Source organism: Polypterus senegalus, chromosome 1 (assembly GCF_016835505.1).
Source record: "Polypterus senegalus isolate Bchr_013 chromosome 1, ASM1683550v1, whole genome shotgun sequence".
Lineage (NCBI taxonomy): Eukaryota > Metazoa > Chordata > Cladistia > Polypteriformes > Polypteridae > Polypterus > Polypterus senegalus.
In genome coordinates this window covers 286,406,074-286,478,162 of record NC_053154.1, presented here as the reverse complement: position 1 = coordinate 286,478,162, position 72,089 = coordinate 286,406,074, and positions in this window count along the sequence as shown.

Sequence of the window (72,089 nt, the reverse complement as noted above, 5' to 3'; positions counted from 1 at the left end):
CTATCTATCTATCTATCTATCTATCTATCTATCTATCTATCTATCTATCTATCAGTGGTTAATTCATCCAGGTCACAATAGGGGAAATATGCTTCTTCACCTCTGTGTCCAGAAACAGTTTAAGAAAATGAGTCTATCAAATAAGATTTAATTGATCATGAATTAATTCATAATTATATCTTGCTTTTATTAAATAACACATGCACTGTTTAAAAATCACGTTAAGTATGGGAACGGTTGTATATAAAATTCATAAAAAAATATATATAAAGTTCTATATATAAAATTAATTATTATAATTATTATTATTACTAATTATAGCATAATCAAAATTGTAAAGGATTGAATAACATAATATACTGTATGACGTCTTTAATCTCAGTCTTAGGGTCACATGGCGTTAAAGCCCATCCTGGAAGCAGCGGGTGTAATTCATGAACCCACCTTCGATGGGGCACCAGTCCTTTGCAGTGCTGACGATCACTCAAACAAAACCAATTTAGATTTGCCAGTTAACTTTAAACATCCTTTTGTTTTTGTGGTGTTTATACCTAGGGTCTTTAACAGTGCATCTTTAAACAATTTTTGCCCTAAATTTTATCGTCCTGATAGATGCCTGACCAGGGTTGCCAACACCCCAGATCATGATTCCACTGTGATGGGAGACACTTACTCCTTGCTATCTCCCTTCACACCTCAGACAGCCAGATCACCTCCTAGTACTCCTGATTCCATCTTATAAGTAGCGACTGACATGTAGGAGGAGCTGGTAAATAAAGAGGTTCATTGTTGAACTAAAGAGGCAGAGAAATAACTGTACGACTGCTTTGATTCAATAAATTAGGACATGTTTATAGATTCCTTGTCAGATCTGGAGGAGTATGCAACATTGTAAATCACTGTAAGAAAAAACAGTGAGTTGTTGGGGCCCCTGTAGGCAAACCCTGAATAATTGAAAGAAAATATGGGTTATCATTTTTTTGATTAGATATACTTTGTTAACATGTTGAAAATGAAAAGAAAATGTCACTGCAGATGCAAGTCTCAAAACTGACTGCTGAACCGGCGGTGATAAGGACTTCTGGTAGGAATCAGTTGGTCCAAGTGGGCAGACTCTTGAGGTGACATCAAGAGTGGTAAGGTAAGGTCGTAAGGTGTTAGTAAACAGCGCCATCCTCTGTTCCGGTGTGAAATTACCATCACCCAAGCCTTTAAGCTATCCCTAATATGAACGCGCATGACACCATATTCAGCCAGGATACCGTTGAGGTTGGCATCGCGAAACCATACAAGAAATGCAAGGATAAGCTCATTAAAGCAATTAAATTTGCAAAATGTATACAATAGTAAGTTGGGGACCTAGTGTAGCAGAAGTCATGATTCATTTAAACTTTGGCATGGTCTACAGGTATTCACTGATTAAAAAACTAATCCAAAAGCATCCACATTTTCTGTCCAGGATGAATTAAATGCTATGATTACTATAAGAAACCGTTCAATATGACTTTAATTGAGTCATCTACCTCTAAAGGAATTTCATGGTTCATTTCAAAAACATGTACTGGCCAATTACTGTAGTTCAATGAGAGAATCTGTGATCCCAACATGTTTCAAAAACACAACAGGTTATTCCTGAACCAAAGAAAACAAAATAGACTTTCTTTGTAAGGAATGATTTGAGAGGATGGTGCTGAAACACAAGAAATGGAATATTCCAGAAGGTTTGGAGGTGTTCCTCCGATTTACACTTCTTACTATCTCTGTAGCCCTAGATAACAAGACTTGCTATGGCAGAGTGCTACAGATTAGTATTTAATATTATTTTATTTTCAAAGCAGATCATCAGTCTCCTAGACTTGGGACTTAATGCCAACATCTACAACAGAGTTTTAGACATTCTAACTGACAAACTCTACTACAACAACAACAACATTTATTTATATAGCTCATTTTCATACAAAAAGTAGCTCAAAGTGCTTTACATACTGAAGAAAAGAAAAACAAAAGACAAAATAAGAAATTAAAATAAGACAACATTAGTTAACATAGAAAAGGAGTAAGGTCCGATGGCCAGGGTGGACAGAGGAAACAGAAAAAAAACTCCAGACGGCTAGAGAAAAAAAATAAAATCTGCAGGGGTTCCAGGCCATGACACCGTTCAGTCCCCTCTGGGCATTCTACCTAACATAAATGAAATAGTCCTCTTTGTAGTTAGGGTTCTCACAGAGTCACTTGATGTTGATGGTCATACAGACTTCTGGCTTTTAATCTATCCATCATTGTTGGAACATCACGGTACTTTGAGTAGATGGTGGTGGTGCAAGCCACCACCAAAAAGACACCGGAAAAGGAAACAGAAGAGAGAGTAGGGGTTAGTACAGATTTTAGAGCCACCATGAATAGTTATTATAATGAGTTGGAGATATAGAGTATCAGGATTTTGATTACAGTGAAATTATGAGAAAGCCATGTTAAAATAATGTGTTTTCAGCAGTTTTTTAAAGTGCTCCACCGTATCAGCCCGGCGAATTCCTATTGGCAGGCTATTCCAGATTTTAGGTGCATAACAGCAGAAGGCCGCCTCACCACTTCTTTTAAGTTTTGTTCTTGGAATTCTAAGGAGACACTCATTTGAGGATCTGAGGTTACGATTTGGAATATAAGGTGTCAGACATTCCGATATATAAGATGGAGCGAGATTATTTAAGGCTTTATAAACCATAAGCAGAATTTTAAAGTCAATCCTGAATGACACAGGTAACCATAATGTAACGTAATGTGTAGATTGACAGCATTTACAGGTACAGCTCTGCCATACTCTTTCAATTCCTAAATAGTTGATTTAACTGGACTCTAAGGGATATCCACTGACTTTTTATCATCTTTATCCATTGACTTGTGCTTTTCAATCACTTTTTGATGGTGTTGAAGTGTTCTTTTGTCTTCATTGTTTTAGTGAGGCCACCATACTGACTCACCACAAGTTGGACTTTCCACATTCAGGTGGATTTATACTGCAATCAACGAAAATCCAAGATAGGTGAGCACCATTTCACTAATTATATGACTTAAAAAAAAATAAACAATTTTTTCAATTTTTTAATCAATGACTGTTTTTTAACATAGCATGTTAAAGCACCAACATGGGGTGAAGCCTGTCTGGATTTAGTATTCTGTAATAATCAGGGTAGGAGGGTGTAGATGCAATTAAACCACTAGGGTCAAGTGACCATAATGTAATACAGTTCTCAGTATTTTGTAAGAGTGCAGATGCAAAGACTAAAATTGTTAAGTTGAACTTTAGTAGGGCTAATTTTGAGCAGATGTGACAAAGTCTAAGTAGGATAGACTGGGATAAACTTTTAAATGTGGAGACAGTCGAGGAGCAGTGGAACAGGTTTAAAAATGTTTTACATGTAATGCAGGACAGATACATACCTAAATTTGGAATTAATAGGAAACTAAAAAAAATACTCCACGGTGGATTAATAAAGATTTAAAAAAGAAGTTCAAAGGAAAAAGCTGTTTTATAAGGCATATAAGACTAATGACTGCAAAGTGAATCGTAGCGCGTATGAGAACATGAGGGCAACCATTAAGAAGGATATCAGAGAGGCTAAAAGACAGTTGGAGAGGAATATAGCAGATAAGGCGAAAGACGACACTAAGAGATTCTTTCAGTATTTTAGTAGTAAAAGATCAGTCGAGGAGGAGGTGAAGTGCATCAGAAATAGTAAAGGGAAGTTAAAAGACACAGACAATGAAATAGCGGATGCCCTAAACTTACATTTTTCTGAGGTGTTTACAAGTGAGGAGGTAAACGTGACTACTAAGGAGGTACTGAGGGATTTGGAAATTGTAGAGGGAGAAGTGCTGCTCAGATTAAATAAGATGAAATCAAACAAATCACCAGGACCAGATAATATTTATCCTCGTCTTCTTAAGGAGGCTAGTGAGTTCATATATAAACCCTTGACACGTATTTTTAGGAAGTCACTGTGCACTGGAGAGATTCCGAAGGACTGGAAAATGGCAAATATCATCCCATTATATAAAAAGGGTGACAGGGCAGATCCAAGCAACTATAGGCCAGCAAACTTAATGTGCATCACAGGAAAATTAATGGAAGGAATTATTAAGGATAAGATTGAGGAACACCTGGCAAGAACAGTTTTTCGGAACAGTCAGCATGGGTTCAGAACAGGGAGGTTGTATTTTACTAACATACTGGAATTCTATGAAAAAGCAATAAAAGGATATGATCAAAGTGAAGCATGTAATATTATTTGTCTTGACTTTCAGAAAGCATTTGATAAGGTGCCACATGAGAGGTTGGGCATCAAACTAAAGGAAGTGGGAGTTCAGGGTGATGTTTTTAGATGGGTGCAGAATTGGCTCAGACACAGAACATGTTAAGAGTGGTGTTCCACAGTGGTCAGTGCTAGGGCCGCTGCGATTTTTAATATATATAAATGATTTAGATAGGAATATAAGTAACAAGCTGGTTAAGTTTGCAGATGACACCAAGATAGGTGGATTAGCAGATCATTTGGAATCCGTTATATCATCACAGAAGGACTTGGATAGCATACAGGTTTGGGCAGATTTGTGGCAGATGAAATTTAATGTCAGTAAATGTAAAGTATTACACATAGGAAGTAAAAATATTAGGTTTGAATACACAATGGGCGGTCGGAAAATCGAGAGTACACCTTATGAGAAGGATTTAGGAGTCATAGTGGACTCTAAGCTATCAACTTCCCAACAGTGTTCAGAAGCCATTAAGAAGGCTAACAGAATGTTAGGTTATATAGCACGATCTGTGGATTACAAGTCCAAGGAGATTCTGCTCAAGCTTTATAACACACTGGTGAGGCCTCATCTGGAGTACTGTGTCCAGTTTTGGTCTCCAGGCTACGAAAAGGACATAGCAGCGTTAGAAAAGGTCCAGAGAAGAGCGACTAGGCTGATTCCAGGACTACAGGGGTTGAATTATGAGGAAAGATTAAACGAGCTGAGCCTTTACAGTTTAAGCAAAAGAAGATTAAGAGGTGACATGACTGAAGTGTTTAAAATCATGAAAGCAATTAGTACAGTGGATCGAGACTGGTATTTTAAAATGAGTTCAACAAGAACACATGGACACAGCTGAAAACTTGTTCAGGGTAAATTTCGCACAAACATTAGGAAGTTTTTCTTTACAAAAATAACGATAGACACATGGAATAAGCTCCCAAGTAGTGTGGTAGACAGTAAGACTTTAGGGACTTTCAAAACTTGACTTGATGTTTTTTTGGAAGAAATAAGTAGATAGGACTGGTGAGCTTTGTTGGTCTGAATGGCCTGTTCTTGTCTAGAGTGTTCAAATGTTCTAATTGGCTGCCCATTGGTGTTTCAGGCATGTCATATTAAGGGGATGATTAATTATTTTTTGTTTTGTTTCATAGTTGTAATTTATTTGGGCTGCTTTGTTAGAAATGTGTTTTCACTTTTTCCTATTGATCAGTGCCAAATTAACTCCACTGCAATTCAATGTGTTATAATAAAAAAGTCAACATTTTCAAGGGGGTGAACACTTTTTATGGGTTCTGAACGTTGCACTCAGTGTGTGATGCTGAATTTGTTGTTCTCTTGTGCCTGTTGTTGATTACTGTCACTGGTCTGTGGAAGATATGTAAGTAAAAAATTCACAATAAACTTCAGCTTGAACTTTTGGATGTGGGAGAAAACCTAGAGAAGAGTGAATAAAACACAGGAAGAAAGTGCAAAGTGCATGCAGACATTATTTAGGCCGACATTTGAACTCTTGACCTGTGAGGCATGGCACTCCTACTAAACTACCTGACTGTAAATGGTACCTGATGTGGGTTGTAATCCAGAACTATGTGAGTCACTTCATCTGCCAGGGCCCAAAGTATTTAAGCAGTTGAAATATTGAGATTTCTTTGGATAGAAGTGTCAGTTCATTCTCAGTGTTAATTTGTGCAGTGAGCTGTCAATACTGGAAGAGTTTTTCTTTGAATTAAATGAATAGAAAATCATATTTGAAATCTATTTGAAGCCTAAACATTTTGCAGCAGTTGTGCTGACCTTTCACTCTGCAAAACATTCAACTGATGGAGGGGCATTGTATGGGAAAATGACCATTAGGCATATTGATAATGTGATATTTGATCTTTCGTTTAGATTCAGTTACTTTGTTCTTTTCCTTAGGTTTCAGTCCACTGGTAGACCCAAGCAGACAGAAAATGAGTTTCTTTGATTCCACCTGCAAAATTAAAGCACTTTGGGTAAACCGTGGTTGCTCACTTTGAAGTATTCCCCGTCAGAGTGAATGGCAACAAGACTTGAGCTAAGGAATCCTAATAGTTTTGAGAGTGGCAATCAAAAACTTCAAAAAAATGCAGCTCAGGGCAAGCCCACAAGGCATAGGACTAGGTGCTTTTGTCCTGCAGGCAATAAAAGCAATTATTAAGGAATCTGGAGTTTTTCAAGGGATAGAATGTAAAAAAAAAGAGCAAATAAAAAACTTCTCAGTGTAAAAGACTGTGTGCACAGGATATGGATAAGGAGTCCAAGTACAGGTGGGCCTGGATGTAAAACAGGTGCTTAGTTCATTTCAAGCCATCCACAGGAATAGAACATTTCTTTGGGATGGCTAAATGGGTTTAAATCAGAATGATGGGAGGGTTTCTGATTACAAGGTAGGATTTTTCACGTGATTATATGAAACAGTGCATTGTCTTAGGATAGATTTTTAAAGTATAGTGAAAAAAAGCTCTTGGAATTTAGGAAGTCACACAGAGCTGGCATAATGTATGATAAGGTAAAAATCAAAGGCAAGAGGAGAAAACATCCTGTCCATCCAGGCTCATCCAGCAGTGGTCCTCTTCTTAAAAGTGGAGACTTTCCTTTACCTTAAACAAGAAGTTTAATTGAAAACGTGTGTCTCACTTACAACAATGAGGGAGATGATGTGACTCATTTAGAGTGGCACAGGATTACAGAAGTCCCACCTTAGTCATTATGGCACATGGCCATTTCACCATAAAAGTGTACTTACTGAGCTGCAACATTAGTCATAAGAGACCCCAGGGCTGCTGCCTTTCAAAGTAAGTACAGTGGAACCTCGGTTTGCGAGCATAATTCGTTCCGGAAACGTGCTCGCAATCCAAAACACTCGTATATCAAAGCAAATTTCCCCATAAGAAATAATGGAAACTCAGATGATTCGTTCCACAACCCAAAACTATTCATATAAAAATGATTAAGACAAAATATAAAGTAAAATACATAATACAAATTAACCTGTACTTTACCTTTAAAAAGAATCATGGATGGTGTGAGTTTCTAAACTCATGTGGGATTCCACCCAACAGGAAGACCCTCGGAAAAGAGTGTCCCAAAGCAATCGCAGTCTCCCAGCGCTGTAGCAGTTCGCCGTATAAGTGCATCCAAAAAGATCGCAGACATGCTATAAGCACCTGTCGTCAATGGGTGATACAAGGAACATTATAAAGATCCCGCTGCAATAAATAACAGCGCTGTTGCTGTTTCAAGCTGAATAAAGCTGGTGTTAAAGTACTGAGACTCAGCTTCGTGTTTTGGGGAGCAAGATGGGGACTCGCACTTCACAGCGCACACACACACAGTCACAATGCTGTAGTAAACAGAGAGAAGCGCTGGGCGAGCAAGCGAGATAAGGAGAGAGAGAGAGACGCGCTGGGCGAGCAAGCAAGCAAGATAAGGAGAGAGAGAGGTGCTGGGCAAGCGAGCGAGATAAGGAGAGAGAGAGAGAAGAACCATCAGCTCAGTTGTGATCACATGACACTCAGCAGACAAAGTGTATCCATACTGCTCGTATTGCAAGACATCACTCGTTTATCAAGTCAATATTTATTAGAAATTTTTGCTCGTCTTGCAAAACACTCATAAACCAAGTTACTCGTAAACCGAGGTTCCACTGTAATTTTTTAATTATAATTTTAATTGGTATCTGGTATTGAACTTGTAGATTAATTTGGTATCTTCTGAGTAGATTTCAAAGAAGTTGAACTATATTGAAGGGTGTTGTTTACTTTTTACTTTCTTGGTTTCCCTTTTTTAAATATTTGCCAACCCCTTTTGTTAGTCTTTTCATTTCCTTTCATTTCATTTTTGAAATGTCTCATATGTCTGAAAATGTTGGTAGTCATTAACAAATATTTGGTGGGTCACACTTACTCACCAGTCTCTGAGCATCAGAACAATGGCAGATATAAAAATAAAAATCTGTTCATCCATTTTTAATTTATTTTTCTTGAGTTATCCTAAAGTCATCAAACATAAAGCAGAAACTAACCCTACATGGCTAGCACAGGGCACCGTCACACTCGCTCATACAGATACAAATTAACCTGCCTCTTAGGAATGTGAGAGAACAGGAGTGTCTGGATGATAATTCACATACATAAACACACACACACACACACAAATAATAAGGACAACTAGTCTACCTCTGAGGTTAAGATCAAAGCGAACTTTACTATCGTTAACTGGAAAATTCAGGTGTGTTACAATGCAATAATACTTCATGAATGAGAAAATATGCACTAAGATCAAAAGTAAAATGGTTACTTTGCTCACAAAACATGCTTTATAGTTCTTTCTGAGTTACATTTTATGGACAAACCTAATTGTTTAAGGTACATATAATCTACTATTGTGGGCTGAAGAATTGACCTTATTTTGTTTTTTTATTAGAGAAGAATATGTGAGATTCTAATCAGAGTCATAAAATTAGACATGGACAAAATTGATCAGAATTCTTTGACTTAAACAGTGCATGACACACTCCAGGAAATTGGTGGGAATTTATGGAACACTCCACACAAAAATTATATTTTTTCAATGTTACATAGTTTGTAGTGATGGCTGAGATAATTTTTAAATCTTATGTTATCATACAAAGTGGAGATAGCAAAGTTTCTGACAGAACACCAGTCTATGGTGACCAAAGCTGGACAACAGTAAACAGCATCAAAACACCCATGAAAAAAATGTCATGTTACTTGGGTTGTCCAGCTATATGCTCACAACATCCCATACTCATGTATCTTCACAAAAACATTGTTAAATAAAGCACTCTCATGAACGAAAATGGAACCTGCTCAGACGCAAATGAGCTTCTCAATTGTTGACTTGCCTCCCATCATTACATTTATATTCATACCCACAAGTGGAGTGCCTCGGGATTATTTTCCAGCAGTCTGTGAAACTGCATGGATGAATTGATCTTCAGCTTATAGAAACATCTTAGATCTACACAAGTGTGCGTAGTATTCTCTTCTTGATAATGTTTTCACTCGCTTGCCTTTAACTTCCAGTCTTTCATTTTACAGATCACTCAGTGAATGCCTTCTGTTAATAAGCACAATGCTAGCCAATGAAGAAGCTGTTACTAGGGAGGACTCCTGACCAATAAATGAAGGGAGGAGGCGGGTCTTCAATTAAAATTCTTGGTCTGAATACGCTTCATTTTCATTTATGACAGCATTTAGTTTAATAAAAATACATGTGTTTGGGATGTTGTGAGCAGATGACTGGACAACTTTACATGTGGATTATGCAACATGGGTATTTTGATAATGTTTGCTATTGTCCAGTGTTGGTTACCATAGACCCCTATTATACCAAAATATTTATCTCTATTCTTCATAAAACATGAGATTATTTTTTTTCCTTTGCCATCACCTCAATCTACATGGAATAAGTAACATGTTAATACATTTTTGGGTGAATCATTCATTTCAGAAAACCTCATTGGAAACCAAGAAGTCACTTTTTCACACAACTTTTAAAAAGTATTCAGATAAGAAATTGCAACACAATTTGTAACTGATCATAACTGACCAGACCTATGGAGATATCTAAATCTATATTTTACAGCATATTTTTTCTTCTCACCAGTACATCATTGCTACTCAAGAATTATTTCTTTATAGATAACAATTTCTTGACCATGATCATGCTATTTTTATCTCCAACCATGCCCCTCTGATCATGGAGCTCACATCACTATGCCCCACATACTCATCTCACAGCTGGCTTTTTAACCCCCCGTTATTATCTGATGAGAACTGTACAGAACTTATATCCTAGCAAATTGATTCTTTTTGGAGACAAATGCATCCCCAGAGGTTTCTGTAGGAATACTCTGGGAAACTGCAGGCATTTTAAGAGGACAGATTGTCATATCTCTCCCACAAAAATAAATCAGAAACCAAGAAGGTCTCAGAATTAATCAGAGAAATTACCACAATAGATCAAGAACATGCCAGGTCTCCAAATGAAGCGATTCATAGTAAAAGATAGGCTTTGCAATGAGAACTTCACCTCTTAACAACAAAAGAAACAGAACAACTAATTTTTAAATCACAACATTAATACTATGAACACAGAGAGAAGGCTAATAAGATCTTAGCTCAACAAATTCAAAAGCAGGAACTTTGCAATGCAATATCACTAATCATCAACAAAGATGGAGATAAAATTATTGACCATGAAAATATAATGCACACATTTAGAGATAGAGACTACTATAAGTCCTTATATTCGACTCAGTTTAAAGAACACAAAACACAATCTAATCTGTTTTTTGATACATTACAGATACTACAGCTAGATTCTCTCTGTACAGAGAAATGGATAAACTTCTGACACTATTAGAATTACACAACGCCATAAACATACTTCAGAGTGGGAAAGCACCAGGTCCTGATGGCTACCCTACTGAATTAAAAAAAAAAAATTCAATTAAGTTAGCTTCCCTTTTATTAGCAACATTTGTAGAAGCCAAAGACAACAAAATTTTACCTCTGGAAAACTGGATTTTTTAAAGATAAGACACTCTTAGACAATTTTATGTCATGTATTCACCCATAAAGTCTAACCCCCCAGGAGATCATATTTTTGGATGCAGAAAAAGCATTTGATATGGTTGAATGGGACAACCTATTTACTACATTGCACAAATTTGGTTTGGCCCAAATATATGTGCATGCATCAAACTACTGTGTACCAGTCCAAAAGCTTCAGTTTGTATTAACAAAATAATTTCAGACTAGTTCAAACTAGAATGTGGCAGTAGACAAGAATGCCCCTTGTCACCACTGTTATTTGTAATTGCCATTGAGCCATTGGCTGTTCACTTTCAAAATGTATCAGAGATAAAGGGGATTTTCAGAAAAGGACTTTAACAGAAAATATCACTATATGAAGATGATATGGTACTATATATATCTAAATTATGTGCCTGCAGGCCTAACTGCACTAGCAGAACTTCAAAAGATATCTGGATTCAAAATTAATTTGAACAAAAGTTTGTTTTTACCAGTGAAATCTCTAGTAAACAACATTAGATTGGACACTTTCCCTTTCATCATTGCAGATCAGTTTTAAATATCTAGGGGTAAACATCACAAATACAAAGCTCTTTTTCAACAAAAGTTTGCTGTATGCTTGGAAAAACCTAAAGAAGATGTGTATAGATGGTATACCCTCCATCTTACTTTAGCATTGAGAATTAAAACTATCGAGATGAATATCCCTGCAGTGGGCTGGTGCCCTGCCCGGGGCTTCTTTCCTGCCTTGTGCCCTGTGTTGGCTGGGATTGACTCCAGCAGTTAGGATATAGCGGGTTGGATAATGGATGGATGGAAGATGAATATCCTTCCTAAGCTTATGTTTCTATTTCAAAACAACCCCAAGGGGCAACCTTGCAATGGCTTAAATCAGAAGGTGGTATGGCGCTAGCTAAGTTTCAATTTTATTACTGGGCGGCAAATATGCAAACTATAAAACCTGGACATTGACACAAATATATGAACACTCACTAGCTTGGTGCGCAATAGAAATGAAATCCTGCAGTAGTTCTTTATATTCCCTGCTTTGTACACCAGTAAATAAAAGGTATTGTTAATATACTGACCACCCAATTGTCCTTCATTCACTTAGAAGATGGAACCAATGTAGGAAGCACTTCAAGTTAGAGAACATTTTATCTTTGGAACCTCTACATGATGACCACATTTTTCCACCCTCTCAAACTTACACAGTTTTTAAGGTTTGGAAAATGCATGGGATTAAATCAATTAGAGATTTATACATAGATAATGTCTTTGCATCCTACGAACAATTGCACTCCAAATTTAGCTTCTCATTAACACAATTTTTCCACTATCTCCAAATTAGAAACTTTGCTCAATTCTCCTCACCTCCCACCTATTTTTATTCCTGAAGAGATATTAATCAGTCTTGGGAACTCAGACAGCATTTCTATAATATATAAAACATTAAAATCCCTTCCTTTAAAGATCCCAGAGTACAGTGGGAAAAGGATCTCTCAAACAACATTTCAGAAAAGGTGTGGAAGGCAGCCATGAACACAATTCACTGAAGCTCCATATGTGCAAAGCTTTTAATTATTCAACTTAAAATCTTTTATTGAGGACATCTGCCTCATTTAAAATTGTCTAAATGTTTCCAGGGCAAGATCCAACCTATGAACGTTGCAATCAAGCTCCAAACTCAATAGGCTGTATGTTTTGGGTGAGCACCAAATTAACATAATTTTGGACAAAATTTTTTAAGTGCCTTTCAGACAGCCTTGGAGTGACAATCCCTCCTTATCCATTAACAGTTGTGTTTGGTGTACTCTCAGATGAGCTTAAAATGGAGAAGGACAAACAAACTTTAATTGTCTTTACTACACTATTGGCACGTAGACTTACTTTGGTCAACTGGAAGAATCCTAACTCACCTCTTTAAGTCAGTAGGAACCTGAAGTTATATACTATTTGAAATTGGAAAAAATCAAATTCTCACTTAGAGGATCTGTTCAAAACTTTTTTAAAACCTGGCAGGATCTAATCAGTAACATTTTAAATAAGCATTTATATTGGGGAGAAGGACTTCTTTCCCTCTTAACTGCTCTTAAAGTGTTACTATGGCGTTGGCCTTCCTGTCTTTCTCATGGGTGGTGGGGTGGGGGGGTTAGTTTGGTTAACTTTGACTTGATTGTATGGAACATTACATGCTTTTAAAAAATTCAATAAAATATAAAAAAAGAAAAGAAATTAAGATAACCCAACTGATAGCTAACCAATCCAGTTTGATGGATTGAATGGCTCCCTCTCATTTATCAAACTCTTTATGTTTGTATAATCTTTTCTGTTACAATGTTTATTATATCACTTATCTCCTTTATTCTGTTGAAGATGTGTATTTATATTTAGTCTGAAAAAAATAAATGTAGCAAAGTTGTGTCTTTGTGGTTCGTTTACTTTCCACAAAGAGCAAAGAAATTCAGTCATTTAAAGTTAGTTGAGCCAAAGGTGCATTTCTTTATTCTCTATGACTATACAGGCGTTTTATCATAAAGAGTTAATGCATCACATATAATTTACCAGGCTCAGTCAAGTGAGATCTGGGGCCTCATGTATAAATGGTGCGTATGCACAAAAATGTTGCATACTCCCGTTTCCATGCTCACGTTGCAATGTATAAAAACTAAACTTGGTGTAAAGCCATGCACATTATCACGCCAGCTAAACGCTTGGCGTACGCAAGTTCTCTGCTCGGTTTTGCAAACTGGTGGCACCCAGCGTCAAAGCAGTGCTTTTGTTCCTGTGTGGATTCCCTTTATATAGATCCACATCCCTGATGCGGCTTTATCATATACACTGAAATTAACCGCATATTGTTTATTAGTTTAAGGCATCTGATTGTAATTAACCTGTAACAATATAATGGTCCACGGAATGGCCAAACTATTCCAAATACCAAAGCTGCTTTAGCGTTGTTCCTCTCAATGCACCACTCAGATTATTTATCCCACTGTATCTGAGTGTGGAATCACAGCTCTACAGCAGCTGATCAGAAAGAGAATTATCGGTATACAGCATCAAGCACATGCTCCCTCAGCCATACTGTCTATTTAACTGCTCTCATACAACAAATGCTTCAGAGACTTTCCTGTACGGACATTGCGGTTCAGAAACAGTTTCATCCCAAAAACTCTAAACGCACTTAATCAATCCAACAAGTGCTCCTTGTAGAACTGTTTGTACTTATAAGTACAATCACCTCACTGTAAACTTGCACTACAGTTATAATATTGCACAACCTGAGCCACTTTATAAAGTGCATATTTACATTTAATGACAATATCATTTTTAAGATGAAATGCAGCAAAATATGTTTATTACATTATACAGATAAAATGTTAACATCATTTAAATAATCTATATTGTTAATTATTAACCATGTAAAGACACAGTGTCGCAGCTCTAGCTAGTTCAGGGATTGTTCCTGCCTCACGCTGTATTCTTGCTGGGGCTGGCGTGACACTGGAAGGATAGATGGATAAAATAATTAAACACGTTCTACGAAGATATTTCAATGTTCCTTAAAAGTTTTGAAGAATCTGCATTCTAAGCTTACAGATGGCTTAACATCTATTACAGAGCTGATTGTGTGGCGATTGGTTACTTGGAGAAAGAAAAGAAAGAACAGGAATTGGAGGTTAGTACGTTTGAAAGAGACAGTACTGCTGTAATAAATTATTTCATTGAAGGTCGCACAGTAGGCGCCTGCTCGTCACTATCATTGCGCCAATGTGTTCCCATGTTTAATAACATGCTTTAACTCCTATCATCATGAAAATAATATCAAGTATACATCTCAGTATTTTAATTATTCAGAGAGCTGTAACATCACGAATGTAATGGATTCTGTGTCCTGTCGGAGAAAAAGAAAGCCCATTTAATAAGCACATAGTGATTGACACTCATAGAGCACATGGAAGAACACATACAAAACAAAGCATTTAACGTGCTACATTAGTTATGATTGTATTTGAGAAACTAGTAAATTAAACAATTTAAAGATTAACTTTATGATGTTCTAATTTAATGACAAAAATTTTGAGATTAAAGTTGACAGTTCAAGCTTTTTTCTCATTGTGTCCCTATTTTTTTTTTCTTTTCTCTGTACCCTAATAAGCTTTGATATGACACTGACGGTGGGCTATGACTCGCCTTTTCACGGCGACTTTGATATCTAACAACTTCTTTTTTATTTCAGGCACTGTGCGACTTTGTGAACTTCAGCTTTCGAGTTTCTCCGACACTCTATGTCATTCAATCCACTTCCTTTTGTTGTTTATACCACTGTTTAAACCAACAAATAGTACATTTTTCCTTGCCTCCACTTGGTATTCACTGAAATTCTTCTATTTTCCCCCGTGCTTTTGCCATTGCCTTTTCATAGAATGCTGAGCTTAACGGCAATTTATATTGATTTGCATATTCAAAAAGGCATAATTCTGGGAGGAGTTGGGGTGGGGCAGCGGGCGTGTGCACGTGCGTTACTTTTCACGCTGACCGGGATATATGTATAGCGGAAGGTGGAAGTTGGCGTTCGCACAGATTTATGCATCTGGATTTTTTTGTGTGTACGCACATTTCCGCTTTTGTCCATACGCCATGTTTTAGTGTGAATTCTATGCACGGTGTTATGCATGAGGCCTCTGGTGGACACAGATCTTATTAAAAATGACTGACTAGTTTTCAGCAGAAACAAGTCCAATAACCAAATAAATAAATAAAAGTATAATCATCTGATGACAAATTGGGTTAACACATAAAGAACCATAGCAGTCAACCAGGACATGGTAATTTTAAAAGCACTAAGTTTAACTGGAAGCCAGTGTAAAGACTTCAGAACAGGGGTTATGATGTTCTACTTTGTACTTCTATTAATTATCCTTGCCGTATCATTTTGAGGTAGGTTAAAATTTAGCAGTTTAAAAAGCCCGTGAATAATGTACTGTAACAGCCAATTTTCTTAGAAATAAATGCATTAATTATTTTCTTTCTATCCTACATACTAAGGAAATTTTTTAATTTTCTTCTATTTGTAGTTGGAAGAATCAGGCTTCAACTGGTCAAGTCAAAGTAAACTTTGTTGTCATCTCAACCATATATAAGTATACAGATGGACAAAATTGCAAAGCTCATGGTCCACGGTGTAACAACATAAAGTGCAAATAAAAAATTTAAATTTAATTTAAAATTAGAATTAAAATTTAAATTAAGATTTAAAGTTAAAATTAAAACACAAACAAGATAACACATTGTGCAAAGAGAAGACATATACCTAAGTCATATGCTAACTCAGTAGAACTAATGTTTAGACCTGCTGAGTTAAATAAAATCTGGCAGTGCCTTGTTTCTGGCTATATCATATCTACCATTTAATGACATTTTTCTTTTGTCTGTATTCAAAGACAAGTATTTCTCACTAATCCAGGCTTTTATCTTGTTAATTAAAGACACAATAGGAAAAATGTCATTTAGTCTGAAAGAAATAACTGAGGATTATCGGCATACAAATGTAAGTGAATTTTATGTTTTCTAAAGATACCTTCCATTGTTAGCAGAGTGAAAACAGTTAAAGTGCCAGTATTGAGCACTGAGAGACACTATAATTAACTTGAGACTTTAATGATGGAGTACTGTCGCCACACTTCTATTCATACTGAAATCAATTTGATAACCATTACCTAAACAGCACATGGACAGTGCCTAGCAGTACAATGTAATTTACTGGCTTGTGTAATAGAATGAACTGATCAATGGAGTCAATGGCTGCACTTAAATCTAATAACATAGGAACTGTAACATTTTCTTTATTTACAATGTCATGAACACTAACAATTACATACTACGACCAATTTGAAAGGCAAATAAAACTATAGCACCCATGTGAGATAGTGGAATACATGTACACTCCTTGCAGGGACTGATTGAGCTCAAACCCTCATGCATAACGTTTTAGTATGAATTTTACGAACGAAATGTGCATATGTACAAAAAATTTCAGATGCATAAACCTGTGTGTACGCCAGCTTCCACGTTACGTTCTTCCACTCCAAAAATCACAGTCAGAATGAAAAGTAATGCACGTGTATGCGCCTGCCACCACTCCCCAACTTCTCCCAGAATTACGCCTCTTTGAATATGCAAATCAATATAAACAGCCCTTAGGCACAGCATTCTGTGAAAAGACAATGGCAGAAGCACAGGGGAAAATTTAAGAATTTCAACGAATACCAAGTGGAGGCAAGTAAAAACTTACTATTTGTTGGTTTTGGAATAAACAACAAAAGGAAGTTGCGAGTGTCAGAGAAACTCGAAATTTCAAGATCACAAGTCACACAGTGCCCGAAATAAAAGAGAAGTTGTCAGATATCAAAGTCGCTGTGAAAAGGCGAATCGTAGCTCACCGTCTGAGAGTCATATGGAAGCTTATCAGGGTATAGGGTATTAGGGTACAGAGAAAAGGAAAAGTATAGGCAGACAGTGGGGGAAAAAAGCTCGAAATCTCAACTTTAATCACGTAGTTTATTTTGTCATTAAAGTTGAACATCATAACCTTAAAATCATTTAATTTACTAGTTTCTGAAATACTAACATAACTAAGTAGCATGTTAAATGCTTTGTATTGTGTCTGTTCTTCTACGTGCTCTGTGTGTGTGAATCCCTACATGCTTCTTAAACAGACTTTCTCTTCCCCTGACAGGACACAGAATCCTTTCTATTCGTGATATCACAGCTCCCTGAATAATTTAAATACTGAGATGTATACTTGATATCATTTTTATGATGATAGGAATTAAAGCATGCCTTAAAGTAATAAAAGATAAGTGGTTAATTTCAGTATATTCGATAAAGCTGTGTCAGGGATGTGGATCTAAAAAAGAAGGGGAAACCACACTGGAACAAAAGCACTGCTTTGATGCTGGGTGCCACCAGTTTGCAAAAGCGGAGAACTTGCATATGCCAGGGATTGAGCTAGTGTTAAAATGTGCATGGCTTTATGCCAAGTTTAGTTTTTATACATTGCGATGTGAGCGCGGAAACGGACATACCCAACATTTTGTGCATACTCAGCGTCTATACATGAGGACCCTGGTCCCTGGAATTGGCAGTAGTGCCATCTGAGCAGCGTGCATGCTGGTTAATAGCAATCACAGAGAATGAAAGTGTTTATTTAGAGCTTGGCTCAGATCACTGATGCACTGTAGTGTATTTTGCTTTTTTTAACGTCTCATTTATTTCATTTTACAAACCCTGTTATCTTAATGCAGAAGGAGCTGAGCCTTTTCTTACAATGGTGGGCTCAAGGCAGAAATGAATACTGGACAGAGTACTGGTCTTTTCTGGTAATACTGGTGCTTTTTTGATATAAATAACATGTAAAGCTTTTGCATATTTGGATTACCCAAGCAGGATAAAAGAGTGTTTTAACTCTCTACCAACAAGCTGATTTCTTTCTTTTATTTCTTTTTTCTTATATCTACGGAGTTTCTGTTGCATTAATATAACCACTGTAGTAAAAAACATAGTCCAAAGGTAACAAATAAAAATGGTCTGACTTGAGGTACACCTCAGCATACAAAGGGGCTTCTAGTGAGATCAGCGGTAAAGCTCTCATTTCACATTTAGACTTTTAACCTCTGATGCCTGTGCAGATTCACTTTGCAGGCTCATTGGCAGCTTTTCTAGATGTTTACAACACTGACTGTTTATTGTTTAGGTTTCCCTGCATTATCACCAAGGTCACGTCTCTTCTGTTCTTGTCATGTACACATCATTATGCAGTGTGCTGTGTGGTAGTGGAGTTGCAAACAAATACCAGCCAAGGACACTGGGATACGCCATTGAGGTGTGATTCAACAGTTTGGATTTTGGCCCAGCAATCAGCATATTGTATCAAATATCCCAATGAAAATATAATACAACGCTGCTCCATCAAGAAATTTAAAAAGTTTGACAGGCTACCCTATTTTCATCATTGCATAATATGTTTTCACAGATCTTTAGGGAACCTAAATCACAAGGACTCTCACAACAAATTACATTTTTCTGTTAGAGAACCACTAAATCAGTTTATTTTATAAAGTGATACTCAATAGAAGCCACAAGCATTAAGCAGATAATGAATTTGTGTTCAGTTTTTGATTTTGAAACATGCTGAATGGCATCTCAGAGCTGGTCCAGTGTGTAACTATGTCACAAGATGGACTTGAGCAATTTCCAGGATTTGGGCTTCATGCAGCAGGGATACAATGCGATCTTGAAATGAAGAACATTTGATAGTTGGATAAATTGATGAATGGTAAAAAGGTATGTCATAAATAAAGTCTAGCGTTGTAACTGTGATGACCCAATGATTCCTATTTGCTGTCAGAGATGTTTACAGTCACTCAAAAATAAGAAACTCAAAGTCCTTTTGGTGAAGAAGGTCAATCTGTGGTAGTAAACTTATCATGCACATTACACAAGGAGAAATCTGTCAGTGGCTGCAATGGGGTCACACAGATTACGTATCACGAGCAGTAAATCAATGCTGTTATGTGTAAACCTCATTCATTTTTATCTGCTTGCAATGCTTTATCACAGTGATAGTCCTTTTTGTCAGTTCTACGCAGTGTGTCCTCTTCACAGTATGTAATCACATGGACAACTCACGAAGCTGGTCTCAGTTATATCAGAGCCAGGCTTTTTCTCTAGCTTATGCTTATTTGTTGTTTAATTGTCATATTTGAATTATTAATTTGTATGTTTTTGTATCATTTCTGCTTTGTATGCCTGTGATTTAGCAATTTTGTCCTATAACTTTAAATATGTGGCCATTCTGTACACTTATGTGAGAGTAGCCATATCACAGCTGCTGGGTCCTCTCTCTGACTTTATATTCAGTCAGGAAACAGAGGCTCAACAGCAGAACATCAAGTTTGATTTGGAGCTTTCTGTAAGTATTGCATTTCTTGTTATTTTCCATTTGGTTGCAGGATTGCTTTTGCCTTTTTTGCTCGGTTGGGCAGTTTTTCTTTATTTTCTATTGTTGTTAATAAATCTTGATTTATAAAGAACTGGCCTCTTTTCTTCTCTCTCTTGTGAGACATTTTGATGTACTGTGGGACCTTCCTTGAATTTTGAACTTTCATGGAGCCAGTAGGTAGTATTTGGGGCCTGGTTAAGTTTAAGTGAGCCTCTTCTGGTAGGGTCAGTATAGATCCTGTCTGGGCTTTGCAGGTCCATTTACCATGTTTTCGACTCCATTACACAACACAACATAATTGCCAAAGTCTCTACTGTAATAAGTTTTGGAATTACTGGACTGCAGCATCTAAAAATGTAAGTATACCACCTGTAAAACGTTATCCAGAGATCAACACACTCTTTCCTTTCATAACGTTTTAGTTGCATTTTTATCAGTCTATCTATACTTACCTTTCATATAATTAATCTTTTTACTTCATATGTGAAGTATGACTAGGTTACCAAAGATGCAGAACACAAAACGGCTCAAACTAAACATTGTGATAATTTTACTTCACACTTAGCTTGACTACACTAGATTTCAGTTTGTTTTTAATAATAATAAAACTATTTATAAAACCATTTATTCCAACAATCCAGAATATTTGTTTACACTGCTTTCATTCATGATTACCCTAATGAGGATAGCCAAAACCACGCAAAGTTTTGTCAACTAAAGCCTTTAATATGTAAATAATTTATTAAACTAAATTCTAACAAATGACCAAAAACTCAAAAAGACAAAACCTTATATATTTCAAAGTTACAAAAAAGGAGCTAAAAACTCAAAGTAGTAAAATTAAGTACTATAATGATGAAAAGGAAACCAAAAATACGATTTTGAAAAAAAAAAGGCCAAGAGATGCCAAATTACTAAAAAAAAAAGAGGCAAGTAAACTAACAACTCAAGCAAAAGTCAAATTTTAAACCAAAAGTAAAAAAAAAAAATCATGTTAACAAAACACAAAAGTTCAAAAGACCACTCAGGTTGCAAACAATGAAATGCAAACAAAAATCAGCCAAAGAACAGTTGGCAGAAAGCCATCTGATGTCATAGTAGGGAAGCTGAAGCAAGAGGTGTCTTAAATAAGCCCTTCAAGTGACTTCTGATTTTTTTTTATACTTAGGTTAGGTACACTTTATTTTCCCAAAAGGGCATTTGTGTTCAGCAGATGGAACTTAACTAGAGACCAAAAGAAGCAATGTAAATCAGCAACCAATCCAAGTTTGTACCCAGAAAATGTAGCTGATATTTTGCCAAATTGAAGCTCAAAGGTAATGATTCAAATGCCAGAGAATACAAACTATAACTCATTCACAAATCTTTAATAATTTTGGAGAATCCATCCATACTGACAATAAGTGTAAAAATGGCAGACCACAAGGACAAAGAAAAACAGGTCACAAGACAACACATACATCCTCAATATAGCAAGTCAAAATAAAAAATAATGCCAACTCTTCAACAAATCCAGAACATAAACCAAAGTTGTCATCAGAAACACAATTACTAGTTAACCAAACAGAAAGCCTTCACTATAATTCACACAAGACTTCCACAGAGTATCCATAAACTTGGATAGTGTGTCACTTTGGCACAAGGCTTGCATTATGGTAACACATCACCACTATTGCATGAGGATGACCTTTTAATTTTACATCACTGGTAAAATTCTTAGAATCGTAGTGACAACCACACCACAACTAATTTTAATTTTTAAGTACATGAAAATAAAGTCAAATCAAAACACACAGCAATATCAGAAATAGATCCAGTAGCCCTCAAAACCATAGTAACTATAAATTCCTACGTCAAAACTTGATCTGCTAACCAAGAAAAAATAAAAAATGGAGAACAATCACACCAGACTCTGGAGAAAAGGATCAAGCTATGTAATACATATGTGAAGGAAACACAAGTGAGTGGGAATAAATGATAAAAAACCACAAATAAACTGAAAACATGGACACAATTCAAACACTACACCTGATGAGATCTTTTGACACTAATTTCTTACTAAACTTTTCCAAAATATCATTCCACAACTCCACCCTCATTCAGATTTGAGATTCTTACTCATGGGAACTCACTTCCTGCACTGGTTCACGGAGCTTCATGTTGTTTGACATTGTAATCCATACTGACGAAAAGTCCTCTGTAGCTTTTTTATTTCTGTCTTTCTGATTTAGAGTTTCAATGGTCCACTTCTGTTAACCAAAGAACAGCAACACAGACCACTAGCTGTGGAAGCTCTACTTGGAATGGTACATGTTTTGCTATATAACTTGATTCTCATATAACTTTCTTTGTAATTTAATTTTGTACCTGCATTTATTAAAATTAACGTGGTACACTTTTTCACTGCTTACTAATACTGGATTTATATTTTTTCTACTATATGTTTTCTACTTTTTGTTTTATTTATTTTTAATTTTTGTTGATGCTTTATCTATGGAGTGATGTATTATAACGTATACTTATAATGGTGCTATATAAAATAAAGACTATCTGACAGTGAATAGGCCTGTAGTTGGTCTAACTTTGAGCCTAAATTGACGTATTCCATCGAAGACTGGCACCTCCATTAAGCCCTTAGCTGCTAGAGTAGTGTATTACCCCCATGACCCTGACCACAGTGAAGCACAATTATCTGGATGGATGGATGTAATGTCTATAATTTGGGCATTCTTCAGTGATTAATGACTCCGTCGCTACAAAACTCCTGGCAAGAGACCAGGAATGACATGGAAAAGGTTTGCAGTTGACTGAAGGCCGTATTTTGTTTCAGTACATTGGCACATATCCTCTACAACTAGTCGCACGTTTTAATAAAGAGTTCTGGTCACTTACTTTGGTGTAAATGTCTAAATATATTTTGCTAATTATCTCAGTTTAATATTTTCAAATATCAGTAGGTCAGGTTAAGTCATAGCTTGGAAGTTGGAAATAATCGAAAGATAGGAAAAAGTATAAGATAAAGAGACAGAGCTCTCTGAGATCATAGAAAATAATATTTGACATTTTGTGTAATTTTGCTTGAGGGGTAGGCACGATCCTTTTAATGGGGGTGAGCCTTTCCAGATAGCACTAATGATATGAAATCAGGCAGATTATAATAGAGTCCAGATGGATAAATGTAATTGTTCACATTAACATAGCAGAATGCTTAAAAATTTGATCACTAGATGTTCCTCTTAGCGGAACCAACCCTGGGAATGCATAAGGGAACAAGTGAGTGAACTGATTGCTCCTCTATGATTCCGAAACTAAAATATGTACAGATGAGATGACAGCATATGCTTCATTTTTTCTCTTTTAGTTTGTATCTGACAAGCTCTCAAGGTTAGTGACTTGAGCATAGAATTACCAGCATTTAAATAAATTATGACCATCCTGGTGAACAATTATAACAAATACCCGAACAGCATTAAGAAATTCAGATGCCATAAGAGTTTTTTTTTTATATCCCACTAAATGTCATCAACCATTTATTGCAATTACAATAATGGGAAACAAATCTGGTGACTGTGATAAAGTCCTTGAGCACTGGATGCTAAAGATAATCTTTTCACACAAGTAGATGTGGGAATCTGAAACAAACTACCAAGTCATGTAGCTGAAGCAGAAACCGTGACCACTTTTTAAAGAATAACTGGACTAGACACAGAGACAACTTTGCTGTTAGCTTAACAAACAAGCCTGATGGGCGGATTGGTGAAGATATGGGGTGTTAAAATCTTGAAGGATGAGTGCTAAGGATTAAATTGTTTTTCTAACCATTTATCGGTCTTGACTTATAATTTATTTAAGCTCATATTTGTATTAGCTCATAACTGCTTTTAGCCCATGTTTGCTTATTTTGATCTATTGCCATAGCTTATATATTGACTTATGACAAATAATGCAGCAGCAATGTTAAGACTCTCAAGTCTCTTTCTGTGATTTGTACTAGCTGAATTAACATTCCCATTAGTTTTTAAGATCATTTTGTTCTTTAGAGAAATGACACTTGATAAGAGGTAAATGATGACATATGCGTGAGCTTATAAAAGCAGCCTGCTTGATGTAGTGAGCACACACATCTTAGAAGCTGCAGCAGGGCCCTAGCAGGGTGAAGGACATTAGTGTGTATCTAGCAATAAACCCTTGCTTCAGACTGATCAATACTTAAAGTGTTTTCCTTATTTTTAATATAGGCAATAATTTTAAGTGCCTCTACTTGTAGTTGAAGCAGAAACCTTGTTAACATTTTAAAGAATATCTGGACAACACACTGAGACAACTTAGCTGTTAGCTGTTAACAAACAAGCCTGATGGGTGGCTTGGTCTCCACTTATTTCTCAAACTTCTTATATTTTTTTATTCTTTGTAAGCGGCTGTTGTGCAAATCTAAAGGCTAAGATTACACATAGCTGTTTTAAGAGTAAAATATTTTTGTATTATGCTAAGCTTTTACTGGCTTTTGAGTAAAAATACAGTAGATGATACCCTAGCTTTGACTCTTATTTTTCTCCTTTTGTCATTAAAAATTTTGAAATTCTATATTGTGCTGTTGAAAATATGCACACATGAAGGAAGACAAAAAATTACAGAATTCTTTCGACGAGCCAAACATTCACATTCCAACACTTATCTTCTATCTTGGCCATTAAGAAAACTGACAATATCAAGGAAGGTATATTCAATGAATTTAAAAACTTCAAAAAATACAACTTTGCAGGCAACTTTGAAGAGTAATAGCATGGTGTCAGAAAAAAAACCCGTTTATAATGCATCTATTTAACCCCTTGCTGATGAGCGAGGTCAGAGGAAAATAGCTAGACTTGTTTTGAGCTGATAGAAAGGTTACGGCAACTCAGAGAACCACTCTGTGCAGCTGTGTTGAGCAGAAAAGCATCTCACAATACACAACACATCGAACCTTGAGGCTCATTTGGCTACAGCAGCAGAAGAGCATGTCAGGCTCCACTCCAGTCAGGCAAGAACAGAAAGATGTAGTGGACACAGACGCACCAAAACAGGGCAGTTGAAGACTGGAAAAACTAGCCTGGTCTGGAGAATCTTGATTCCTGCTGATGCACAAAGATAGTAGGGTCAGAGTTAGGAGCCAACAGTATGAATCCATGCCCCGAACCTGCATTGTATCAACAGTCCAGGCTGGCAGAGGTGATATAATGGCATGGGGAATGTTTTCTTGGCACACTTTGGGTCTGTTCATACCAATCAATCATTGCTGAAATCCCATGGCCTATCTGAGTATTGTTGCTGACCATGTGTATCCCTCCTGGTCAAATTTTCCCATAATCTAATGGCTACTTCCAGCATGGTAATGTATCATGTCACAAGGCAAAGTCATTAACAAACTGGCTTCATGAACATGACAATGAGTTCAGAGTTCTTCAGTGACCTTCCCATTTACCGGATCTGAATCCAATAGAACATCTTTGGGATGTGATAAAATGGGAGATTCACAGCATGAATGTGCAGCTGACACATCTGCAGACGTTACATGATGCAATCATATCAACATGGACCAGCATCTCAAAGGAATGTTTCTACCGTCTTGTGGGATCCATGACACAAAGAACTGAGGCTGTTTTGACATCAAAAGGAAGCCCTGCCCAGTATAAATATGGTGTTCCTAATAATTTGTTCAGTGAGTGTACGTGTTCCATGCTAATTTTACTATAAATAAAATCACTCCTGAATTATGGATACCAAAAAATACTGAACAAAAACCTTAATTTGTAAAATGCTGTCTCTTTCTTAGGCAATAAAAGCTGGGACAATTTAGCTATTAGCCAACCAAATGAGCCTGATGAACTGAATGATCTCCTTTCTTATGGCAAAACTCTTATCTTATTATACTCTTATATAATGTGATTATAAGAGATATTTTTGTTGATCCCCTGTTTATGCTTGCAGTTTCCAATGAAACGAGTGATTTTAAAAATATTTGCCACCCCAATGGGTTCACAACATAATACTCATTTTACAGCCCTGTTCTAAAAGATAACATCAGGAATGCACAGCCACCTAAGACCATGTTAAGGTGGCAGTCCAAGCTAGGTAGTGGGACACCACAGGGCCTTTAAATCTTGTGGGCAAGAAGCTTCGCACCTTTGTTGCTAGCCTTTCCTGACTTTCCTTCACAAGTTTACGTGGTTGTATTTGCACTCCAAAGCAGTGTTATACCCTCTAGTAGCCTCCACCTGTATAATCGGGACCATCATTAAAGATTTCGATTCCCCAGCCTGAGACGCATGATTTGCATGGCTTTGTCCTTCCAGGGTCAGAAGCCTCTCTCAGAGAACCATTCCCAACACCACATAATGCTGAATTTTGAACTAAAGCCCTTAACAATTAAGAACTCCTGTAATATCAAATATGTGGAAAGAACACAGACAGTAAAATCAGTACTTAACAGGAAAAGACATGAAGGCAAAAGACATCCTTGGTGAGGAGCAAGGGGGAAAAAACAAAGCTTTTATGACATTAATGTGAAAACGAGAAGGAAATTGTCCTTTTGATGATGGAGCTGTTTGAAGTCTAAGGAGAAATGAAAGGTCTTCAGTTTGCATGTCACAGCAGGAACCAAAGTATGCTCACTCACCCTAGAGGCTCCCAGTAGAAGACTGGGTAACATTAGGAGGCAAAATAGAGCATGTTAGTGGCCATATTTAAAGAAGAGAGGTGGCTGCTTTGAGAAGGCTGCATAAAGATTGGCCAAATGGATATAAGAGGATGGATTTACTGAGATGAACCACAGTGGCACATGTTAAAGTAAAAAAAAAAAATCAGAGCACACAGGTCAAAAAGAGATTAACAAAAACAGCGTAGATTGCTATATTTAAGTGCTTCAAAAGCATTTAAACAAGCACAACATAATTAAAAACAACACTGCAAAAATAACAGTTTATATCACAATGGGTACAAAGAGGCATAAAGTACTAACTAGGTAGAAAACCTCCATACAGTTTAGTAAAAATGCAAAAGAAAAATCTTGAAACACATTGAGGAATCATTAGAAGGCTCTAAATGATATTTCAGATATTTTTTTAAAAATTGTATAATCCAGCATTCCCTGTTTCGACTCAGAGGCAAACCCACAATAGATAGACAGATACTTTATTAATCCCAAGGGGAAATTCACATAATCCAGCAACAGTATACTGATACAAAAAACAATATTAAATTAAAGAGTAATAAAAATGCATGTAAAAGCAGACAATAACTTTGAATAATGTTATCATTTACTCCCCCGGGTGGAATTGAAAAGTCGCATAGTGTGGAGGAGGAACGATCTCCTCAGTCTGTCAGTGGAGCAGGACAGTGACAGCAGTCATGCATAAAGACAGAACACACTGTTACAATCAAATGAAATTGTATTTGTCACTTACAGTTATACACACAGTGTAAGTCATAGTGAAATACTTAGTTACAAGAAACGTCCAAATATTTTAATAAACCAAAACCTCCCCAACACACATAAGAACTTGTAGCTTGGATAAGAGAACTGCTGCTGCTGCCCATAATATGCTTGTAGGTGGTAGTAAGGTGTGGTCAGATCTGCTCAGTTATGCCACAGGTTTCAACCAGAAGAAGCTTGGGTTGCTGCTGGAGGAGGTGTTAGTAAGGCCAGCAAGGGGCACTTACCCTGTGGTCTGTGTGGGGATCCCAATGCCCCATCATAACGATAGGGACATAGTGAGCTGCAAAAATGATACAGTCCTTTGGATGAGACCTAAAACCAAAGTCCTGAATTTCTGTGTTCATAAAAGATCCCTGGGCAACTTTCAAACAGATTGGGGTGTATCTGGATGGCCAGGATGAATTACCCATCTTATCCTTTCCAGCCCTTTAAACATCTTCAGTCTTGAATTGACTATTTTCTTCACTCCTTCATCACCTAATAGCTAATATGTGGTGAGCGTACTAATGCAAAATGGCTATCATTGCATCTTCCAGGTGGATGCTACACATTGGTGGTTGAAGTGGTTCCCCATTCACTTTGTAAAGCACTTAGAACAGCTAGAAAACCTTATATAAATGTAATTATTAATTATTATTAAATTCAATTAATTACCATATATACTCGCAGATAAGTTCTCCCATGGATAATATGGGACTTGATTTTACTTTATCATTTCTGGTATTTTATAATGTATCTATCTATACTAATAAAAGGCAAAGCCCTCACTGACTCACTCACACACTGACTCACTCATTGACTCACTCACTCACTCATCACTAATTCTTCAACTTCCCGTGTAGGTAGAAGACTGAAATTTGGCAGGCTCATTCCTTACAGCTTAATTACAAAAGTTAGGCAGGTTTCATTTCGAAATTCTACGCGTAATGGTCATAAGTGGAACGTATTTTTGTCCATATACTGTAATAGAATGCAGCTCGATAGCCGTGGGAGGCGGAGTTTCCTATTAAAATATTGAACCAATCACATTTCAGCCGTCATTTTTTGCCAGGCAGAGAGAATAGACTGCAGCTTAATAGCCGTGGGAGGCGGAGTTTTGTATTAAAGCATTTAACCAATCACATTTCAGCCATCATTTGTTGCCAGGCAGAGAGGCTTTCACAATCTGTTGTGGAGGCACTCTAACACAGAATAAATGTCGATTAACCTGTTGCTTCAACCAATCAGATTTTGAGTTGGTGTCAGTAGGGCCCTCTAGCAGGCGTACGGCAACGTCACCTTATTCAGACCCATTGATTGGATAGAAGCCGATATGAGGAACTCTCCGAGGCCACTGAATGCACCGCAAATAAAACAAATAATTGTTTTGGTAAAGCCATACTCAGTGTAATCCTCCTTCCATTTTATAATTTTTCCGCCACTAGCCAAGTGCAATCTCAGCAATTGCTCCGTCTTGGGTATGACGTTAATCTGCATCCATCCCTGCATGTAGGCCCTCCAACCTGCAGGTAAAACTTGGGGGTTGGTGGCAGAATTGGCACTCCAGCCACCACAAAAAACCTCACACTGATTCCACTCAATCTAACTAGTGTGGTGTTGAGGTGTCACCCGTTGTATGGCTGCACTCAGGTCCTAATCTGGGATCCTGAGTTGGTTTGTCATGTTGTGGGTGCAGCAATGCACTGTATCAGTGTGTGCTCCTAACCCCCCCATCACTCTATATATAAAATCCAACGTCTGTTTGTATGTCTGTCTGCTTTTCACGAGAGAACAACTTAATGGATTTAGATCGAGTTTTTTCTATAATTTGCTTGAACATTCCGGTTGATTTTGTGACCTCTCTCATCGCGCTAAGTATCATAGTTTGCTTGCAGCACAGATTTATTTGCGTGAATCCGAGAGAGATGCAGCGGGCTGAGGGAGGGGGCGGGGCCCTCCTCACTCACGCACCAGCCTCAGGTCATATCTTACATCCACTTAGCTAGCGAACGAGAGAACTACTTAATGGATTTAGAAAGATTTTTTTTCCTATAATTTGCTTGAACATTCCAGTTGATTTTACGACTTCTCTCATCGCACTAAGAATCATAACTTGCAGGGGTGGTATATTCACACTAATCGGAGATAAAGGCTGCAGGCTGAGGGGAGGGGGAAGCGTGACATCAGGAGTGGGGAGTTGGTCAACCTCTGCATTTTGGAGTGGACTTTGCCTCCCCTTAACTAGTGATACCTGTTTGTTTATTGATTTTTAAAGTTTGTCCTGTTTCACTGCTATGTGGACGGAGCCATGGTGTTGACTAGTACAATATATTTAAGTGACTATAAAGTATAAAATTAACAAACAATCTAGCACAAAGTTTCAAATAATGCACTTAGTCTTAAATGATAATATCAGTATTTTTCAAGACAAAATGACTTCTTCACAATCATGGTTTATATTCATTTGCCACATGAAATTGCGTTTTGTAAAAATGCCCGGCCTTTTCCTTATTATAGAGGATACTGGAGTGCAGCATGAAAAGAGAAGCGTTCAAAAATTGCTTTAAGACAATAATGTTATCAACTTCAAAAATACAAAACTTATGCTTTAATGCTAGATGGAAAAGTTCATTTGTTGTTGAAGGAAAACAGAGATTTATTGTGGTGACTTATGGAGACACAAATGCCTTGAGAATATGGAATAGTGGAAATGTGTAAGAAACTTTAAGGCAAGACAAGAGGTTTTAACTGAATTCTATTTAAAACTGGGTTTTCTGAGGAAAGAGCTTAGTATGGGAGATGTCATTGGTAAAGTGAGAAAAAGAAGTCAGGCAGCATATATATTATATATATATACAGATACCTACACGGGGCAGTTTAGAGTTCTCAGTCTAATTTTTGCATCTTTGAATATGGAAGGAAACTGGATTACCTAAAGAAAATTCCTCAGTGTCCATGCTAGGAGTGAAACTTGGATCCATAGAGTTGGGAGGCAGCTGAGCTAATGACTATGCTGCTGTGAACAAAAACCCTTATTTGGTAAATTGTATTATAAAATGGTGCTCTAAAACTTTGAGGTTTCATCTTAACTATTAGCTGACAACAATCTATTGAACAGGCCTATTTTTGTGAATCAAGACCAAGTGAATTGAATTGAACAATTTCAAAACATTAAGAACTTTAAGAGACATGAGCAAGTAAGCAAAAATAAATAAATAAATAAAATAGCAGGCAGACCCCCTGGTTAGCTTACATTTTGGCAAATGCAATTTCTGGCAGGAATGAGCTGACCTCTGTTCAGAAAGTATGTTTAGATTAATAAATATGGGAAATGCTGCATAAAGCACTGAGCGCGGTCTGTTTAACATGTGTTAGTTGGAGACATTCCATTAGAAGTGAATGTTTCAGGCTACTTCCACCCTACTACATTTTAGCTTGAAAATTCAAACCTTAGTTTTCGCTTTTCATCCACACTACCTCTTCATTTTTAGTCTTCAAAAGACAAATCTTTGAAAATGTTCTCCAGAGCTGCATATTTCTGAAAATACCGACTCAGTGTTGATGCGTGGCTGGGTGAAACCTCAGACTCTGACCGCACTGTGATTGGTTTGTGCTTATTATGTGGCCCTCCCTTAAGGTGATTCTGCTCATTACATTTTCTCAGCCAGTTTGCTCATCTTACACTTGTGTGTTACTCACAGTAAAAATTCCACCTCATCATCTAAGTTTTTTTGTATTCTCCGTTGCTCTTCTTTCTGTGTAACTGCAAGCTGCAAATTTCTCTAACCAGAATAAGGGTTTACCTGGCATTTTATAGTACTAGGTTGTTGTACCATGTTAGCCATTATGAATGTAGAGAAAAGCCAAGCAAAATGACACCTTTTATTGGCTAACTAAAAAGATTACAATATGCAAGCTTTCGAGGCAACTCAGGCCCCTTCTTCAGGCAAGCTGTAATACAGAAACTGAAGTTCCCCGTGTTTATATACACACACTAGGACAAGAAACAACATTGGTAAATCTTTAAATGAAAAATCTTAAATGTAAAAAATTAATAGGTTCATTCAGGCTAAGATTAATTTAACAGGAGATAGAAGAACAATGTATGGTCAAGATCTTTAGATAAGATAACTGTCCAACAAAGTCCTTTGAAGTTTGTGATGAGTTTTTCAAAACAATGCAGATCTGTAGTCAGGTTGTCTGTCTCAGTCTGAGAGATGCAAGCAGTCCTCATACCTGGCTATAAAACTCTTGTCTCTATTCAAGCCATGCTGTAATGTATTCAATTTTAACATGAGCTTAACTTCCCTTTCTTTTCTCTCTTGCTGTGTTTTGAAGTTGCCCATAAGCACTGTGACTTTAAAGTCCCCCTCACAGTGTCCATGGCTGTTGAAGTGGGCTGCTACAGGAACATCTGTGTTGCCACGTTTAATGTGGAATCTGTGTAAATTCATTCTCTGGCGGAGTGTTTGTCCAGTTTCTCCCACATAGAGTGTAGTGTCAGGACATTTCATGCAGAGAATTAGGTAGACAACATTCGATGATCTGCAGGAAAATGATCCCATTATGTGATGTTCAAGTCGGGAGTTTGGTATAATTATACGGTCTGTATTGTAGATGTGGGCACACGTTTTACATCTTTTCTGTAGGCAGGGAGATGTGCCATTTTCTGTTGGTTCATTTAGGGAGCTTCGGACAATTAGTTGCTGAAGGTTTGGTGGTTGTCTGTATGCCAGGAGGGGAGGTTCAGGAAATACATTTTTTAGTGTTTGGTCGTTGTTTAGTATTGGCTGAAGTCATCACAAACTTCAAAGGACTTTGTTGGACAGTTATCTTATCTAAAGATCTTGACCATACATTGTTCTTCTATCTCCTGTAAAATTAATCTTAGCCTGAATGAACCTATTAATTTTTTACATTTAAGAGTTTTCATTTAAAGATTTACCATTGTTGTTTTTTGTCCTAGTGTGTGGATATAAACACAGGGAACTTCAGTTTCTGTATTACATTTTGCCTGAAGAAGGGGCCTGAGTTGCCTCGAAAGCTTGTATACTGTAATCTTTTTAGTTAACCAATAAAAGGTGTCATTTTGCCTGGCATTTTATAAAACACATTTCAGTAAATAACTGGGCTATTAAGGCAAGTGTAAAAGTACTGAGTATCAAAAGCTGTGATGAAGCCTGACCACAAGATAACTGCGTAATTTCCTCTTTTTTAAGATATGACAATATAGGGTAGAATGAAAATGATCCAGAAATTGCACTGAGTTTTTTTTAATCACATGTTCCCATCGCCAAGCCTCCGGAAAGTGGAATGCAGTCCTTGTAGACAATGGACTCTTTCACCACAAAACATGACCAGCTCTTCTAGAATTGAAAGGAGACTGAAAAACATGAGACCAGAATGAAACATAGCTGTTAAAAATGTCAGTCATCTTGAAGTAAACTGTTGATTTGACCTGTCCGTGACTCGCCTGTAAGTAAACACAACCTGAAATTAAAAGGTGGCAGGGTCAAGTGGGCTGGCCAAGGAAGCGAAAGCTGGAAAATGAAGCCATTATCCCTTTGCTATTGTAAGTTCTTTACTTGTGAAAAAAGAGAAATGACACATGTCTAGCCAGGAATAGTGTTATTTTGCAGAGTATATAATGGTGACTCAACAGCTTTTTCTGCCAAAAAAACAAACAGTTTTATTTAAACCCAGTGAGAAAATCTCCAGAGAACTTCCAGCAGGAAAATTGCTTCCAATATGAGACAATGAGCACCAAAAGAAATGCACTGCAAACCAGATTGTAATCTCGGCTGTGAGACTATGCTCAGTCACCTGCTAAAAATAAATAAATAACAAGTCAGAGTATAACTGACCAAGGAAGAATTTTTTGATATTTTTGAATTCAGTTTACCCAAACTACAGATACAATACCACTTACAAGCAATATAGAAGTGAAAATCCATATTTTATTTGAACACTGTTAATATAAAGTGTTAAGCAATTGACTGGAGTGGTGGCTCTGAGGCTAGGGATCTGTGCTATTTGCTGCTTCAAATCCCGTAAACTCCACAATGACTCTACTCCATTGGGCCTTTGAGCATGGCCCTTAACCTGCAAGTGCTCCATCCTGGGTATGATGTTAACCTGCATCCTGACCTGCAAGCAGGTCATCCAACTTACAGGGAAAATTTGTGGGTTGGTGGCAGGATTGGCACTCTAGCCATCGTAAAAAAACCTCACACTGTTCCAGTGCGGTGCTGAGGTGTCACCCGCTGCACTCGGGTCCCAGTCTAGGTGGTTCATTGTGTGGTGGATGCAGCAATGCGCTATCAGCTCCAAATCTATTGGAATACCCATAATTTTCACGAGGAGTGTTATGCAGGTTAAAGTTTATATGGTCTTACTTATATTACTATAGCATACAAATATTCAGAAGCATGCTTCACATACAGTTATCCATCAGTAAATTTTCTATAACAAAGTATATGCTCGCAGGTATTCAAACCCAAAAAATCAATCATAAACTCAGACCCTGACTTATACGCCCATTCAGAAATACAATTTTGTTTTTACATCTTCTTGCTTCCTCCAATATCGCACCGGTTTCTCAAACACTGCAAATTTTTTTACAGCAGCTCAGTTACCAATTTCTTTCGCCACTTCAACGACATTTAATTTAAAACCAGCTTCATATTTTCTTCTGATCAAACGCTCCATCGTAGATAAGGGATGCTCTTACGATAAAGGTGTATAAGGGTGTGAGATACAAAGAACACAAATCAGTGCAAACGTCGCTTTGGAATAGTTTGGCTATTACCATTTGGTCACGTTGGCACAATGCATAAAAAAAAGGCAGTGTGCTCCGTGGTTGCTCTCTCAGGTGGGCGTTAGCATATCATAATCTCTTGGACCAATAGCAGGAGTGTTCCGTATTCGACTTATACAACCGACATTATAAAATACCGGAAACTATACGGTAAAATCAAGCCCAGACTTATCTGCGGGAGAACTTAAACGCGAGTATATATGGTACAGTAACTTAAAAATTCTACCACAAATGTTGCAATGACCTCTTTTGTCTTGTTTTGGAGATGTGCTGAAAACAGGTTCACTCAAATATATTGGGTGCTTAGAAGTCATCTGGCAAAAATAGTGACACAACATTTAGGTATGTTATATAAACTCACTAAACAAATTTTAAGAAACACCTGTACTCCTGCTTATCCCTGTAATTGTCTACTCAGCCAATCATGTGGCAGTAGCACAAAGCATAAAATCATGCTGGTACAGGTCAGGAGCTTTAGTTAATTTCATCAGTTAGTTTAGAAACTCAGTTAGTTTGTTCAAATTAAACACCAGAATGAGAAAAAATGTGAGCTCAAGCATTTTTACCGTGGCATGATTGTTGGTGCCTAATGGGCTGGTCTGAGTATTTCTGTAACTGCTGATCTGTTGGGAATTTTTCACACAAAAGTCTCTAGAGTTAACTTTAAATGGTACAAAAAACATCCAGTGAGAGGCAGGTCTGTGGAAGGAAACACCTCATTGATGAGGGAAGTCCGAGGAGAATGTCTAGACTGGTTTAAGCTGACAGAAAGGCTATGGCAACTCAGATAACCACTCTGTGTAAGTGTGTTGAACAGAACTGCATTTCAGAATGTACAACATGTCACACCTCAAGGTGAAAGGGCTACAACAGCAGAAGACCATGTTGGGTTCCAGCCAGAAACAGAAGACTAAAGCTGCAGTAGGCACAGGCTCAACAAAACTAGACAGTTGAAGACTAGAAAAATGGAGCCTGGTCTAATGAGTTTCACTTTCTGCTGAGACACATTGACAGAATGTGGCACCAACAGCATAAATCCATACAGCCAACCCGCCTTGTGTCAAGATACAAGGCTGGTGGTGGTGGTGTAATGGTATGGGGAATGTTTTCTTGGCACTCTTTGGGCCCATTAATACCAATCAATCATCACTTGCATGGCACAGCTAATTTGAGTATTGTTACTTCATGACCATCCATCTTCTAATGGCTACTTCCAGCATGATAATACACCATGTCACAAGGCAAAAGTCCTCTCAAACTGGCTTCCTGAACATGACAACGAGTTCAGTATTCTACTGCAGCCTTCCCATTCATCGTATCTGAATCCAATACATCATCTTTGGAATGTGGTTAGAATGGGAGATTTACAATATGAACGTGTAACTGATAAATCCACAGAAAATGCATGATTCAATTATGTCAATGTAGACCAGAATCTCATTAATTTTTCCAACATCTCATGGAATCCACACCATGAAGAACTGTTCTGACAGCAAAAAAGAGCCCTATGCAGTATTGGTATGTTTTCAATAATTTGCTCAGTGAGTGTGTAATATACTCAATGAACGCTCTCAGCGCTGCATTGCAAAATTCACTTAAATATGTAATGACAATACTTGAGTTGAAATGTTTTCAATAAAAGACAGCATTTTCAGCAAGCTGTTTTTTTAGACTGAATATTAGGCAGAGCACCTCTACAACTAATTAGGTATGTGCACTACTTCTTTACATAAACTTTATTTGCTTGCTAATGAAAATGGCTTCTTCTGGATATTTATTTATTTTTTTGCTGCTTTGCTGTTGTTGCTCATCTGTGTGCCAACCGTCTCACCTTCTTCACTGTGCTGCATTGCTTCTCTGCTACTGTTAGATAAGTATTGCTTTAAACTCTGCTAAAATACTCTTGTGATAAATAAAATTCACATTAAACAATTTGTTCAGAGCAAGTGGTCAGACTGGAATGTCATAAAAGACACTCGCATTTTGCGGCACCTGAAATTAGTCAGGTTGTCGCCACTGCCAGGCGGCGAATAAAAATTTCACTGGTAGCATCTGTTCAGGAATACACGGTCCTACTCATAGCTTTGAAAAGAAGAGTGTCAGCGTGCCAAATTCTCAGTATGCTAAAGTAACCTCACTAAAGGTGCAAAGGGATTTAATGTGAGCCGGGATTACACATTTTTTCATTGGCTTCAGGAATTCTGTTGTTAAAAAACAACTTAAAAGTCACCTTTCAGGAAGGCGTTTAACTTAACCTAACATTCTGCCTCTTCTTTCAGTCTTCCTCTCTGTCCAGATGCTCAGGATAATTTGTGTGTGTGTTATATCACACATTATGTAATTTGTTCAGGCTTTTCTTTTAGTATAAAATGTAGTATTTTACTTTGGTTTATTGTCTTTTATTCTGTTTAATGCTTTGTATCTTCTGTATTTATCTGTTTAGTGTTCTATGCAGAAATATTTGTGCCCAATGTTACATATACCCTGCTGTTTAAATAAGCACCTTGAGCAAGGGAAATGTGCTATATAAATAAAATGTATTATTATTATTATTGTAGATTTTGCCTTCTTTGTTTTTCTTTGAAATGTGGATGTTTCTTTTTTCTTTGTAGTGTTCTCTTTGAGTTTAATCTTGATTAACTGGTTCCATTTGCTGTCTTTGTACACAGTATGTCTGTCAAATGCATAATTACGCTTTGTAATGACTCACCAGTTTAGATAACTGCCCTCAAATACTGTTATTACGTCAAGCTACAGCACCTGTGGGCTACAAACTGGCCTGCCTTCTCTTCCCTCAAAGCAGTTTTAGTTAGCTTACTATTCACTGAGCCACCACAAACCACAAATGCCCAACCCTGCCCCTTTTGCCTCTTTTTTAATTGTCATATCTTTTTATTATTTGTATTAGTACTGAGTTTACTTTGATTTTTTTATATTTTACTTTGAATTTTTAAGATATCATGTCATTTTCTAACTTATTTAAACTAGGCCTATGACGTGTTGGGTGCTATCCCAGCTATCATAGGGTGCAAGGTAGGAACAAACCCTGGACAGGGTGCCAGACCATCACAGGGTAAACACACACACACACAAACATAGCCTAGAACCAATTTAGTGAACCCAATTCACTTAACCCTGTTTTGGATTTTTATTAAATCTTCACCTTTTTGTATTCAGTTGTAACATTTGTAGTTTCTTTCTCTGAATTAATATTGTTTATTGGATCATTTTTTCATAAATAAATTAACTACAATTTTGGTCTCCTTTTGTAATCGTGTGGCAAATTATAACAGTATACACTTTTATGGTGGGTCTAAGTTTTTTTTCTAAAAGATACTTCCAGCAGGATAATGTGTAATGTCTCCAAGCATGCATGATTTTTAGCTGGTTCCACAATCATGATTATGACTTCAGTTTATTCCACTGCCCTACACAGTTCCCAGATATCAATCTAGAACCGCAACATTGGAAACATTTTGCAGAAAGTGTGATGTAGGATCTCGGCATACACAATAAGCACCTCATTGAATACATGACTCAAATCATTCTGGACACAAAACAGTGTCCTTTCTAATGCCTGTTAGGTGTACCTAATAAAGTGGCAACAAAGTGTATATATGTGTGTCTACAGTGATCAGCCACAACTTCAAGACCATCTGTCTAATATTCTATAAGTCTCCCTCGCTCCACCTAAGCAGCTTTGACCCATCAAGGCATGGACTCCACAAGACCTTCGAAGGTCTCCTGTGGTGTCTGGCAGCAGCTTCTTAATGTCCCGTTAGTTATGAGGCCTCCACAGATTGGATTTGTTTTCCAGCACATCCCACAGATGCTTGATTGGATTGAGATCTGGGCCATTTGTAGACCAAATCAATACCTTAAACTTGTTTGTCATGTTCCCCAAACAATCCCTGAACAATTTTTGCATTGTGGCAAGGCTCACTATCTTGCTGAAAGAGGCCGCTACCATCAGGGAACATTGTTGCCATGAAGAAGTGTTTGCGGCCTGCAATATTCTTTAGGTAGGAGGTACGAGTCAATTTAACATCAAAATGAATGACATGATTGAAGTTATTCAGGAAAACATTGCTCAGTGCATTAAATTTGCATCCACTGGTTTGCCTTCTTCCCATAGTGCATCCCGTTACCGTCTCTTCCCCAGGTAAATGACACACACACATGGCTGTCCACATGATCTTAAAGAAAAAGTGATTCATTAGACCATGTCACCTTCCTCCATTGTTCAGTGGTCCATTTCTGCTGCTCACGAGCCCATTTAAGGCACTTTTGCCAGTTTGATGGAGTCAGCACGGGCACCCTGTTACTCCGCAGCCCAATATGCAGAAAGCTGTGATGCACTGTCTGTGCTGACACCTTCCCATTGTGACCAGCATTAAGTTTTACAGCATTGTGTGCTACAGTAAGTTGTCTGTGGGTGGGCCTTTATTCCCCACGCGCATCAATGAGCTTTGGGTGCTCATGACCCTGTTGCTGATTCACTGGTTGTCCTTCCTTGTACCATCTTTTGGTAGGTACTAACCACCCAAAAGACCTGCCTAGTCACATGGCCGTCACAATTTGGGTCTTGTTGAAGTTGCTCAGATTCTTTGGCTTGTCTGTTTCTCCTGCTTCCAACACATCAGTTTCCAAAGCTGACTGTGCACTAACTGCTTAATATATCCCACCCCTTGCCAGGTACCATTTTAATGACATAATCAGTGTTATTCATTTCTCCTGTCAGTGGTTTTAATGCTGTGGCTGATCTATGTATGTGTGTACTGTATATACAGGTCATGTCTGACAAAGTGCAAAAGTCAGATTGTTACTGGGTGCGTTACCATTTCATTCAGATTCACTGCTGTACATAAAGTATATAGATAGATAGATAGATAGATAGAAATTCAGAAATTTGCATGAGGGTGTGCATCACTTCAGATGAAGGCTGGACTGCTCAAATATGTTATTTCTTTTTTCTTGGGTTCTCTTCAGCAAAGACATTACTTTCAGTTAGATTTTCCTTTGTATACTATGTGTGTGTGTGTCTACATATATATGTGTATGTATGTCTCTGTGTGTGTGCATAAGCTTACTCTTAATTAAGTGGGAAATGGGGCCATTGGACGTTCCCAGTAGGGGTTTTGCTGCAGAAAGTGTTCTTTGAAATAGATTAATTCATTAATGCTGTTTTTTGTTTTTAATTAATGTACAGAATGTCTAATTTTTGATAAAGAGTGCAAAGACCTCTTGAAAGCAAGGGAAATGCATCTTAGAAATGAATGTAGGTGCTAGGTACATTGACAATTCACAACCACTGAATAGACCAAACCGATTTGAAAAACATGAGCATCTTGTTGACTGAAGAGCTCTCTCCTCTGTCTAATGGAGACACTTGACACTGGCATTTGAAGTAAGAGGATTTGATAAATGCCAATGTTATTCTTTAGGGTTCAATGGTTTGCTCCTTCATTTGTTTTCCTCCTATTTTCATTTGTCACTAATTTTTCACTTTGCATTATTATTGCTTGAAAATTTTAATAGGAAAGCTGCATTCACAATACTGACTGTTAACACTTTTATCCCTTTCAAAGAATTCAAATTCCGCACTCTCAGTTTTTAGGGTTTTCATCATTATTATTCAGCTTTTTCCTTTCCTTTTTTGAAAAGTCCCACCAGTGTTGCAAAATTACCTGCTGTATTTGCATATAATGGGATTTTCATGTTGCTAACACGCAGCTGGGAAAAAATGGCACATTTCCTATATTGCTAACTTGGATATTTATATGGGGTGAACATGTTGCTCCACAGTCACCTGCACCCAGAATACATCTCCTTCTCTTTAATATTCACAGTTAATTATCTTATATGAATGACATTATTGATGAGGTAGAATACTTGGCCAAAGAAGAACTATTTGCATTATTAAAGAATGGCCACTTATTAATCAAACGTAAAAAGACATTTTCAAAATCAGACAGCATTACAGCATCATGCTAGGCAGTATGTGAAAAATATTATGAGGACTTTAATTTAAACAGTATCAGAAACAAAACTCTAATGAAGAATAGAGTACAGGAGTGTGAAAATGTTACAGTGAAATCGTAGGCTAAGCTAGAGACAAGCAAAATTCTGTGCATCAAAACTGTAGGTGGACAAAGACATGCAAAACAGGGAAAAAAAAGTAAAAACAAAAAACTATGTAGCCAAAATCAGACGATAACAAAGTATAACAGAATACTTGGAACTTTCATTAAGTCCGTAATGTGCAATGTCAGCAGTAAATATCTGAAATGCATTCACCCATCAAATCACGCGACGGCTAAGTGGTTGTCACGGCTCTATCAGGAGAAAACTGACAGATGAAACACCTACTGTACCTACTGTAGGTTTTTAAATAAATAATTGTGTCCCAAGAGTGTGCAGACTCAGAACAGCTATCTCTGAGGTATCTCATCCACACCTTGGAGTGGGTGGAGGGACACATCGGCACCCTATCAGGCCATATAAAGGAGCCTGCATGGCAGAGAGGGAGGAGAAGGAAGCAAGGGATAAAAAGACAGACTGAAAAGGAAAGAACGGAGGTTATTGTGAAAGAAAGAAAGAGAGTTGGGATCGGGAGAGCCAATGATAAAAAAGAAATGTAGGCAGGTGATCGGGCACAAATTTCAGGGAGAGGGGCCTGGAGCTGATGAAGGGGCGCTCCTGTTGAGTGATGCTGGGGAGTAGAAGCTGATTGTTATGTGGTGTCCCACTCAGACGTGGTGGTGGAGACGTGTGTGTGGTTCAGTTTGGCATCTCAAGGACCGAGAATGGGAACCTGAGCCAGGTATTTCTGGTTGACAGCACCTGTCAGTGGGTGTCCCCTTGGCTACAAGGTCTGGATATGATAAACGGAGGTGACACCAGGTTGTAGACTTAAGCACTGGATCCCTTATTTTTGAAAGAACTGTCTCTGAATCTTAACCTCGTTTTATGGTATTTATTTATTAGGACTTTTTAACCTCCACATATTTATCACTTATTTTATGGATTATTTATTTATATAGAAGAACTGATGCCTTGTACTTTTTAAACACTGTTTTGTTTTTGATTTTAAATAAGGGCATTGGGTACTTTTACACCAACCCTTTGCTGCATGTGTGTGTCCTTATTTGCCAGGCTCATTTCAGTTCATGACTATTAATGTTTTCTAATTGAAGGACTCCCAGATGCAACACAGGAGTGTGGAGCTGACATGGATCATCACATGGTACATGAGAATAACCACTCCCAAATGCATCAAACAGATGGCAAGCATATTCATATTTTCTATAAGGTTGAAGAATATAGCTTTAACAGATGGGGTGATGGTAGCAAGGCTGAGGCCGAAAAAGAGAACCTGCTGCTATGTAATATGCACCCTTGCTGTTTGAAGCACTTATCGGCCACTGTTCTTAGCTATTCTGGCTGAGAAGGTGATCTATAACCCGAAGGCCCTAAGTTCAATTCATGGGGCTTCAATCTCAGAGAGGTCAAGTTGCAGACAACGGGGCATCGTAACGACAATAACAACAATAACCAAAAAATCATACATGCATCTAGTATCTTTCCATCACTCTCTCGCACTGTCACACTCAGGTGCTTTCCCAACGCTTACATGTCCTCCTGAGATCAATCTGCAATGGTACCTTCAACATACGAGGGATATTCAAAAAGTTTATGCACCATCATATTTCATTTTTTTCTATTTTCTAAACCCAATTTATTCATTACATGTTTGCTGGCAGTCAGAGAATATTTGGGCACATGGCAGAAAACAATAAATGGATGAAGCACTGAACTCTGTCATAGACCCATGGCCTCTCACAATGTGCAGATTTTAAGTTCGAAGGATACTGGCATATTTGGAGAACACATGAAAACAAATTTAAGGCAGAAAATTAAGGTAGAGTCCCTCAAATGATGATACAGAAGCACTAACCAGTTCCCCATTGTTGTGCCCAATTGTATCATACTGCCCAATGAATTATAACATTTTGTATATATAAGCATACTATTACAACATATTGCATCATAAACGGGACCCAATTCGGAAGTAATGGTACATAAATTCACCTTCTCTCACAGTGTGGCAATGCACTGAGGTGATGAGTAAAGTCCGCACACGCTAAACATACAATCCTCCCAGGTTTGGATAACCACTGAGTCCCCAAGTCACCGTGTACCTGATTAATTAAAAACTGAATGCAGTTTATGTAATGGCAGCCTCTTCAGGCTTCAAAACAGCACTTCTGAGTAGATGATCAAAGTCATTATTTTATTTTTTGTGCTTTTCACAGACAGTACAGTATAAGAATTCTTGAAACATATCTTGGCTTGCGTATTCTTATAGTTCCTATTAATTGTGAGCAAAGTTCTGTTGATGTCTCAACAAATAAAAAAGAATGGATAGATGCTCAAATGCTAAGAGATCTCTTTTTGTACCGCCAGTTGGAGAGGTTGCCTCTTTGTGATAATAATACATAATATGCTTTTTCCAGTAAAAGCACTTTTTTGAAGAAATCAAAAGAAAGAACAGTGCTTCACAGCAGGTCTATGTGTTGGATGAGACTGGTGTACACTGCAGAAAAGAAAATATTTTTAAGAATGTCTTCAATAAAGGTTTTTCCGACTGATTTCTTCACATTTTGCATTGCTTTGGGTTTTTTTTTTCAGCTGATTTCCCTCCAATAAAAATAAGAACCGGTTATTATGAGAATCTCCATTGCATTCATTAGATTCTTTGACATCCAATTAATGCTACATTTAGGTGATTTTTTTTAAACAGAACACAGAGTTAAACTAGGAAATTTGCATTTGCTGACATAGAACAAAATTTCTGACATAGAACAAAATGTGTAATGAACACCTTTGCAGAATGTTCAATAAAAATGAACCCTCACAATGTGACTTTCTCTTTTCAGTGTAATCAAAGAAAAATCGAACATAGTGATTTAAAAAATAGTAAAGAAATGGACAGAAGACAAAGGAAAATTCAGGGTAGCCAATCTCACCACTCAGTACCTTAAATAAACAAACTGAAAATAATTGATTTTTTGCAAACACATTTTTTATTGAAATAGTAAAATTGCACAAGTGCACATTTAAATTCATAAACAAAAAGAACAACAAGGGTGAAACATAGCAACACTCCACCCTTGAAAATCATTATTACACCCTATCATCCCAGACCCAAACTACCTAAATCCTTATATCAGAGAACAGACCAATGTACATCTAATAAAAGAAACGAATAATAAGGTGAACATGACATTAATGAAGAGGCCTGAGGTCAAGTATCTGATGTACACTGATATTAATGCTTAGTAGACATCCAAGATTTAAAATGCCAGACTGCTGAAGCTTGTTCCATAATTGTTTTACCCAATGATCTATTAATCCAAAATGCTTGAATCACAAGTCTAACATCTTAAAATTAAAATTAGGAATATCAGTTCTCATAGTTGACCAGCTCTGGGCTCTTCCAACATGATGTCAAGAGAAGTTTAACAGTTGGGAAACCAAAAAAATAAGTCTTATTTTGAAAAAAGCTAAGGTGTTAAGAGGATAAATGTCTGAGATAAAAGTAGAATACTTTACTGAAAGGACAGAGAATGGCAGCTAGACTTTCAAAAGGAACAGAGCTAGAACATATGGAGAAGGGAACTGAGACAAGAAAAGCAACATAAGTGGCAGTGTGAGTCCACTGCTAGGCCCACTAGATAATGTATTGACAGTCTGAATTTGTGGAGCACAGTTTTATATTTTAAAAGGCAGTGCTACTTTTTTTTAAAACATTCCACTGTATTAGCCAGTAGGATTTGTGTTGGTAAAGTAAACCACGTCACTAATTCTTTTAAGCTTGGCTCTAGGAATTATAAGAAGCCCTCGATTTGAAAGTTTAAGGTAACGATTTGGAGTGTAGGAGATATATGGCGGCGCCCGTGCAGGCTGAGGCTTACAGGTCTCCCGAGTCCGTGGTGTAAATCTTCGCCTTTGTCAACTAGTATAAGGAAAGAAGTAGAGTTAAGTGATAGTGGTACGCAGACATACATTTACGAGCAGCAAATCCTGCTCGATTTTCGAAGAAACAGCACCGAAATATCCAGTGAGTTGACAGAGACGCTCCACAGCCTTTGCTTACTTCGGCAGCCTGAGAAGCTGAGCTGGCGGAAATGCAAGCGCGGCGATCGGAAAAAGGAATGAATGAAACACTGCGGTATTAGCTCAAGACTAAAAACTAATTCCACCAGACCTGCGATACCATCCATTCTGCTCGCGAACGTCCGATCGCTGGACAACAAGTTGGATTACATAAAGCTGCAGCGGGCCAAACAGTGGGGAATGAGAGACCGTTGCATCTTTATTTTTACTGAGACATGGCTCCAGGAAAACATTGCAGACTCGGCCAGTCACCTAGACGGACTGACCATCTTCAGAGTGAACAGTAAGACCCGTGGGGACTGGGGACACTGTGTGTTCATGTGAACAGAGAGTAGTGTGCTGCAGTTGTGTGACACTGTTCCCCGCAATTAGAGGTTTTATTGGTAAGGTGCCGGCCTTTCTACCTGCCGAGGGAGTACAGGTGCGTGCTGGTGGTTGCCATCTACCTTCTGCCTAGCGCAAATACTAACCAGGCGCTAGCGGAACTCTACAAAATCATCAGCAAATTGCAAATGACGCACCCCACTGCATTTTTCATTATTGGTGGAGACTTCAATGCCAAGTTGAAGTCAGTTCTCCCAAAATTCTTCCAGAATGTGAATTTTGTTACTAGAGGAAGAAGCTGTCTGGACAATGTTTATACGAGCCTACACGATGTTTATACGATGCCTACAAGGCCCTACCCCGCCCCCACCTCGGCTATTCAGACCATATCAGTGTGTTTATGGTTCCTGCATACAAGTCCCTGCTGATGTGCACTACACCAGCTCACAAGAACATCAGAGTGTGGCAGGTTGGTGCGGTTTCAGCTCTCCAAGACTGTTTCGAATTGACAGACTGGGACATTTTCAGGGAGGCTGCTATGGATGGTGACTCCATCAATCTGGAGGAGTACACAGACTCTGTGACTGGCTACATCTCCAAATGCATAGAGAATGTTACTGTTACCAAGGATGTTACCACAAGAGCCATCCAAAAACCCTGGATGATGAGAGAAGTGCGTAAGCTGCTCAAGATCAGAAATGCAGCCTTCAGATCTGGAGACAAAGCCACCCTCAGGGTGTCCAGAGCCAGCCTGCCTCGCGCTATATGGAGAGCTAAGTGGGCATATGCGCACAGGATTAACAAACACTTCAGCTGCACCAGAGACACACGTCGTATGTGGCAGGGCGTTCAGACAATTACAGACTACAAGCCCAACCCACACAGCAGTGATGGTGATGCCTCCCTACCGGATGAGCTGAACAACTTCTTCGCACGGTTTGAGGTGCAGAACAAAGAGCCTGCAAGAAAAGCAACATCTTCCTCCACTGACCAGGTACTCTTTCTCTCCATAACTGACGTGAAGAGGACTCTATCCAGAGTCAATCCACACAAGGCTACAGGACCTGACAACGTACCTGGTCGTGTGCTCAAAGAATGTGCCAGTCAACTGGCCGGCGTCCTCACAAACATCTTCAACACATCTCTGAGCCAGTCGTCAGTCCCAGCATGCTTCAAGTCAACCACCATCATACCAGTGCTGAAGAAGTCATCAGTGATATGCTTGAATGACTACCGACCAGTTGCACTCACGCCAATAATCATGAAGTGCTTCGAAAGGTTAGTCATGGCACACATAAAGACTAATCTTCCTGCCCCCCTTGACACTCTTAAGTTTGCATACCGCTCAAACTGGTCAACTGAGAATGCCATATGCTCTGTCGTTCACTTCTCCCTGACACATCTGGATAAAAAAGACACATATGTTAGGATGCTATTCATAGACTTTAGCTCCGCCTTCAACATAATCATCCCTCAAAAGCTGGTTGTAAAACTGAGCAGGTTGGGCCTGAACACCACCCTCTACAATTGACTCCTGGACTTCTTGACAGAGAGGCCCCAGTCAGTTCGGATAGGCTGCAACACACTCAGCACTGGAGCGCTGCAGGGCTGCGTGCTTAGTCCACTGCTCTTCAGCCTGCTGACTCACGACTGCACAGCCACGCACAACACCAACCACATCATCAAGTCTGCGGATGATATGATGGTGCTGGGACTGATGAACAGTAACGATGAAACACTATACAGAGATGAGGTGGAACGGCTGTCCGCATGGTGTGAAGACAACAATCTATCAATGTCGACAAGACAAAAGAGATAATCGTGGACTTCAGAAAATCACATCCTGCCCACATCCCACTCAGCATCAACAGTTTAGATGTGGAGACTGTTAGGAGTACCAAGTTCCTCAGTGTGCACATAACACATAACACCTCATCACTAATCAAGAAAGCCCAGCAGAGACTACACTTCCTGAGGCGGCTGAAGCGAGCAAGTCTTTCCCTTTCCATCCTCACCATGTTCTACAGAGGCACCATTGAGAGTGTTCTGACCAGCTGCATCACTGTCTGGTATGGCAACTGCAACATATCCGACCGCAAGTGCCTGCAAAGGATAGTGAAGACAGCAGAGAACATTATTAAGGTGCCTCTCTCTTCACTACAGGGCATATTTAACAAACGCAGTGTCCACAAGGCCTGCAGCATTGTGCAGGATTCCTTACACCCCTCACATGGACTTTTCACAATTCTGCCATCCAAGAGAAGATACTGCAGCATCATAGCTAGATCTGCCAGGCTGCAGGAGAGTTTTTACCCCCAAGCTGTCAGACTCCTTAACACCATGCTGCCCCCTGGGATCTTCCACATTGCTTCAACCACCTTTAAAAACAGAACTTTTATACATGCAAGCCACTTTCCTGCAAAGACGAGTGTGCATGTAGAAGAAGAACTGAAAATCTCATACTGACCTTTAAGTATTTTGACACTCTTGATATCCTTCTGTTGTGAAACATTCTGACCTGTCATTGTTTACATATGTCTTAAACAACTATTATCATACACTGATCATTTCTGCATTATCTATATCTATTATCCATCCATTATCCAACCTGCTATATCCTAACTACAGGGTCACGGGGGTCTAATGGAACCAATCCCAGCCAACACAGGGTGCAAGGCAGGAAACAAACCCTGGGCAGGGCACCAGCCCACCATAGGGCACGCACACACAGACACACCAAGGACAAGTTTAGAATCGCCAGTGCACCGAAACTGCATGTCTTTGGACTGTGAGAGGAAACCGGAGTACCTGGAGGAAACCAATGCAAACACGGGGAGGACATGCAAAGTCCACGCAGGGAGGACCTGGGAAGCGAACCCGGGTCTCCTAACTGCGAGGCAGCACACTACCCACTGTGCCCTATATTATTTATTTATTTATTTATTTATTTATTTATTTATTTATTATATATCTATTGACTATATTTATGTATCTAGATTGCAAATACCATACATTGCATCAATGTTCATATTACTTACTACATGTCAATATTGCTTCTACTTCTTTGTCTTGTCTTTGTGCAATGTCTTGTTTTTGTTTTAATTTTAAAATTTCATTTTAATTCTGTTTTTAATTTATTTTTAATGTATTATTTGCACTTCATGTTTTTACACTGTGGACCCTGAGCTTTGCAATTTCATCTGTCTGTATACTTGTATCTGGTTGAGATGACAATAAAGTTTACTTTGACTTTGAATAGGGATAGAGGCATTCCAAAATATAGGAAGGGGCAAGATTATTTAAGGCTTTATACACCATTAGTAGTGTTTTAAAGTCGATTCTGAAAGACACAGGTCACGAATGTAACAACGCTAAAACTGGTGAGCCGTGCTCAAATTTTCTTTTTCTAGTTAGGATTCTGGCTTCTGCACTAATTGCAAACGATTGATACCCTGTTAGGAGTGTATTACAGTAATGTATTTAACTAAAAACAAAAGTATGAATTTATTTTTCAGAATCTTGTAAAGTTATAAAAGGATGTTATTGTAGTGCATGAAATTCAATCACTACAAGTTGGAGGACTTGCTGAATACAAAAAAATAAATAAATAACATATGTTGAGTACAAGCCAAATATTTGTCTAATGTGCTAAAATCTGAAAGTCCACAAGTTGCTGCTTTGAACTAACAGTTATAAAGTAAGATGTTGCATTGTACTATGTACGAATGAATCTTTGAACAAAATGTACTTTAATAAGTAGTTTTTATCTGTAGCTCTACAAACAAAGACTACCATGGGGCAGCGCAGATAAGAAAATTATACAGTATATATATATATATATATATATATATATATATATATATATATATATATATATATATATATATAGTGAAGGCAAGGGGATGCCAGACAGCCCCAAAATTCCAAATCAAACACACAAGACCATCCCTGGTTCAAATAAATGGGTGTTTTATTACATAATACCTTGTATGTATAAGCATACACACAAGCCATCTATCCTTCAATCACCTCTCCTCTCTCCACCACACTGCCCTCCTCCAGTTGAATGTTGCCTTCCTTCCTCCCAGCTCAGACTCGCTTGGAAAAGTGGGTGCAGTCCCTTTTATTGATGACCCAGGAATACTTCCAGTGCCAGGGCTTGGGCTTTTGAAGCACTTCTTGGTCATACAGAAGTTATAAATAGTAGGGGGTGCAAATCCCTGCAGCCCCTCCCAAACACTCCCGGTGGCACCTCCGGATCCTAGCAGGGCTGCACTACCATACTACAATTCCCTGCATTCCCTGTGTGTGTCCGGATGGATATGCCATCAAGACAAGGGCAAGACAAGGATAATAGTCCTTCTGCATTATGGGTATCCTGTCCAGGTACGGACGCCAAATCTGTTCTGGCTTCCGCTGGTCCTTCCATTATTTTATACCAACTGGCTTCCCATCCAGGTATTAAATCATCTCCTTTCCCGGCCAGGATGCCCATCCTTCTCCACTCTCTCTCTCTGTATATATATAGGGTCAAGTGTGAGCGAATCTGGAGCATCATAGTGGCATTATGTAGCTAAGGACACAGACGCCAGCACCTGGTGAAATGCGATCTCTAACCTCCTTTCTTTTTCTGCCTGCAGCCTGGAGAACGATGCCCACTGACATCCCTTCTGGCTTGACTCCAAAAGTTCCACATCTTCTGCCCCACATGCTATTTACAGAGCCTTGGCATCACAAGTAGATGCTCACTGTCAAACAGGGAGTGAAGAACATTGAGCTCCCAAGAAGAGAAGAGAGGCATTCAAGGACATGTAACATCTGCAAGAATATCATTAGAACTTTTTCTCTTTTACCCAGTTTAGTTGCCTATTAAATGGGGTACCAGCTGGTTCGTAACATTTATGATCTCCCTCTTGTCCTTTTCTTTACTATATATATCATCTGCAGTAATGACTTAAAAATCTGCTACAGCCATTAGCATTTTCACATCTTATTTATCAGTTAACAGGCCGCTCTTATCGTACTTTCCATGCATTGTCCAAAGTGCCAGAGCAGTACACATTGTGTACCTTTTTAATTGGTCATTGCTACAGGCACATTCCCTTAATGAGTTCCAGCCCTAAATCCTCTGTATGTTTGTGTCGTGTGGTGAGAGCTTATTAATACATTTTATGCCTGCCTTTTTGTTTCAGTATTACTCTCTCAGACTGTCCCCTCAAGCAGAATGCTACCCCAAAATGCTTTTCAGCTTGTAGTTGACTTGCATATGATCAGGAAGGGAAATTGTCTCACAGAAGAAGCTAACATGAGAGAGTATAAAGAACAGAACACAAATACAGAGTTCTCTTAAAGCTGATCAGAGCAATTACCTTTGTCACTCCTTTTGGACTGATGAGAGGTGCATTGACTGAGCTGTCAGAGGTATCTCTCACATTGCTCAGTGACACTGTCTCTTTCCCTTAGGCTCGTATGTTAATATCTGAACTCATTAAAGTTTTTGAAGCTTGGGCTAAAGGATTTTTCTCTGCATTATGTTTGAGGTAACTGTGAATGTGGATTTTCAGATTGCTCAGACCAAAAGACACATTTCAGCATTGCAAGTCAGAATTTGTACAGTACCCTCGGAAAAGTATACTCATTAAGAAACCTGGCCCAAAACCCAAAAAGACCTTGTGCATCTCATAAATGAAATGGCCATTAAGTAAAATAGTGCATTTGGAGGCAGCATTTAAGGAGACACATGAAAGCTAAAAAGAAAAAGAAAATGAAAAAGGTTGGTGTGTACTTGGACTAGGATAAAGCAGATAGTGTAGGAAATAATAAAACGAAGAGCAAACTTTAAGAGTGTTTCCTGGATAAATTGCACATTAGGACTCGGGTGATAATATGAAAGCTCAAAATTCTCAATGTCGACAAGTTATTTAGTGTATTTAGTTTGTTGGATATTATATTGTCATGTGCCTTTGCCCACAATGTTTTGAGATTCCGAAAGAAAACCTAGAGGTAGAATGTTTTTGAAAAATTTCTGAAGAACTCAACTGTTTGTAATTGTTCTGCCAGAGCAGACAGAAAAAAATAAGGAGATAAGAGGAATTAATATCAAGATCAATACTAGAAATCAATAATTGAAATACCAAACCTCTATGTACAAAATCACAACTGTAATCAGAAAACTTATACCAGAATCCCAGATGCCTAGACTGGCATGCACCACAAAATATTGTTTTTATTTGGAAAAGGAGGAGAGGGCACTGCCATGTTTTACATCATTAGTACTATGACATCATATGCCACACTTTCAAGAGCTATACAGTAGTAACTGGACCATCATTTCAAAGAACAAAACCCCACAAAATTAAAGCATCTGTGGGCAGAAATGATAACGAAAATGGCAGTAAAAATGTAAAGCAAAAAATATTAAAAATGAATAATGCTATTAACACCAAACCAAAGGCAGAAATGAAATTTAGTACAGATACTACAGAAAATGAAACCTAGAGTGGCCAATAGTTCCACTCTCTCATTGTATCTTAATCATGGAATCTAAGCTCTTGTAATAAAACAAGACAAAGACAGATAAAGGGTTGGGGCAGCCACCCATATAATTTGGTATCCTGGCTGCAAAAGTCATTTTCAAAGCACTGGCACTGAAGTGCATACAACGGAGTCTAAAACCAGACTCCGGGAGAAGGGAAAAGGGTAGGCTTTTAAAGGGGAAGACAGGAAGTGAGGTCATAAGGATCGGGCACGTGTTCATTATTCATTGGATCAGGCCCGGATGTGACATCAGGGGGGCCGGAGCTGGTAAGGTCTGTTTCCATTGGTTCGGTCCCAGAAGTGATATCAAGAGAGCCAGGTGGAGCCTCCCGGGTTTGGTCTACAGGGAAGTGAGAAAAAGAGTTAGTGCACACATCCCGGCATGCCTCAGAACTGCCTTCACTCGAGCCCTTTAGCTGCCTCCCATGCGCGCGTGCGTGACACTCTGTAATAATTCTGTTTACAGATGACAGAGACTACTGAATTTACTGTAATGCATTGTACACAAAATATTTTTGCATAATTTGGGTAAGTACCTCATTAACATGTTATGGTTGTTATCCACATAAAAATAGGAAGAAATAAACCTCCACCTCTATGTTTGAAGCATGTTTAATATTGTAGTGTTGGCGCCGAACACCACAATTGGTGGATTCTCTGTTCCTTACATGGCTCTTTGAGGTGGCTCACTATCCTTAAAAGGACTGCTTGCCTTTTGCCACACTAGTTGGAAAAAGCATCTCTGACTGTGTGGAGTTGCCATTGTATAGGTTCTCCTACTATTGTTGATATAATGCCAGCTCATTCTTTTGGTGACTCAATCCTGGCTGTGTAACTTGTCCAGCGCAGTTGCATAGCCCTCTGTACAAAGTCACTGTCACTAGCGGTCACTTTCAACTCTTTGCAATGGCACACAAACTCGTCGAAATTGTGGGATGGTCTTCTTTCCCGCATCAGTTGTGTAGAAGGTGACAAGGGCTTGTGTTGTCAGATGGAGGAGCAGGGATGTTGTGTGCTGCACTGGCAGGTAGAACAACCAGAATGCCTAGTGCTGTGTTTTCATGCTGTGCAATAGAGGTGTTCAATGTCAGCCAGCTGTAGGCAAGCAGGCACACCTCCAGATGTACTGGTTTCTTTAATGTGTTCCTTTACTGTACTGGCGCTGCACACTGCATTCCAGGTCTGGATCTTAGATTTGAGATTCTCACTTCACCACCTCTTCATAGTGTCTCTACGATCTGCTTTGCCCTTTGCATGTGTATTTTTACCACAGGCCCTGCTTCTCTTGGCTCACTTGGAGACAGTGGCAACTCAGTCTGTCACACTTTTCACAGCTACATGAACCTGAAGCTCCATCGGTGTCTGCACACCTGAGCTAATGAACCTTAGCAGATGGAGACGTGACGACAGGACTGCAGAGGTGTCATTGCCAACAGCACTCCAGATTTCAGATCTGAGCCTCGAGACTTTCTAGCACCCTCTCCAAAGAGCCAAGCATGTTCATTTTAGGACTCCAAAGCACTCTGTGCTCTGCTAAGTCAGACTGTAGGTCTTCTCCATATCCCACTTCTGTCACCAATGTAGTAGCAGTGCCGAGCTCCACAATGGCTAGATTCTCTGCCCTTTACGTGGCTGTTTGAGGTGGCTCGCTGTTCTTAAAGGACTGTGCAACTGTGAGGAGTTGACATTTTTATAGGCACTCCTGCTATTGATGACTCTTTTGGGTGATGTAAGTTGTCTAGAGGCCATTGCAATACTGTTTGCTATGGTTCAGTTTTGGGCACCATGGAGTGTCATTCTATCATTTTTTCTTTATCTCCATTCAGCATGAAAAAATGATATCAAAACATTCTCTCAGTTTCCACTACAAAACTCATGGAGTAATATTCCTTTAATACCCACAAAATACTAAACTTGGATTAAAGATGATACTAGCCAAATGTTTTATCTGACTAGAGCTCATAAATAATTCCTCAGGTTACATTTTGGATTGTAAGAAAACTCCCAGGCTTTTCTGTCCAGTAGGAGCCATTAGCTCCATTGAAATGTTGTTCTTTTGAGAACAGTAATAAAAAAGATTGCAAACCAGGAGATGTCCCTCCATCAAAAACCACATAAACTCTATAAAATCAAAGAAAGGAGAGCACTTAGCTTGTTTTCTTCTAATGCTTTTTCTGACATTCTTTATTGGCAATAGCCAATAGACGCCCATTGGAAAGTTAATGATTATATCAAAGTCTACTACTAATGCAAAGGATGTAAACGTAGAGCAGATCGGAGTAAAGTGGAGCAAAACAAAGCTCTTGTGTTAATAAATGTCCCCTTTTCTATCCATTGGCTCTTCTCCAGCTCCTTCCAGGGACAATGTTGACATACTGTACATGCAGTACAGCAGAAATGTCAATTTTTCTTTCCCCATTGGACTTAGAAGTTCCTCCTGCTTTAGTCTCATTTACGTTTTATAACCTTAGGTAATTTTCTAGAAACTTTGCCCTCTCAGTCTCATCTTGGCTTGACAAATATGCTCTTCTCAACAAATTTCTACAGCACCCTCCTGACATCTGGTTGAATCAGAATCTTGACCATTTATTCTTTAATCTACAGCAAACTTAAATATATTTTGCATAAAAATAAGCAAATTGCTATTATGCTTACAGATCACAGCAACACAAAACTTAAGGAAACAAGACCTTAGGGCAAAAGGATAATTATTCCTATGATTTTTTTCAATCATCAATACAATAGGAAAATAACTATTCTAATTCTCAGCAAAGAAAAGCTTGGTGCCAACTGGTGATTTGGAGAATTAAATGAAATAGTTCTCCAACTTCTCTCAATGTACTTCTACATTGCTTTTGTTATAAAGCCTGACAGCTCCTAGACTCAATTGTACTTACTCAGACAGTTAGACCTGAAAATGATAGTTTAGTAAAATAAAAGACAATTAAGGCATTCCACATTTAAGAGTGTAATGCAATGTCAGTAACCTTTTCTGTCACACCAGAGACTTGTCACGTCATTTTCTAACCTGCTTAATCCAGACCTGGATCACTGGGGGAAGGCAGGAACAAAACTTGAACAGGGTGCAGTCTTTTTCAGGGCGACCACAGACACACACAACAAACACATACTAGGGCCAATTCAACTTACCTTCATGGACTGTGGGAGGAAACCAGTAATGGACACAGGGAAAACATACAAACTGGAGAACCCAGGACGCAAATCCTGGGCTCTTTACTGCGACTGCGACATATCCCAAAAAATGTTGCTTTTCCAAAAATGTTAGCATTTTTTTGTAAAAATAGACACATATCAATTTGTAAATTATTCATTCATGCTTTCTAAACCATGCAGATGTAATTTCAAAGACTGATTATACTAATGATGTTTATTGTCACAATGAAAATCAACTGCATATAAGCATATTTGAGACTCTTGACTTGACAACTGAGTGTGTTGTACTTGAAGTTCCTGTTGATTTGCTTTAAGCAGGATATTCTTAAAAACAAAGGCAGCCTCCACCCATGCAGCATCTTTCCACAGTTCAGTTCCCAAATTGTTTTTCACCATCAATAAGTCTTTTAAGCCAAATACTTTTCAAGTAAAGTTATCCTCCATGGATAATCCATTTATAAATACAAAAATTAGAAGATGGGCATTTCACTCAAGATGTGTTATTAAAATGTGGTATTTGAATCTGAACCCTTGGTAATGTGAAAGAAATGATTACAATTTATTGCCATTCTTTCTGGTACGTTACAGACATTCATTGAAATGCTACAAAGCAGGAGCTCCATGTTCAGTACATTGGTGACCTTAGCTAGTAAACTTCTCATCACTTAAGAGAAAGTCAGGACAGCTTTGAGTTGAAATAATGGAGAGCATCATGTTAAAAACTTAATCTGCCTAACAGAAAATTGACAGATTACTTTAGAAGAATTAGCGACAACCTTTCAAGATAGACACTGTTTCCTAAAAACTGATGCCAACATTACATGTATGATATTTGTGAGTTGATCAAGCCTGAAAGTATAGCTTCTCTGCATGTGTTTTCTTATTTCAGGTCTTCAAAAATATGTCATCTACCACTTTGTGCTATGTGTGTCTTCCACTTTTAAAAAGACCATCATACAGGGTAGACTTTTATTTTCAGCATCTAGTGAACAGGGCTTTGCTGGATCATGGTTCTTAATTGCTGCTCACTGAGACTTTAGAATTATTTTGACCTTAACAGGATAATACATTTTCAGGGAGGAACAATATGAACACAAATGGTGTATGCGACCATAAGTGTTAGTGGTGATCTCATTTTGCATATTTCTGTGTAAAAGTTTTCCCTGAGAAAAGGGGTTTTAATTTTTTTTTTCAAAACAAGTCACTCACATTTTTGTTTTTAGTTGACTAAATTACTGTAATGCACTCCTCTCAAGGCTACCCAAAAAAGACATCAATCGATTACAACTAGTGCAGAATGTAGCTGCCAAAATCTTAACTAGGAAAAGAAAATCCGAGCACATTTCTCCAGTTTTGATGTCTCTACACTGGTTACCTGTGTAATTCAGAATTGACTTTAAAATACTGTTTATGGTTTACAAATCTCCATCCTATATTTCAGAATGCCTCTTACCTTACACTCCAAATCATAACCTTAGATCTTCAAATGAGTGTCTGCTTATAATTCCAAGATATAAACGTAAAAGAAGTGGTGAGGCGGCCTTCTGCTGCTATGCACCTAAAATCTGGAAGAGCTTACCAATAGAAATTCGCCAGGCTACTACAGTGGAGCATTTTAAAAAAAACTACTAAAAACCCATTATTTTAATATGGCTTGCTCATAGCTTCTTTTAGTGTAACCCTGATATTCTGTATATGTATTTAATTATCATTTTTATCATGGCTGCACAATCGGTACTAACTCTTACTTGCTCTGTTGTTCTTTTACCAGAGATTTCCACCACCACCGCCTGATTAAGGCACCATGCAGTCCCTACGTTGATGGTTTGAAGGCAAGAGGTCCCCATGACCATCATCATTAAATTCTTTCATGTGAAGCCTGAAAACCATGAGGACTGATTGAGATCATTGATGTTAGGTTGAATGCCCAGCGTGGACTGGGTGGTCACGTAGCCATGGAACCCCTGCACATTTTACTTTTTTTCTCCAGCCCTTTTTTGTTTTTTTTCTGTCATCCTGGCCATCAGACCTTACTTTATTCTTTGTTACTTAGTATTGCCTAAGCTTATTTTTATATTTGTTGTAAACTTTTCTTTCTTCATCTTGTAAAACACTTACATCTACATCATTTGTATGTACTATATAAATAAATGTTGTTGTTGTTGTATATTTAACATATCTGTCTGTTTTAAACATGTTTTACTTGTTTGTTCCTTTAGCGTTTGAGTGTTCAGTAGGATCTTGTTGTCTTAGATTGGTGCTCCACTCTGATTATGATGGCTCAAGATGCAACAAGCTCTTGTGTGCTTGGTCATAAGGCATTGTTCCTTTTCCAGACTTGAGTTTTAGGCCCTATGATTTATTAATTTTTTAGCTGTTCTATTTCTCCCTGTCAGTGCTACAGTCAGTGATATGTTCTGTCATCTTCAAAGCATTTTTTCTTGTTTTTGCATTTGCTGGGTAATGAAGCAACCAATCAGAAATGTCACACTCTTACAACATGCAGCATCATTTTCTGCATTTAGTTAACCTATTATCTTGCCATTTTAAAAAGAAAAATGACAAACTTATATTCTGTCATAATTACAAAAGAGTGCAAATGACAAGGCATGTAGATAATACAAATATGTGGAAAATCTCAAAAAATGAATGAACATTGAGCAACTGGATTAATTACTTTTGATGCAGCAATAAATGTTGAATTTCAAAAAATGAGAACAAATCCATTTCCTTTTGCCTTCTCCACAGCAAATAAACACAAGTCCATTCTTTTACATTCTATAACAGATAACAATTTGCTGTTTCCATTAACCATTTAAAAGCAAGCTCCTGTCGCTATCAAGCAGCCCATCCTGTCCCCTTAAACTACAAAGGATCAAATTGTGTTACCATCAGCTACTTACACATTTCTCCCATGTCCATAGGACAACTAGACAGAAGCTCCTGTCACAGTAAGTTACCTGTATTTAAGCTCATCTTTCCATTAACAGTCCAGTCACAGGATCTTGACTTCATCATCCATCTAACTCCTCTTTTTCTGCTGTCTCCTTCAGCAAACTGATAATAAGATCTTGACCCCACCAGAATGCAGGTGACAAGCTTCTGCTGCCAATTTGCTGCAGTATTTCAACCATGTGATGGCTTCCTATTGGCGTCTGCTGTACTGTACATGCAAACACTTAAAGAGTATTTCACAAAATACTCTATATTAAGTATTTTTATATTCCACAGCTATTGTAGTGAGGTAGCAGATCTGCTAATGATTGGCATTGACTAACCAACGTATCCTATTTATTTGTAGTTTAATGAATAAAGGTTGATGGATAAATAACTGTAACTTACAGCAGAATGTAAACTTTGGAAGTTATTTTTCATTTTACTAAAAGTGCATGCCCTTCAATTCCAGAATTTCATCAATGATTTCCTCTCATTTCTAGCAAAGTATACTATTAAAATAAATCTACCATTTCCTCTGAAGCAAATAAAGAATTCCTTAAATACCTTATAGCTACAATTACAGTGTAAGTTAGCATTGGTGCAGGCATTAAATATTCAGAGTGAATAGGAGGCCATGTCTCATTTTTTCAATTACAGTCATAAATCCTGTTTTTGTCTCCCACTGATTTGTTTCTAATGATTCCTTGTATTCAAGGTTTAGGGTTTTAGTAACATTTACTAAAAATTGTGTGGCTTTTGTGGCATCATCACAGTGTGATTGTTTTCTGTGTTTTGAGTAGTCATGGCTGCCATTTTGGCATTTGCTTAGCCAACTAACATCCATATCTCAATATATATAAAATCCAACGTCTGTCTCATGAGAGAATTACTTAACAGATTTAGATCAGGTTTTTTTCTATAATTTGCTTGAACATTCCTGTTGATTTTGCATCCATCGTGGCAAGCATCATAGGTTTCTTGTGGTACCGATTTATTTGCGTGAATCCGAGAGAGACGCAATGGGCCAAGGGCTGGGGCCCTCCTCACTCACACGCCAGCCTCAGGGCGTATCTTTCATCCATTTATCTTGCGGACGAGAAAACTACTTAACAGATTTACAGTGTAGTTCAGGTTTTTTTCTATGATTTGCTTGAACGTTCTCGTTGATTTTGTGACTCCTCTCATCTTCGTTATGGAGTGTACTTTGCCTCCTCTTAGCTAATGATACCTGTTTGTTTATTGATTTTTAAAGTTTGTCCTGTTTCACTGCTACATGGGTGGATGGCTAATTGTTTATAACAAGGGAACCCATTGTCAGTAGGGTGGCCAGATGTCTGGCTTGAAGTTGGTCAGTTTGTATTTTCATCTTCCTGTCCTCTATTCGGCAAAAGGTCTTGAGTCTCACATACTTGTCCTCTTTTTCACTACTGATATAATTTTGCATGGTTTTAGCTGTCATTCCAAAATGGCAAAACAAAAAAAAAAACTTCAGAGTGGTCCAATGAACACACACCTTTTAGAGAATAGAAAAGTTCTGCACACTTTGCTAAAATAACATGCTACTATAGAGAAGTACAAGATAAACATAAAGAGTAAGTAATTATCTCTGGAGTTACTTTTTTACTACTAACCTTTGGAATGACAAAATAATCGCTTTTGATATCATGCCACATTATGGAGGTTTAGACTACTTAGTAGACCAGCTGTGAAAATCAAAGTAAATGCTCTACATAATAAATATATTAACTATATTGTCAGTCAGTCAGTCATTTTCCAACCCGTTATATGCTTACACAGGGTCACGGGGGTCTGCTGGAGCTAATCCCAGCCAACACAGGACACAAGACAAGAACAAATCCCGGGCAGGGTGCCAACCCACCACAGGGCACACACACACCCACACCCACACATCAAGCACAATTTAGGATCGCCAATACACCTAACCTGCATGTCTTTGGACTGTGGGAGGAAACATGGAGGAAAACCACACAGACACGGGGTGAATACGCAAACATGCAGGGAGGACCCAAGAAGCGAACCCGGGTCTCCTTGCTGCGAGGCAGCAGCGCTACCACTTTGCCACCGTGCTGCCCTAGCTATATTGTATGGTATTCTGTTCAAATGCTTTGAACTGATGACTCAAAATTTGAAAGTTCTGAAAATAACAAAAGGCAGCTTGTCTGGAAAATGGTATATAGAGGAATGTTTTCACAGGTTCCCTAAAGGTCTGAGGCAGCAGATCAGATTTGGTGATTTCGTCAACATTGATGCCCCCCTCAATATTGAAAAGTACTTTCAGATGCGTATTTATCATGTAATATCATCAAGAAAGTGTATGTTTCGGTCCCAACTTAATTTTGCACGATGCCAATGATCCCAAACAAACATCTGCAGTGAAAGGGGAACATGGAATCTTGCAACTGGTAGCATAGTCCCCACAAAGCCCCGATCTCGACATTATCAAGCAGTCTGAAATTGATGTGAGAGAAGAAAGTAGGACAGCCTAAGTCTGCAGCTGAACTGTGTCAAGTGTCAAGTCCTACAAGAGGACCTTCAGAAACTTCAGCGGACCTAAGAGAAGGAAAAGGGTGGTCACACCAAATACTGATTTCATTAATTTTTTTTTTTTAATTTACTGCTGGTTGTAGAAAGATTAGATAATAATAAAAAAAAAACTGTATTTACAGCATTATTTTAAGCACACTCCTGTTTTACAGCATTTGTGTCTTTTACACAGCACTATATATCAAATATATACCAAAAACACCAGTCTAAACATGGAGAGAATATGTAAACTCCAGATAAAAGGAGGAAATTTTGAGCCTATGAGCTACCAACCAGGTAAAATTGTGCGAGCTCCGACCTACTTCAGTTTGTATTGGCAGACCACAATGGCAAGTAAGAGACTAGAGGCAGAATATGCAGTGTAGTCTTATAATACAATAAGTAATGATTACAGAGATATATGGCAGGAAAAGGCATGTTATCATATTGATTGCCCTGTAATACATTACAATCTTAAAATGTCTTGGAGTGTTTGGTGGGATTGTAAATCTTATCAATTATTTCTCTATAAAGCTTCTTATTGTAGTAAATATTCACTTAATAGTGTCTCTAAATGACATTACTCTTATTTGAACATCATTTTAGTCCTTGATCAAAAGAGCAATAACCAATCACATCCACTCCTTGTGCAGGTCATTTACTGGGACTGACGCACACACTTGATAGAATATAAAACATGCAGTAAAGCTTTTGAACAACAGCAAGGCCATTCTCTCTTCTCATATTTGAACACTTAAGAACGACAACAAGAAATGCAAACAGAGAGAAAAAACATTCATCTTATTAAGGTATGTATATATACAGTATTTAGTTCATATCCATCCATCCATTATCCAACCCATCATATTCTAACTACAGGGTCACAGGGGTCTGCTGGAGCCAATCCCAGCTAATACAGGGCACAAGGCAGGAAACATACCCTGGGCAGGGTGCCAGCCCATCGCAGGGCACGCACATACACACCAAGCACAATTTAGAATTGCCACTGCACCTAACCTGCGTGTCTTTGGACTGTGGAAGGAAACCCATGCAGACATGGGGCGAATATGCAAACACACAGGGAGGACCTGGGAAGCGAACCCAGCTCTCCTTACTGTGAGGCAGCAGCGCTACCACTGCACCACCATGCTGCCCTAGCTATATTGTATTCTGTTCAAATGCAATAAGACTACAATAAAGAAAATGATGTATGCTTAAAACAAAGGTGCAACAAATGTCTTTCCGTAACTTTGTTAAATTCGGAAAGGGAATGCAACGCGCGCTGTTTGATTTTGTACAGTGATAGCAATGAAACATCTAAGCGGCAACCAACCAGCTACACTGCAAACTAGGCAAAACTGAACTGGAGTCGAAAAGTGCCTTCTCATACAGCAGATTACACTCCAGTGTATTTCAAATTTTAAATTACCTGAAATGGACATTCTTTCTCTGTTTCTATTCTTTTCTATATTCGGTCTCAATTATTCTCCCATTTATGGGTCTGTTGGATTGAATGTTTTCTTTCACACTAGAGCCAATGTAGAAGTGGCTGGCTTGGAAGAGGCCAGGCTTGGTCAGATTAGGAAGAACAGATTAGGAACAGCAACCCCTCTCATCCTGGAGTGGAGATTTTTACAGAACCTTAAAGGCGTCCACTAGGTACATGTGCCGGACAATCCAAATAATCTGCTGGAGAAATCAATGCTGATGTTGATAATGTTATGCTCAACTTGCATAATAATCTTAGCACTTCAGATAGCAGGAAAGCATAGTTGATTGAATTCCGTGAATTGCTGGAAGATGATAAATGAAATTGTTTGCACCATGCTGTCAGAAGTTGATTCTCTTTATTGCCAGATACTGACAGGATGCTTAAGCACTTGAAATCTCTGACCGCTTACTTCCACAATCTGGGTGAGGAGGAATGCCAATCACTTCTTTTGCCATGTTCCACATAAAGTGAAGAGAAAAGGCTGTCTCAGATTTATTTTCTCTATCACATCTGTGTAATTATTCACTGACCATATCTAGGTACTGAAGGCCAAAAGTCATTTAATATCACATTAATATATATAAACTAATGATCAGCCAGAATCACAAACTTAGGAGAAGACTTAAGCATCACTTTCTGGTTTTGTTGTGAACTTCGGGCACAAACCATTTATTCCAGATTTAGCTGAAAAGTGTAATGCTCTGTTCATAGTTTCCTATGAAAGGGCCAAGAAATGCCCAAGTGACAGATATGACTTCTCTAAAAAGAGCTTACACAGCCAAGTATCTAATTTGAGTCTCATAAGTGTCGAGCCATTAGAAGGAGTCCAAGCATATAATCTCAAAGACATTGACATGGTTACATTATCTAAGGAATAATCTGGCATTGTAGAGATATTTCTTAGTTCTCCAGAGATTGAGAACCACAGGAGAGGAGATGTATTGTAAACTCTTTAGTAAAGCTGAGGTCCCTCTCAGGTAGATCTTAAGAAAGTGTGCAGTGCTTTCTCAATGATGAGCAAAGCATGAGGAAATGAAAGAAATCATTCTGAGGTTAAAAGTACCAAGGCATAGCCCCAAATATGTATGAACATCTCTAAAGAATGTACAGAGATGTACCACAAATTCATAGCCAATAGGAAGCATTTGGAGGCAACAAGGAAAGAACTCAAATATCACAAGCAGGTGTGACTTTGGGTGAGTGAAACACTTTGATATCTTAGGTCATATTTAAATATCACAATTCATATCATCTCCGCTTCATTATATGGTTATGGTTTTCATTGGTTTCTTCTCAGCTGCTGCCATGCAGAGTGTTCTACTTAGGGATTGTAGAAGTGGTCACCCTCGATGTCAGCTATGTGACACAGCTGTCATAGGTCAAGTTGCTGTTATAAAGTACCCCAAATGTAGAAGGCAAACACATCTCAGAACTTTAAATTGTTATAGTTCACTATTGAATAAAATAATTTAAATAATTTAATTAAAATATATTATGATAAAAAAACAACTCTAAAAATTGGTTGTTCAAAAAATTAAGGAAGATAAAAACAAAATGCAGTCATTATTTATTATATTGCTTGTAAATCCTGACCAAAACCAGAATCTCCTGAATACAGGTTAGTTGAAAGATTCAAAATTCAAAGTACAAGGAACGTCAAGCCTATAGTCATAGATCCAAGGTTCTACAAAAATCCTAAAAAATCCTAATCCTAAAGATAAAACTAAAAAAATCAAACACCAGAAGAGACAAAACTTTTAAGATCCAAAATACACACAAAAAGTTACATAACAAGACATAAATGGCAGCCAAAAACAGAGCCACTGGGAGCCAATGCCACAGCACTGTGGCTAAGGCAATAGGTGTTATATGCAGTGCTCTCAAGCAGGACCGCCAAATTAGCCAAATATTTAGATGTGAATATTCACATTAAACACATTTCCAGTGTATTTAAATGTAGGTTACACTTTCCTTTGTAATGTATGAGCTTTTTTATACTTTATAACTATATTTGCTTTATTGCTTGTGGTGCAGCTGCACAGCATGAATTGCTAATGACTAATGTAGTGTTTCTAATAGACACACAAGAGAATAGTATATTTCAAATAAATGTGACACTTGAAAACACAGCCCTTCATAGAAAAGGGTTCATTACTAGTGCAAAGTGATGTAATGACTGAAAAAGTTTAGTCAGGCAAACTTTCTACCAGTAATGCACATAAAAAAACCAAGACAAAGTCACTCGTGATTGATCAAATACGTAAAAACAGTTATTAAACAAATGATTTTACTAAATACTGCATTGCAACAATACATACAGTAAGTAACAACAAGTAAGAACATGTATCCCTAATTCCAACAGGTTTACAAAACATCTGTTAAATGAATATATTTAAAGTAAACCACAAGAGTAAGCTATAGTTTGTTCCATGGCTGGATTAAAAAAAACCTCCTCAGAAGCCATTCGTATTAGATTTCAATATTTGACCCAAACTGATATTGAAAATGAAAGACAGTGCAGAAGAGATAAGTCAAGGTCAGTGGAAGAAAAAGAAGGGTTACAAAAAAAAAAAAATGAAAAAGTTCCAAGACCTGAACAAGATGAGGTGGATCATCGGCTTCATTTCTGTTTTAAGTATAAAGGAGATCAAGTAACATAGATGCTGTCTGGGAAATTAGTATTTTAAATGAAGAAAAGTCAAGATCACCGGTACAAACAGCTCCACCTGCTGGATGTTCTTTATTACAGTAAGCTTAAGGGAGTCTGATGTGTGAACAGCCCAGTTCTCTCCTCTATGACAAGACTAAGGAAGATAACAAATCAGTGATCTTAAGTAATCTAGGTTCATATCCATTACACAGTCAAGGAACATTTTAGCCTGCACCAATCAACATACAGATAAAAGACATATTCTTTTAAACACCTATATCCTAATATCTAAAAAAAACAGTTAAACAGATTATCTTTGACACATATCTGTGTTTAAAAAGTAACTTCTTTTATATAAATTCATATTGAGAACAAAATGAAATGTATTAATTGTTATCAACTCATCATTCCCTTGGTAGTGTACAGGGTACAAATGGTACACAATTTCTTAGTCGAACAGGACAGACACCCAAACCAATTCACATTGAAAAAATAAAACACACATGGATACATTTTGTTTTTCTGCTATAATGTCCACAGTGGATGCCATAAACTGCATGATGAATGGAAAGCAGAAAGGCTTTAACACACCAGATTCAAAAGGGTAGTCGGACATCCTATGTTGTTCACACTGAAGGTTTCACCAGCACAGTAGTAAAGCCATAGACAGCATGACTCACATCCAGCAGGCCAAGTGAAAATCCTGGCCTGGTCACTACTGGGCCATGCTTGCACATTTCACTGATTAGTGTGTAATGAGCAAAAAAGTATTTGTCTACTTTTAATGCTAAAGACATTAACATCAATTTATTAATCTAAACTCTTCTTGATGTGAGTGGGCGTATTCTACAACAAGCTGCCATCCCTTTCCTGGGTTGCTACATGTCTTACTCCACCTCCCACCACAAACATAAATTTGTTTATGTGGGTTCAGGAGATGGAAAGATAGTAAGGAACAGGAAGAGGGCATTAAAATGAAAAATATTCTAATGTACAGTAGAATTGTTTTGTAAAGTAGGGGCTTTTTGGTCCCAGACATACAGAATAGTAATTCATTCACCCAGAGATAATGAAAGCATGGCAAAGGGCTTTGGCATCTGAGATGCAGCAATAAGATCGGACATTGGAGACATATGTAATGCACATAATAAAATTAATTGTTAACAGAACCTGAGATGAAAGAGTCTAAGTAGAGGTAGCTGTCAAAGATGACTCCAAGGCTACTCGCAGAAGAGAACTGTAGTGAAAGATATGATCCAAGGTTCAAATTAAAGACAAAGCTTCAGCTTTGATTTTCTTGCACCAATTCTCTGATCTTTCAAAACTAATCATTATACACAGTGCTGAGGCACTTTGCAATGCTAGACTTGAATGGCCTACCTGAATGATGCATTCAGGACATATATGCTAAAAGATAATCAGTTACAGAGTAGTGTTTTTGAAATAGAGCAATGCTTAGCAGGAAGTGACATCACTGAGGCTGTCCTGTAGGGGAGAAAGGAAGAGAAGCATTAGGCAACAGCGCCATCCATCAATCCGGGCTGGAATTACAATTAGATAAGCACCCACGCGCACATGTGTGACAGTACATATGAACATCTGAAAAGTATAAAAGTTTGACCATAGAGAGAAACAAATGAAACAAGATAAATCAAATTTAAGCAAAGCATACTTTAACAAAGAACTTTTTCTTTTTTTTCAAATTTTGTATCATCAAATTTTTCTCTATTTTTATGTGAACTATATCCCTTGGAATTTTCCTAAAACTTTTAATAAAACGATACTTGGACTGTGGAATTATCTGAACACACGGCACACTATTGCCAGAATTGTTTTCTAGGAATTAAGCTAAAGCTGCAGAACCTTGGAAATTTTTGAAAAACACAGCTAAATTAAGTAATCAAAATCTTACAGATAAAATTTTTAAAATACCAGATATATTTACTCAGTATGGTGGGAACAAGTGTACTCAATAAAAAGGGATCTTACTCAAATAGTGCACAGATGGGATTGAAATGACTACTAGGATGTTGGGCAGCATGGCGAGATGTACCAAGTACAAGTCAGGATTATGCTTAAGATGTACAGCATGCTGATGAGAGTGATAAAATGCATATGGGAAGGGAAATGTATAAATATTCACTCATCTTTTCAATTTATATTATAAGATGTATCCCTCTGCAAGTATACTGTAGTTTTAATATTAATACCAAGGTCTTCAATAGAGAAATTGATAATAACCAAATTAAATAATCTCATTGTGTTGTGATGGAGGAAGCCAGTATGACTGAGTCTTCTATGTTTATCCACCTAATACCGTAAATGACTATTTATAAGGGAGAGTGTACACAACAGAAAGAGAAAAAAAGATTAAAGTAGTGATACTATGGGTAGCGTGTTTTTTTTCCCCCAGGGTCTCCAGTTTCTTTCACAGACCAACCATAATAGTCAGTCACTCACTGTATGTCCTGCGAGAGTTTTGCAACCCATCTAGGACTGGCTTCCTCCATATTCCTGTTAATGTAGCTCCCTGTGACTCATACAAGGATGAAACACACAATGTAGATTAATGATAGATTAAGCACAATCAAATTAATTATAACATAACAACATACAGTAAGCCTTTATGGGTAGCCACCCCAAGATCTCATTCGTGTACTTTTCAAAAGTTGTTGGTTACCTGATTTAGAAGTTTGTTCCAGTTTCCCATAGCCCTTTATGTGATATTCTTCCCAGTTTCTTTGTTGAGTACACTTTAAATCAATTTCACTCAGTGTTTTGAGTGTTTCGTTACTTGTTGTTATTTTTTTAGATGGTTCTGGTTCAGATCCATCCTTTTGGACTTTACATGTTTGCCCCTTGCATGTGTTGGTCTTCTCATACTGACATCCAGGTGAGCTGGGCTCCAGGACTGACTTTGCATACCCCTGATCTAGAACAAACTATTGAGTCATTAAGTTGAAGTAAAAACCTTGACAATCTTTAGGAAGTATCTGGATGAGATATTTGGACAGTTAAGCTGTTAGCTAAACAACTAAGCCTGGATGATTTTGTCATTTGTCAAATTTCTTATGTTCTTATGATGCTCGCTTCAACAACAGTGAAGCTTTAGGTTGAAATATCATAATTTGGGACTTTCTCATTGTACTTGAATCCATTTATGAACAAAGAACTTTGTTTTCTTTGTTTTGTCTCAAAGGAGAGTCAGGAAATACAAAATGTCACAAATACCACCCAGTCACAGACCACCATTGCAGCACTAATTAGTTAAAAGTATGCCATGTTGAAGGCAAGACAGGCTGTAATAAAAGGAAACACCCTAATATTTATCTTCTGAATTCATGTTTGTTGAACCTGTTTTCTTGCAAATCCTATTTATTTTCAGGGACACCTGACAATTTTGAGGCTTTCCCAGTATTCCCAGTAATGCCCAATATTTTTCACATTAGCTACTTTCCCCCTACAAATGTTTGTTGAAATAACAGGATTTGGAAAATGAATAAATGCCAGTTTTTATTCTCTCATAACCCTATAATTGAAATAGCATTTTCAGAAAGTAGACGGAGTCAGATTGATGGAAGTATGCTTTTATGTTCAATCTTCTGTAATGTTCAAACATTTTGGGAATCACTGTCTGTGATTTGTTGTGTGAGAAAACTGTAACTTATACTATTTTTCTGGACTGCTATGCATAACAACTGAGACATTGATTTGTTTTTAATTCCACTAAAAAGAAAGAACAAAAATGCTAAGACAGCAGAAAACTGTGTTTCCAAATTGTTCTGACTTCATGATGCTGTTTGATTGTACACTGCTTGATAAGGGTGCAGCCGTCACATGAAAAGAAACCACACGGGGAATGCGTGCATTTGCATAGTGTCGCTTGTGACCTTAATGCTGGTTTTTAGCCCACCTCATTGAAGAAGGGTCTCTTGTCATATCAAAGAGTGCAACTTACTTTGTATAGGGAAAAGTCTAACATTCTATAATTCAGAATAAAAACAGACGAGTAGTATTAAATCAGTCAAATATCTTAAAAAAAGCACATCTTGGTTCTGTTGTCTGGTTTTCTGCGAAGCATGTTGCAGTTTGTCTTTGACTGCACATCGAGATAAATCACAAATCTGCTTAATTTTTCTAATTTGTTACTTTGCTGACACTTTAAATACAATAAAAATGATTTTGGAAAATCTATTTAGATGATCTTTTTTATGGCATACATATCTTGAATCTGCAATTTAAATGCACTATATGTATGCATGAATTCAAATAATCCCCTTTGAATTCCCATTAAACTCACAAGAGGTATTCATACATTCATGCATTATTCCATTTTAGGAAGACGGTGCTTTTTGCAGAATGAAACAGATGCAGAGAGAAGGGGGTATATTACATTTGCCTTTAATGATTATTCTGTAAGAATTCTAAATTAAAGACTGTTTTAGTTCCTATGTATGTACATTAAATTGTGAACACCACATCATGATTTGTGGGAAAATCACACAGAAGACTGCTACTTGGAGACAAAAAGAAAGGACGCTTACACTTAATAATTCAATGGAATTAGCAAGTGACAAAAAGGAAAAGCATGCATATCATAACAGCAGCCTTAACATGGCAGTTGGATGTCAAAGTCATAAGAATAATGTGCTTTGATTTCCTTTTTTTTTTTGCATGCACTCAGACAGTTTCAATTTCAATGGCGATTGTCTGGCAGAAACAGTACAAAGCACTTAGCTGCTCGGCTTGTGTTGGCCTCTTTCAAATTTCAATCAATCTTGATTGTGTATGGTGCCTTTCATGGTGAACGTTACAAGGTTCACTAGGAATGTTGAAAAATGCCTCTTTAAATTTTTAAGGGAAGTTCAAAAACAAAGGCAGGCCTAATTACAGTTTAAACTGATAAAGTCTTCATTACTTTGATGGAGTTTCTTCAACACAACTCCATCAAAAAAAAAAAAAGAAAAAAAAAAAAGGTTGTCCTAAAGGCCATGTGACGACTAAAGTCCCCTTTGAGTATTTGTGTCAGGACCCGGGTGTCAAGTGTCAGGACCAAATACCAGTGGAATGGTAATAACAGGCAGACCTCAGAACTGCACATACAGAATTGTACAGAAATAAAAAAGCAAAAGAGTCAAAACCAATTTAAGTGCACTTATCTAAAAATCCAGTGAAAAATAAATAGTGTAATTAAAAGTCTCCTTCAGATCTCAATGAACAGAGAAATGAAAATCCATAATAAAATCCTCTTTTTCAAAACTGTCTTGTCGCAGAAATCTTCAATTCTATATTTATTTATAAAGCATTTTAAAAACAACATCAAAGCTGACCAAAGTGCTGCACAATAAAACCCAACATATAAGACACACATTAACCAAAGGGTAAAAGAAACAGAAACACTGAAGAAATTCATAATAAAAATTACACAGATAGTCAACATCTCACACTGGGCTAAATGCCAGGGAGTAAAAGTGTATTTTTAAATAAGATTTAAAGACAGCAAGCGAAGGAGCCTAACGTGTAGTGGAAAATCGTTCCAGAATTTTGGCGCTCCAACTGAAAAAGTCTGCTCACCTCTACATTTGCATTGTGTCTTAGGAACAAGTAAAAGCATGTGGTCTGCTGACCTGAGAGAGCGAGAGAGACGGTACATAAGGGTGCAGCACCTCCGACAGATAAAATGGGGCACAACCAATAAAGAATTTCAAAACAAATTCAAGGATCTGAAAATGGAATCAAAAATGAACTGGAAACCAGTGAAGGGAAGCCAAAATTGGGGTAACGTGCTCATGCTTTCTTGTATCAGTTAAAAATCGAGCAGCGGCATTTTACACCAGCTGTAGGCGAGCAATGGAGGCCTGGCTAATTCCAAAAAGAAGCGCATTGCAGTAGTCTAGACGAGAGGTTATAAAAGCATGCATCACTGTTTCAAGGTTGCATTTAGACAAAATAGGATTGATTTTTGACAGCCGCCTCAACTGAAAAAAGCAAGATTTTACCACAGCATTCACATGGCTATCAAGTTTTAATTTTCATTTAATTTTTCATTTTCACAGTTAAATTTGTAATCATGGTTTTCTCATAGCCCTGCGGTGGGCTGGTGCCCTGCCCGAGGTTTGTTTCCTGCCTTGTGCCCTGTGTTGGCTGGGATTGGCTCCAGCAGACCCCCATGACCCTATAGTTAGGATATAGCAGGATGGATAATGGATGGATGGATGGATTTCTCATATTGAGCCACAGTGGAAACAGGGGGTCCCGCTGGTACCATTGGGTCTAAAGAGCATGACTGTCAGTCTTGTTCTCATTAAAATTTAGAAAATATTCACCATAAAGTCCAAAAATCCTCAAACAGTTTTAAACTAATTAGCTTCCTACTACACTTTCACTTCTTTATCTCTTGCTATTAACTCAATTTGCAAAAATAAAAACTCCTGTAGCCTCCAAACTTTATTCTCTAACAAGAGACCATTCATCTCTACAAGTGACCGACCATCCTCCAGACTCCATTTGATTGGCAGCCCATACGCTCTACGCAACTCCTGCCTGATGGGGTATTGTGTATCACGGTTCGCCATTATGTGCATGTTCCTCTGTTTAAATCAAGGGCACATGGTGAGTGCACATGAATACCCACTCCTGCTGTCGTCACAGTGAGTTGTTTGTCACAAATCATATTGTGCTCTCATGCCTAAACATCCAAAAAGCCATAGCTGTACTGACTGCCGAGACAGAAAGAAAGAAGTAAAAGGGAAAAGGATGCAGTGTTAGAAAGTAGGTGAGAAGACAGCAGAGGTCAGGTAATGGGAGATCAAAAAGAAACGAGTGCCAATGGCAAAAAACTCAAACCAATATCACACAAAGTTCGTAGTCAAGATTTCAGTAATCGACAGTAATTCGCTTGATAACTCTTTATACAAAAAAAATTGGACCCTTGATTATAGTAACAAGCAGGATTAAAAAACAACCACAGTACAAATGTCATACTGACGTAACTTCCTGTATGTGCCCCTAGAAACCCGTCATCACAGCCTGGTGAGCGAAACTAAAAATGGCAGAGTGCATCTCAAAACAAGACTCTGTTGAGTGATAAACAATAATGAAGTAATACATTAAGAGACTGCTAAATACAAAGATTCCACAAAAAAAACATTCTTTAGAAAAATCTATTGAATGAGCCAAAATATGGCAAAGTGCAGAAAAACTCTAGATAAGCTACGAGAAAGTCATATTAGTACATCCTCCTGTCTAAAAATGCTGCCTGGGAGAGGACAGACAGTGCAAACCACAGCTTGTGGACCCCCAAGCTGAGCCATCTTCTACGCGGTGGTGTGCAGGGCAGGCAGCATAAAGAAGAAGGACACCTCACGCCTGGACAAACTGGTGAGGAAGGCAGGCTCTATTGTAGGCACGGAGCTGGACAGTTTGACATCTGTGGCAGGCTACTGTCAGTCATGGAGAATCCACTGAACAGGATCATCTCCAGACAGAGGAGCAGCTTCAGCCACAGACTACTGTCACTGTCCTGCTCCACTGACAGGCTGAGGAGATCGTTCCTCCCCCACACTATGTGACTCTTCAATTCCACCAGGGGTGGTAAACGTTAACATTATACAGTTATTCACAGTTATACCTGAATTTTTATCACTCTTTAATTTAATATTGTTTTTAATCAGTATGCTGCAGCTGGATTATGTGAATTTCCTCTTGGGATTAATAAAGTATCTATCTATCTATCTATCTATCTATCTATCTATCTATCTATCTATCTATCTATCTATCTATCTATCTATCTATCTATCTATCTGCCCAGTCCTCTCTCCATTTATTGTGTTCCTCAGCAATGCACACATCACACTGGCTGTGAACTCCTGAAAAAGATGTAAAATAAGTCTAGTAAATATTGATGCATTTAAACACAACCTTTGAAATCCCTAAACTCAATAACCTGCTTGGGAAAAATTATAAAACTGTAAAGTGTTTCCTCACAGCAACCCTAAATGTAGTTTTAATAGTTTAATTGAAATATAATTATAGCTAATCATTTGTGGGTACCATAACATTTTAACAGTTTAAACGTTTAATGATGCAGCTGACA